The sequence below is a fragment of the Camelus bactrianus genome, chromosome 14 (assembly GCF_048773025.1).
Source record: "Camelus bactrianus isolate YW-2024 breed Bactrian camel chromosome 14, ASM4877302v1, whole genome shotgun sequence".
Lineage (NCBI taxonomy): Eukaryota > Metazoa > Chordata > Mammalia > Artiodactyla > Camelidae > Camelus > Camelus bactrianus.
Window position 1 is genome coordinate 15,791,562 of NC_133552.1, and position 72,089 is coordinate 15,863,650.

At 42.0% G+C, this 72,089-nt stretch overlaps 1 protein-coding gene and 1 long non-coding RNA gene across 9 annotated transcripts in view; one reads left to right on the forward strand and one right to left on the reverse strand.

Annotated features, from left to right (window-relative positions):
* LOC123615777 (uncharacterized) overlaps positions 1-8,292 on the forward strand; it is an 8,400-nt gene extending 108 nt beyond the window's left edge. Inside the window, exons 1-3 of the long non-coding RNA XR_006723468.2 lie at positions 1-652; positions 726-898; positions 6,840-8,292. The exon at positions 1-652 is cut by the window's left edge and continues 108 nt beyond it. This is a non-coding gene — a long non-coding RNA (uncharacterized LOC123615777). The remainder of the gene's footprint in view (positions 653-725; positions 899-6,839) is intronic.
* A 22,985-nt stretch (positions 8,293-31,277) lies between these two features.
* On the reverse strand, positions 31,278-56,306 carry CYSLTR2 (cysteinyl leukotriene receptor 2). 8 transcript variants are annotated; one of them, XM_045514049.2, is made up of 5 exons: positions 56,188-56,306; positions 45,846-45,921; positions 44,587-44,609; positions 34,304-34,376; positions 31,278-32,320 (listed from the first exon to the last, which is right to left on the reverse strand). In XM_045514049.2, the coding sequence occupies exon 5, from the start codon at positions 32,317-32,319 to the stop codon at positions 31,282-31,284; it is 1,038 nt and encodes a 345-aa protein (XP_045370005.2). In that variant the 5' UTR covers position 32,320; positions 34,304-34,376; positions 44,587-44,609; positions 45,846-45,921; positions 56,188-56,306; the 3' UTR covers positions 31,278-31,281. The 8 variants fall into 8 exon arrangements, with proteins under 8 accessions (XP_045370005.2, XP_045370002.2, XP_045370003.2 ...); XM_045514046.2 differs by having other exon boundaries at positions 44,542-44,609; XM_045514047.2 differs by lacking the exon at positions 56,188-56,306 and adding an exon at positions 48,388-48,509 and having other exon boundaries at positions 44,542-44,609.
* Positions 56,307-72,089: the final 15,783 nt, after the last annotated feature.

A 72,089-nucleotide genomic window follows, 5' to 3' on the forward strand; every position in this document is an offset into this window, starting at 1 on the left:
TCTGTGTACTTGAGGACACCTACACTTTTCAAAGGTTTTACATATAAGAGGCTAAAATTAAGTTAATATCTTCCAAACGGCAATTTTCAAGTGAAGTGAATTGCTCTCATTAGCACATTCTATTTAAGGAAAAAGAATATATAGTTCCATTTTAAAAGAGGCTTTTAGAGTAACTCAGGCTGTCGTGGAGTAGAGAGAGAATATGACTGGCACATTATTAGCAGTGAAAGACCCTTAATATTTCTGAGCCTCACTGTTCTTGTATTTATATCTACCTCATAGGGTTGTTAAGAAGATTTAATAAGATCATGTATAGAAATGCTGCACACACAAGACATCCTTAAATCATGTTCATTCTTGTCTCCCTTCTAGCATCATTCTGAATTCACCGTTTCTTGAGCACCAGCACTGTGCCAGCAGGCACGCTGATAGGCTGCAGAGCAAAAGGGCACATCAGAGGGGCAGTCCCACTTTCGGAGGGTTTTTAAACTAGTGAGAAAGGCAGGTCACGGCTAAATGAACTCAAGAGAATACAGCCAATACTAACATTACAACCAGGACTCGTGTGTCCCAGCTGAGGAAATAAGACGGACCTTCACAGAGCTGTCGCTTGAGCTGGGTCTTGAAGGATGAGAGTGAGTTCACTAGGCAGGTAAGCAGCGCAGGGGTGAAAGTGTGGAAGTGTGGTGTGTTCCAAAACTGATGAACATTTCTCTTTCTTCTAGAGAATACCTGGCCCAGAATTCTCACAGTCTCTCCTTTGGCTGGTGTCTGTTCAAACCTCTGGGCACTGCATTCAACAGAGAAGCCAGGGATTATTCCTGTCCACCGCAGGCTGGCCCCTGGGGCTCTATAAACCAGCCCCAGCCTCCAAGTCTTCCTGGAAAAGGCTTAGCTGGTACTTTTCTCTCTGTTACTTTTTCTTGGGGAGAACTAAGTCCATCTCAGTGGTGGTGCCTGGCAGTCCTGCCTGTCACAGTTGATCTGGAGAGAGTTTTCTCTCTGGAATCAAATCATTTAATCTCATTTCTAGAAGTAGTGGTCAGGTTTTGGGTGTGTGGATACTGCTAATAATAACACATGATCAATGATTCTTCCAGCAAAAATAGGAGGAAGTCACCTAGTGGACAGAAAAGTATGTTTCTCCAGGTCTACTTAATAAAGAAAACTACAGAGCATGAATCAATTTGTCATAAAAAATAGCCATTCCCAAATACAGTTCTTATGTCCCTTTGCTCTTTGATGAACCACTGGCATCTGCCAGCTGCTGCTGCCGAGTCGGGGATGTTTATATCCAGGGAGGAGGACAAAAACATGGTAGAAAATGAGCAGGCTGAAACCAGTGAGAAATACTGGAAGAAAAAAAAAATGCACAATCAACTTTTGCTGCGTATTTTAAAAGAAATTCCAGTTCAGTTGTAGCTGACAGATGACTCATCCTGTCTACAGAAGCACAAAGAGGAATGAGGGAGGAGGGATGGACAAAAACAAGATTCTGTTTTACATAATTCTCATTTTCATGCAAAGAGCTCTTCGAACAGCTCATGAAATTAGCCAGCAATTTAACTACCTCATTATTTAGAGTGTCAGGCAAAGTGCACGAGATTTTTCTAGATAAGGATTATGACAGCTGGTCAGTAAGAAGACTGTCATAGACCATATCCTACTATCTAGAGCATCCGGGAAGTGGCAAATCTTCTTACAAAGATAGGGACAAGTGATGCATACAGATCTTTTGGTTCCAGCAGAGACCCACTCAAATGACCTCAGAAAAGGGAGCGCAGAAAGGTAACAGTGATTCTCAAACTTGGCTACACATTCATCTCACCTGAGGAGCTTTTAAAAAGACTGAAATCTGGGTCTCACCGCAGAGATTCTCGTTTATTCAGCGTGGCATGTGACTTGGGGATCAGGACTCTTCGGGTAATTCTAATATACAGCAGAATTTGAGAACCACTGATAGAGATACACAACAACTGAAACGGAACAGAGAGATGCCAGGAAGCAAAACAATCACCACTACCGCGTTGCACAGCTTTGGGGAGCATCAGTCAACAGGCGTTCTGTGTGAATGGCGACCCCTAGAGCGTAACTCCAGGTGTGTAAGCCTGTGGTCTGTCGACGATCCCTCCACTCCTTTACCTGGGGGGGCCAACAGATTGTTCCTAGTTACTTGAACGCTGCCTCATGCTCTCTACTCGTCCTTCCTAATAGCTATGTTCCTAATCACTCAAGTCTCTCCATTTCCCACTTTCAAATTCCTAAGAAAGGAATTTAATATACCCAGCTCATCTTTCTGAGACAGATGACAAAAATCGCCTGCTTCTGACTAGCCTATGAATGGGGTACACCTGAGCCATGTGGCCACCCCGGTCCATCATGAGCAGGGAAACACGTGATGCTAGCCATTAAGGGACCAGAGCTCTGGGCACAGCATCTTCCCTCAGGGAGTGTGAGTAGGAAGGTGATGACTGGTGTCTTAAACACAGTGAGCTGGGCAGAGGCTGACAGATTTTATCAACTAGGGTTGAACCTTGGGTGACGGTAGAATCAACTGGCCAAATTAGGAAACTTTGAGAGTGAAAGGGTGCTATTGATAATAACATTGAGACAGTAGGTAGAAAGTGCAACAGTTCCAGGCACAGTGGCACATATGGCCACCCTAGTTTAGTTTAAATTTTGATAGAAGGGGAGAAAAAAAAAAGAGCTAGGTAAAATTTCAGGATATGGAAATGGAAAGTAATCATGTGTAATAGATACAGATGGAAGACCCATAGTGAAGAAGGGGCTGTGAAGAAATATACTGGGGCCACCTCTCCTACATTGGATAGAAATTCATGGAGTTGAGGGTTCCCTCATTCTGATGGTTCTGGTATGCAAATTGCCCAGCTAAGGTGTATTCACTTCCTAGGGCTATCATTAACAAAATACCACAAACTTGATGGCCTCAAACAATAGGCATTTATTCTGTCACAGTTCTGGAGGCTAGAAGTCTGAAATTAAAGTGTCCCTGGGCACAAGTGTTGAAGACTCTAGGGGAGACTCCCTCCCTGCCTCTTGCAGCTTCTGGTGGCTCCAGACATTCATCGGCTTAGGGATGCACTGGCTTCTGCCTTCACATGGCCTTCCCCTCTTTTCTGTCCATGTTGTATCCTCTTCTGTCTCTTATAAAGACACTTGTCATTGGATTTAGGGTCCACCCAGTTAATTCAGTATATCTCATTTTGACATTCTTAATTTAAATACATCAGCAAAGACCCTTTTTCCAAATTAGGTCACATTCACAAGTTCCAGGTGGACATATCTGTTGGGGGCACAACGTTCAACCTACATGACAGGTATGGCCCTTAGAGTCAGCATCACTTAGAACAGTATGGTCTGAAGAAGAGGAAGTGCTCAAGAATCCATTTGCGGACACTATGTGTAAGATTCTAGGTCGCAAGTAGCAGGAAACCCATCTAAAACTGATCTAGACAATAAAGTGACTTTATGGGCTCATGAAAAATCAAGATATAGGGTTAGCTTCAGGTGAGGCTTGAACCAGCAGCTCAATCATGTTTCATTCCACACCTCCAGTTTGCCCTCCATAAAGTTACTGCCTCATAAAGGCAGCTTCACTTGTGATCCGACAATGGCAGCCTGTAGCTCCTAGGGTTGCAAATATTCTTGTCCAGGATCTCCAGGAAAGGAGAATCCACTTTTCAATAACGCAGACTGAACTGCTGGAATGAAACCTTGTTGGCTTTCATTGGTCTGACTTGGCTTAAGGTGATGGGATACTCTGATTTGCTTAGGTCAATTGGGTGTCACCTCAAGAGTCGGGATGGGTTCAAGCCAACCCAAATCACATGGCTTAGACTTAAGATATTATTTAAAAGAAGAAAGTAATGAGGATGCTGGAGATAAAACCATCATCACAGACCCACTACAGGTATCATCAAATAACAAAAAAAGACACCAAACTAATAACTAGATGTAACAGTTTCTGAGTGCTCATCATGCACAATGCACTACATGTGAATTATACCATATGTTTGCAACAGCTATAAGAGGTACTCTATCTCCAGTTTACAGATCAGGAAGAAAAGATGTGAGATGTTAAGTAGATTACTGGTAGTCACACAGCTAGTAAGTGAATTATTCTGAAGGCACCAAGGACTGTCATGATCAGATTTATTTTAGAAATATTCTGCCGGGACCATGGAGAAAGAATTGGAAGGACAAGAGGAGCTGCTGGGAACCCAGTCATCCAGATAAGCAGCAGTGATGACCTGAACCAGGGCATGGCAGCAGGGAAGGGGAGAAGTAACCCGTGTGAGAAATATCAAAGCAGTAGAATCAGTGGACTTGGTAACTGTGTGTGAAGGGACAATATAGGAATCACTGATGAGCCCCAGGTCTCCAACTTGAATGACTCAGCTTATTCATTGCCATTAACTGAAGTGGGATAATAGCTTACATTTATAGACTGCTTACTTTGTACCCAGCACTTCGCAGGGACGTGCTCATTTCATCTTCACAATAGTCTTCTAATGCTACATGACAACCAGCCACAACATCTCAGTAGCACTCATCAGTAAGCATTTAGTTAGCCAGTGTGCATCTGTGAGTGGGAGATGGATCAGCTAAGGCCCAGCTGAGGAAGTCTGGCTCTGCCTTACCTGTCTCTCTCCCCCCTCTTGGGACCAGCAGGTGAAAGATTCCTCCCTTACCAGATAACAACACTTATTGCAAAGACGTTATCCAGTCCAAGATAGTGTGATGCTAGCTTAGGGATAGGTCAATAAGCCAAGGGAAATTTTCCCAAAAAAAGAGTTGGTGAGGGCATGAAGACGTAGAAATTTTGTCATTGTTATTGGCAATATAAATCAATACAACCATTTTAAGAACAATTTGGCAATATCTAGTAAAGTTAAAGATGCCTACAACCTATGACCCACCACTTCCACTCTTGAGTGGAAAGAGCAGAATGCTAGTACATGGAAACCTGAGATATGACAGAGGTGACATTAAGAATCGGTGGGGAAAGGATGGACTTTTTGGTAAATGGCATGTGATACATAAAAAGCTGAAATTAGATCCCTATCATACACAAACACAAAAATAGTTTTCAGGTGGATAGACGATCTAAAATTATCTTTATCTTTATGAGACGGTCTTACGAACTTGAGATGGAAAAAGACTTCTTACATAGTCACAAATCGTTAAGGGAAGGATTGATGTATTTGAATATTGAAATTAAAAACCTCTTTTCAACAACCTAGCCAAGCACCACAGCTAACATTGCCTTTAACTGACAATCACTTAGTTTCCAGGATGTATCTAGAACTTTTATAAATCCGTGAAAAATGGTAAACTACATAGTACTGAAACAGGCAAAAGATATTAAGGAGAAAATCTTTTTGGTATTTGAATTGCCAGTATGCGTATGAAAATTTTCTCAACTGCACTTGGAATTAAGGAAAAACAAATTAAAATCACAATGGGATATTTCACCCCTATCAGTTTGACAAAGATTGAGAAATCTGACATTATCAAGAGTTGGCAAGGAGAAAATAATGTCAATGTCGTGGAATTTTTTTTTTTTTTAACCTGGTGACTTTTTCTAGATTAAAAGGGGTTAAAAAAGACTAAAGATACATGACAATTAAATACAATATTAATCCCTGGTTAGATTCTGGGCTTTTATGAACTAGAGGAAAATTATAAATCATTATCATTATTAGTTCAGTGGAGAAATTTGAATCTGGACCATATGATAGGTAATAGAATTTTATCAATGTGTATTTTCCTGAGTATAATATTGCATTATGTTATGTAGGAGAATGTCCTTGTTCTAGGATATATACCTATATATTTTAAAATCTTATTTATATTTATTATATGTATGTATGTATATATGCATATATTGAAATATATGTATACATGCAGAAATACAGAATAAAAAGGGCCAAGAAATTTTGAAGCAAGAGAAAAGGAAAGCAAATGTAGCAAAATGTTAATAACTGTTAAAATGAAGTATATACAAGTGTTCATTGTACCGTTTTGGCAACTTTTCATGTTAATTTGAAATTTTTCTCATAAAGAGAAGTCTTGGACATGAAAAAAGGAAACTTTGTAATTATTATTGGCCATATAAATTGACACAACCACTTTAGAGAACCATTTGGCAGTATCTAGCAAAGTCAACGCCATCGTATCCTATACACATCAACTCTACTCTTGAGACGTTTTCTCAAATTGCACAAGTAGATGTGTATAAGACAGTTCATTGCGGTATTGTTTTTCAGGAAGAAAATGGAGAATAACTAAATGTTCACAAACAACAAAAAAAATTAAACATCTATTCCTACAATTCAGTAGTCAGAGTGAATGAGCTAAAGTCCTGCGTGTATCAATATTTTAAAATCTCAAAAATAATATTTTTGAGTGAAAAAGCAATTTACAGAAGGACCAGTACAATAGTATATCATTTTTATACTGCAAAAATAGTTCAAAACAGCACTAAATCTTATTTATGGATTCATACATATGCAGTCAGTGTTTAAAAATATTGGAAATGATAAACATTAAAATTCAAGATAGTGAAGAGAGATGAATGTGATGGTGGAGTCCTCCTCCCCCAAGGAATCTTCAACCATATCTGTAATTTATTTCTTAAAATAATTTGGGAACAATACAGCAAACTGTTAACATGTGACAAAGCTGGGTGATAAAGGACAGATGTTTGTTATATTAGTCTCTCTACTTTACCATAAACATAAAATATTCACTCTCTATTTTTGAGATCTTTGGCAAAACAGGACCAGGAAATATGCAATTTTATTTTGCCTTTACAGAATGTGCGCTAGAAATTTGCTCTAAGCTGAGGAGATGGCCCTCTCAGGAGAAGCAGATTTCAGAAGGTATTTCTTGTGAGACAGCAAGCTTGCTGCAGTGGTTTGTGCCCATGGAAAGCACTAAATTGACACTGTGAGCACCTCATTGGCATCGGGTCTCTGCAGTTTAAAAATGCGCACATCTGTGTCTGCAAGGGATCGAGGACAGTGGGTGCCAACTACAGCCAGGTAGCTCCACACGGCTAAAGCAAGACAAACGGCCTGAAAGTTGATTGTGGATAAAACCAACCTGCTGACAGCTGGGTTCCTTGCAGGAAGCACCCCCAGCTGTTACTGAGAACCAGAGGGAACATCAAGATGGGGGCCAGAGACACTGCTGCTGACTCCTTGCTACAAATGGTGATCTCCAGTCACGCACCCACAGGCTTGTAAAGGAGCCATATAAATTGAGAGAACCACTTTAGAGAACCATTTGGCAGTATCTAGTAAAGTAAAAGCCATCGTATCCTATATCCCATCAACTCCAGATGTCCCTTTGACAGCCCCAGCGATCTCCAGTGCATCTCAGACTCTCGCCCAGTCCTGGAACATAACTGAAACCAGGAGCCAAGAACTGGGATTGTGCAGAGCCCTCTCCTGCTCTTAAATACCAACCAGTTGTGTGGCCTAAAGTGTCCCACTCCTGGACCTGAGAACAAGCAGGATAATTAAGGTTTCATTCACTTGGTAAACATTCAGAATGATGAGTGCCTCTTTTGTGCCAGGTCCAGGACTGGACTCCACAGTCAAGGATGAACCAGAGCAAGCTGGGCCCTCAGGGAGCCCATCATCTAGCATGGGAGGCAGACAGACGGGTAAAACGCAGTAAGAGAAATGTTCCCGGGACAGCTGTGACAGCCCCCACTGGGAGCAGAGAGGAGAGTGCACAGAACACTGATGGTGGTCGTTGCGGTTCCGCAGAGGAAGCAACGTCTGAGCTTATGACAAGGGGCCAGAGGGCAGGTGCAACCTCAAGGGACATCTCAGCTCCTGGAATGTCCAGCCAGTCAGGTTGTTCACCCAGAGGTCTGGGTGTACCTGGGAGAAGAGCAGGCCGGAAAGAACCTTCCAGAGCATTCAGGAGTCCTGCCAGCCGTCTCAGACTTCCTGTGAGCTATGGAGTCAGAACGCTGAGACTTGATGCTGCCTCTGGATTCTAGCTGTGTGCCTGGAGACATTATTTAACCTCTCTGAGCCTTCGTTTTCTTATTTGTCAAGTGGAAATATTAATAATGCCCACCACATGGGTGTTGTAAGGACAAAACTGGATAAAACATGTGAGGCGGATGGCACTGTGAATATTAAGTACTTAATAAAAGTTAATTATCATTATTGTTAATATTGTGTACATGTTTCTGATATCTTTTTAAAAAATCTGTGCCCTTTCAGTGCTTTTTCATGCCATCTTTTGCATTATAGCCACTAGACAGACCCCATCAAGCTTTGCTTCCCTAGTTTGTATTATGAAAAGAGTAGGCATGTTGGATGTTCTTTCTCAAACCAGGGCTGCTCCCCTGGAGATCCTGAGGCCAGTGTCCCGCCTCCACCCCCACCATGGTTGAGAAACCCCTATGAGGTCACTGTAGGCTTTCAAACTTTGAAGACACACAACTAGATGAGGCTGCCTGCATTATCACTTAATTATCTTGGGATCAAATTTATAACATGTCTAAAATAGTTTATAAGCTCTTGTGTCTTCATTTGTCAACTGCCTGAATTTTTTATTTTCTGGGGAGATTACACTCAGGCTTCCCGTGTCTGTTGTACTACTTAGGGGCCGAGGATGTTATAACTTACACACTGTTGAAATAAGCCCTTGTCATTTTCTGGGCTAACACTCTCTGCATGAGTCAGATGTTCGCCTCTAAGCGCTGCCGCCCCTGTGAGCCCTTTAAGGGTCAGGCCACTCTGCTCTCCGAGGGTCCCCAGCTCGCCTGCCACCTAACGGCCAGTTCTGTGAGTGAAAAATGGCTCTTGAGAAACACTTCAAATGCGCCCTTGGAAATGAGACCCTCTGTTGCTGTGAGTCATCCCAGATGACAGCGTGATAGATTTTTACTCATCTTTGTACTGGATGATGAATTGGCTTCTGGCTGATTGGAGGCTGTCTTAGAAAAACAAGCCAGTTTTGTTTTCTTCAGATATGAATTTAAGGATTTTTTCTAAATGAAGGATTTTTCTTTCCCCACCCTAGTAGAGGAAAGACTGGGCAGTACTAGGGGAGGGGAGAATGTATTGCTGTTTATCAAGAATGTGCCGAGTTCAGTTGAAAATGCTCAGTTAATCCTTATTTCAATCCTGAGGTAGGGAGGGTAATAAAAACAGAGGTAGTAATTGCTATTTATGGTCATGGTTTGGTTGTTATTCTATAATTGAGGGAATTAAGGTTTAGGGGGCTCTAAGATCACTTATTAAGTGGCAGGTCAGGAATTCTAACCCAGTCCATCTGATGTTGGTAGCTGCACTCCTGACCATCCCACTCCTGAATGATGCCTTCACTTTGGCACACCTGCTAGCTTCCAACATCTGCTCATCTTGCAAATATTTGTCAAGGCCTAAAATGTGCACTCTGTTGAATATCAGTTATCAGCTCTGATCCAGACACAGAACTCTTCTCTCATGAGCTTAGAGTCTAATGGGAGAAAAGAGAAGATGCACTATAGCCCAATAAATGCTATAGTGAGGTGAGCACAGGATGATGCTACAGGGCCATATCTGCGAGTGGCTTATGCTATAACCTGGAGGCAGTCAGGATAGACTTCCTAGAGGAGGTGACCAAGGTAATTCCTATGAGATGAAGGGGAATCAGGCAGGCCCAAGGAAGGAGGATGTTGGAGAAGAATATTTCAGGCAAAATAAGCCGCAGCATGAGTGACCAGAGGTCCTAGGTGCGTACTGAGTATTGGGAAAATACTCTCATGATCGGCGAGTTTCAGGGAAGGACCAAGGAGTTGGCTCATTTGGGTGCTGACTTTTGTTTTCTGTGTCTGGCAGGATGCTGGCAGTCTTGTTCTGAAAAGAACACTGCTTTGCAAAGGCAAAGCTCTGAGAGACAGGTAAGAAGAAAGCCTTTTCTTCCCCCTTGTGGCCTGAAAATTATGTATGAGTGTTGCCCTGGACCTCCCTGGAAGCTCTGAGAAGCCTGATAAGGATGCCCGGTTATAAAGCTCCAGGGTCAGCCGTGGTGGACCTGGTGGACCGGCAGGTGTTGTGTGGTCCATGCAGCACAGCGCCGCATGTTACAGCCAGTGCAATCCCAAAGCCAAAGCTTGGGAGGATGAATCTTGTTTCCTATTAAACATAACTGCAGAGAAGAAGGAAACCACCATGATAGAATAAACCAAAGAGGAGGCTCTCTGTTGTATGCTGCTAGAACCTTCCACGGATGGTGAGAAAGAACTCCAGGCTCTTCTCTAGAGGGTAGGGCTGTGGGGAGACCACTTTCCTACTGTTTCTCCATGGTACTGCCCCACATGGTCTTCAGCATAACTCTTAGATGCTTAATGGGCAAAGCCGTTTTACCAAATTATGAATAAACCATCAAGAAGATAATTTACAGGTGTGCAGTGTATTTAGTCAACCACATTTGGCTTCACACAATGATTGGGTTGTTGCCTGATCAATTTGTCTGTTCTGTTTACCACCTGCCTAGTTGGGTCACTTCATCTGAATCCTTGGTGACACTTTGGACCATCTTGTGAGACTTTCCAGTTGTAACTCATTGGTTCAGGGTTTTGGGTTTTTTTTTTTTTTTTTTTTTTTTTGGTAATTCTTTGGTTCAGGTTTAAATGGTTCTTCCATATCCCCCTGAATCCCAGCTTTTTGTTTCTTTCACATTGTGCTGTGTCTTTTAACCAAATCTCCCCTCCCAGGCCCTTTCTCTCCTCATGGAGCTATTCTCTCTTGGTGATTGCATTCCTTTACTTAAGTCTCTGTAGCAGTGATAGGAATCTCCCAGTGTCAGTGGCAGTGACAGGGGCCATGTTGCAAGTTCAAAGCCAGGAAATTTGCTCTGGTGCCTTAATATGGAATAGGGAGGACTGGGCACCGATTTTTCTATTTCTGACTCATATTTAGCATTCTGTAAAACTGCTTTCATAGTGTGGGTGGTTAAGAACATTGACTTAAGTTCTGCCTTGAATAGTCTTGGACAGTTTATTTCACTTCTTGTGCCTTACTTTCTTCATCTGTAAACTGGCATCACAATGGTACTTCATTTGTGGGGTTGTCCCAAGGATGAACAAGCCACGAGTGCACAGCACTGAGGACAGTGCCTGGTCCAGAGTAAGCGCCACTGAGTCTTTGCTTTCTTCTGATTGGCTGCTCTTCTCTTTTCTGACTACTTCCTGTGGTCCCTCCAACCATGATCAAATCATCATTTAATTCCCCCATATCTTATTTAGATAACATCTGTAGCTAAGGAGTTCACAATGTCCAAGTACAGGGTTCGTAGGTTGAAAACTGCAAAACATTGATGAAAGAAATCAAGGAATATCTAAATAAATGGAAAGACAAACCATGTTCATAGATGGAAGACTCAGTTTAATAAAGATGTCAGTTCTCCCCAAACTGATGTATAGGTTTAATATAATTCCTATCAAAATCCCAACAAGACTTTTTAATAGATGTATAGACAAGTTTATCTTAAAATTTATATGGAAAGACAAAAGAATTGGAATAGCTAAAACAATTTGAAAAAGAATCAAGTGAAGGAGTCACTCTACCCAATTTTAAGACTTATTATGTACTATAGTACTCAAGAAAATGTGGTATTGGCAAAAGGCTATAAACATAGGTCAGTGGAACAGAATAAATAATTAAGAAAGAGAACCACACAAATATGCTCAAGTGACTTTTTTTTAACAAAGATGCAAAAGCAATTCAATGGAGAAAGGATAGTCTTTTCAACAAGTGGTACTGGAGCAATTAGATATCCATGGACAAGAGAAAGAAACAAACAAATAAACAACAAAAAAATCCCACCCCCAAAACAAAAAACCTTGAACTAGACCTCACACTTTAAATAAAAAATTAAACTCAGGATAGATTATAGATTAAAATATAAGACAGATATAGGATCCTTCAGGGGTCAGAATGAGAAATTCCTACACGTGACACCAAAAGAATGATTCATTAAAAAAATCAGTAACATGGACTTCATCAAAATGCAAATTTTTCACACTGCAAAAGACTATAAAAATGATAAAAAGACAAGATCCAGACTGGAAGAAAATATTTGCAAACCTGTTTCATCCTTTCTTAACCTTGAGTCCGAAGTCAGACTATGATGAAACCACAGAAAACTGGATATGAAGTGATTAACACCGGTGCCAATGAGCTGCCGCTTCCTGGGAATTATTTAAACACTGTGTCTCAGGACGTGTCATGGTTCGGCCAGAAGGGGCCCATATCCGTCCAGACTGAGAAGCGACATCCAGTTCACAGAGCACTGGCAAGGGAATCAAAGGCTTTTGCAGATATCAATTCAATAAAGATGCAGGACTTAAAAACAACACCTTCAGCAATTGTGTAAACAAAGCTAAGGAGTCAGCATCATCAGCTCTGAAGCAGGAAGTGAGTATTTCTGCAAAGGCAATGAGGGAAAATCCGACTTAAGTCACAAGAGGATCCCTGGAATTTGCCTGTGCCACACAGCGGCAGTGTCCCGGTCCCAAGTGAGGACAAACAGGAGTTTGACGCCAGAATCCAGTAGGGGTCACCACAAAGCAGCCTCTGAATACTGTTCTCATTAACACATGTAGGCTCAGCCATCTTTATCAACTCCTCTCTTCATCTTCATAAATTCTCGAGTTAAAGAACACATCTGGGTGGACTCTCTGAACAGGGTGGACCTGAGTGACTCTTAAGAGTGGGCAGAGCCCTTCTTCACCCCATGCACTTTTGCCTTTGTGTCTGTTACCGAAAAATGCCCGACTCCAAACGCAGGCACGAGGAAGCAAGGCAGAAGGGGAAACGGGAGAACTGACATTTACCCAACTCTTGCTCTGTACCAGGTTCTTAGCCGTTTCATTAACGTTATCTGCAATTCTGACAGGTGGAAATTAACTTCATTATACAAATAAGGACACTGACGCTTGCAGAGAAGGGGCCAGCAGAGAAGGGGCCGACTTGGCCAGAGTCACAGCTGGGAGGCTCTGCAGCTGGACCCCACCCATCTCGGAGCTGGCGCTGCGCCACCGCCTGTAATTCAGTTTCTGACATTTGCAGCCGCGCAGGCTCCCCGCTCCACGCTGTCGGAGCCTGCAGAACCGGAGCTGTTCCTCCGATGGGCAAAGTCGCTTCTCAACACAAACAACAGCCCTTTCGTGGAAGGTAGCTTCACGGGGAAGAGGTTTGGAAACTCCTGCAGGAAATGACACATGTATCAACGGAGCACAAGCCCTTCGGAAGGCAGCACGGGGAAGTGTGTGGCCCTGGCAGTCCCTGGTTATGGTCCAGAGCGTCCCTCAGAGAAGGGGCAAGGGAATCTCGAGTCCCTGGAAGAGTGCATGTAACAATAGCTTCCTTGTTCTGTCTTGCGACCCCTCCCTATCCCCGACCCCCATTATCTAATTTAATCCTTGTTTTCCAAAAAAGGAAGCAGAGTCTCCGAGAGTGTAAGGAAATTGCCCAGGCCACACCGCTCCTAAAGAGCAGAGCCTCTCAGACTCAAGTTTTGTCTCTAGGACTCACGATTTCTCTGCTCTGCTCAGACCCAGCTCTTCCCAGAAGAGCCTGTTTGTCCTCCCAGAGTTGAGGTTGTGCCACCAGCAGCCTGGGGGCTGGCCACCTCTGAAGTGTGACTTTCAGAGACACTAAGGGGGCTGCCTACTGACCCCTAGACTCTCCCTTACACTTAGTTCCTGAGGCTTGCATTTTTTTTTAACAGGGAGCAGATCCTTTCATTCCATAACCAGAGAAGTTGCAAAATGTGAATGCTGATACAAAAGGTAGTGGCATTGATTTAAAGTTGCACTCAAGGGAAAATAGGGAGCAGAGCCAAAAGTGAAGAGCCTGGGCTTTGGAGTCAGAACTGAATTCAAACCTGGATCTACCAGATGTGAGCTGTGTGTCCTTGGGCTTGTTGATTCACCTCTCTGAGCCTCAGATTCCTCATCTATAAAGTGAAACTTATGCTACTTACCTCTAAGGGTGAGCATCAAGATTACATGAGAAGTGCATGGAAGTGCCCAGTTCAGGGCCTGGCATACAGTATATGCTGAATCAATGAAAATCATTCTTTCTATGACCATCACAACTTCTCAGTACTTTTGAGTTCCTCTCAAGGTGTGATCATACAGAAGAAAGAGCAAATGTGATTAGCTGACTTCAGCACCACCGTTCAGGAGCTCTGTAATCTTGGGCACATCACTTACCCTCTTAGCCTTAGACCTCTTGCTATAAAACCAGACTATTGTGAGGATGAAGTGAAATAACGTATTTGAAAGTGCTTTGTAACACAGGCAAGTCTGGCAGTACACAGGTGGGGTGTGTATTTGAACGTGCAGGGTGAGTACAGAGTGGCTTTAGTTTAAGATTATCACATTATTAATCAGAGTACTAATCACAGGTCATAGAATGTTGATAGCAGATTCTTGCTGGAGCTGTGAAGAAGTTTCTTCTTAATGCTATGTACCTCTATTAGAGTGTGTGTGTGTGTGTGTGTGTGAAGACACACATACATTTCCCAGACGTGTGTAATAATATGTTGTATGATTATATCAGTCTGATTACGCATCAGAGAAATCCAGCGGTAGGTTTTGAAGCACTTTCTAGCACTCCCCTCAGGCCAGTCTGGGGACAAGTGCTGCTGTACATGCTGACTCACAGAAATAAAACATGACACTGCAGGCTGGGCCACCAGACACCCAGGTGGAGCTCTGAGGACATAGGTGGCTCTGAAGGCAGCGTGTCCCTGAACGGGAGATCTAAAGCAGCCAGGTTGGGTATGAAAACATTCACAGACACGGGCTGTCAGAAACCAAATCTGAAAAAGCCGTTGGAAAACTTCCCCAGACAAAGAAGTTCAGGAATAGGCTTCACAGAGTGGGATGCGCCTTTGAAGTTGTCTGCAGGCAGAGCTGGGGCTGCGCTTCTGCTCTGGGGTCCTGCAGCCCAGCCTTCAGGATCCTCCCAGAGGCTGAAGGAAAAGCAGTGTCTCCCTTCTACTCTCTTCCACTGGCTAAAGCAATGCTCTCAGTGTTCATCTGTTGGCCTCAAGTCCTTGAGCTGTGTTTTACTAGCGGATGCTCTTCCTTCCAGAGAATTTGCCGGTACGGCCTGGCATAGCGAGCAGTTTTACTCTGGAGGAGTAAATACAACTTTGTAGGATGCAAAGAAATGCAAGAAGGGAAAAACGCAGATTGTTTTCTGGAGTTATTGGCCAAGGGGATTTAGTTAGCAGCTATCAAGCTCTTAAAAATATGAAAATTAATTAAATTCAATTTGATGAATGAGAATAATCATTTCAACAGGCTACCATGAGAAGGAGCCCCCTACAGAAGGAAAACAAGCATTTCAACGCTACAGGTGCCTTATTTAGAGGAGTGCTGAAACGTAAAAAACATTCAGGTTTTGAAGTGAATGGTACTGATGGTAGTGAAGTGAGCCCTGAAGTTCCTGTAACAGAGCAGGATCCTGTGAGGCCTTCCTAGGAAAGAACCCACCACCACTGCCGCCATGTCCTTCGCCTGCCTCTTTACATTAAAAAAAAAAAATTAGCAAAGAATAAATTTAATCAGAGAAGTAAGAAAATGCAGAAGCAAAGGAAAATAGTGAAACACAACAAAATAATAGTTTAGCCAGTAAACAAAATCAAGGACCTTTAGTTCCTCCTCAAGGACCATAAATAATATTCTGAGCCATGTTCTTTGAGCTCTTTTACAGACACTGAAACCCCCACCAAGTGGAACAAGGTAACCGCATGATGACCAGACTGTAGCCATGACAAAAGCTGCTCCATCTTGCACAATTCTGAGAACTAACCTCAAGGAAGTGGGAACAAACGGACCCTGAAGTTGAAGGTTAACTTACTTAAAACAATCAAGATGATGCTGATCAGACCACCGTATGACCGACTTCAAGATGACCGTCGGAGCTGGCTGTTCTGTTCTGCACGCAGCCCCCTCCCTCTGCCTTCCCCCCCTTGAAACTCCCCTTTAAAAGCTCTTGCCCCCAGTCAACAACAGTGAGTTGGTTCTTTGGGACATGAGCCCCCACTTCTCCCCAGGATTGCCAGTTTATTCAGTAAAGCCCTCTTTCCTTCTACCCAACACTTGTCTCTCAGTATTGGATTCTTGAGGGATGAGCAGCTGAACCTGAGTTTGGGAACAGTCCTCCCTGCAGCAGGGCTCCTGCTCCACACCATTGGGTCGGTTCTTACATTCCACCAACTGGGAGAGCTCTGATCCCCAGAGGTTTATCCTTCTCCAGGTTCTCACTTCCTCTTACTGCTGTAACAAATCACCGTGACCCTGGTAGCTTCAAACAACACGAGTTTGTTCTCTTTCAGGTCTGTAGAGCAGAAGTCTTGATGTGGGTCTCATTGGACTAAAATCGAGGAGTCAGCAGGGCTGTGTTCCTTTTGGAGACTCTAGGAGAGAATCTATTTTGTAGCTTTTTCCAGCTTCTAGAAGCCACGCCCATTTCTGGCGAACAGCCCCCTCCCCCATCTTCAAGGCCAGCAGTGGAGCAGCTTCAGAGCCCTCTTTCACGCTGACCCCTACTTTCAGGTCAGCACACGTGCATTTAGCGTACATAAATTCGTCCAAACCCGTGGAATGTACAGCACCAAGAGCGCACCCTCAGGTAAACTATGGACTTGCGATAATAATGATGTGTCCATGTAGGTTCTGCCATTGTCACAAATGTACCATCTGGTGGGGGAGGCTATGGATATCTGGGGAAAGGGGGCATATGGGATATTTCTGCACTTTCTGCTCGGTATTGCTGTGAAGCTAAAACTGCTTTAAAAAAATAAAATCTTTAAAAAAAATTCTCTTAAGGGACAAATAATCTGTGTAACATTTGTGAAAATGTTAGAAACTACTGCACTCAACTCACCCCATTTCAACTTTATATCCTGAGAGCTGCATAAAGTCCTGCCCCTGGAGGGAGCTGAATCCACAGCTGAAGACAGGAAGGAGATCAGGGTGTGGTGAGGTTTCCTGCACTTCATGGTCACCCTCTGTGACAGCTCAGAGCAGAAGTGGGGAACCGGAAACCAGCACCATTCAGCCCTGTGCCAAGTACGTCTGTACTGTCCCACTTCAGACTCACAGTGACTCTACGAGGGAAATACTAACATTTCTGTTTTTAAAATGAGAAGAGTAGGGCTCAGAAAGATTGAGTAACTTGCCAAGCTACAGATCGAAGGGTCTGGATTCAAGCCGAGGTTTGTGTGGGTCCAAAGCTCATGCCAGACTTCTTTGCCAAGTCACAAGTGTGGAGAAGGTGGTTCTTTGTGGGTGTTCTGAACTCTGGGTGTGCAAAACAGGCAGAGAAATGGACCTCTGCAAAGCAAGAGCAGTCTCAAGGGAAGTTCACTGGTGAGAGAGGCCTCTCACACTTATAAAGGATTGGTTGCCACTAGAGGAATTCCCGACTCTTGTAAGATCCCAGTGGTCCCTGTAGGCTCTGCGGGGAAAGGCCACCAGACCCAACCAAGCAATGCTGGAGCTGGGATGGGCCAGCAGAGGGCGCTGTGCAGACGTGGTTGGCCCCGATCTCACCGTAGGACCCTTCCCCCTGGAGACCCAGCAAGTGCCCAGGGCTAAGCCAGGGATAGAGAAAGGTCACTTTTGAAATAAGTTTGTTTCTTATTTTTCTGAATATTTTTCAGACAACTTTGGAGAGTGAAGTTTGCCTCTTGCAAAATCACTAATTGCTGTGGTTTTCTTTCTCTTAACATAGAACTTCCTTTCACCACAAATGGTGTCAGGAGACACTGCCGAAAAGTGGAAGGAATAGAGAAAGTGGGCGTGTGCAACCCCAGATCTGACTCTTGTTAGAGGTAGGAGTTCTCTCTGAACTTCTTTGTGTCTTCTGTAGCCTGGAGATCAAAGGCTTTATCTCACAGGTCTGTTCTGAAGACTAAAGAGACAGTATAGAAAAGGTAAGTATATGATCTCACTCAGTTTGCAGTCATTTGGTCTTATGACCCCTTTAAAAATTATTGAGTCTTAAACATTGTTGAAAACTCAAAGAGTTTTTGTTTACATAGGTTGTATCAATCTTTACTACATTAAAAAGTAGAATTTACTTTTCAATTAAATTGCTCATTCAAATATTTATTTCATTAGAAAAAGTACTAATTAGCAAGAAAAGATTGTAAAGCAACTATACTTCAATAAGAAAAAAGAATAACCAAAAAATATATATATATATCAATTACACACTAACCTTAAAATATTTTTTGTGAAAAGTTACTATTTTCAAAATAAAAAAATTTTGATTAGAAGAGTGACCATGTTTTACATTTTTGCAAATCTCTGTAATGTCTAACATTCCCCTGGATATTCGACATTCACACATGAGTAGCCTCTATTGTGATATCACACATGAGTAGCCTCTAGAAAACACTGTTGTACACTCATGAAAGGATGGGAGTGAAAAATGCAGATAACATCCTAGTGTTCTATGAAGATAGGGTTTTGATCCATTCATTCAATAAGTGATAGTGATTACATTGTTCCCCAAGAGAGTTCATCCCCATTTCTGGGTGGCTACTCTGGCCTGTGACATAGGACACTGTGTGCACAGGAGGTGAGCTGGTCCTTGGAGAAAGTGTCTGACAGGGGGGTTATGAGAAGTTTTACTCAGCAGGCAGAGAACCTGATGAGAAGTCAAGTCATCAGTGAGATGACTCAAACCTTGCACAGTTGGAACCAGCCTGAGCTCACAGCCCTTCCAGTGAATGCCAAGGTGATGTCTATCTTGAACATAGGAAGTCCAGAAGTCATAAAAAAGAACAAAAGTCTGCCATTTGCAGCAATGTGGATGGACCTAGAGAATATTACACTTAGTGAAATAGGTCAGACAGAAAAAAGATATATACTAAAAGTAGAATTACCACTTGATAGGGCAATTCCACTCCTGCTATATATCTGGAAAAAATGAAATCACTAATTTCAAAAGGTAAATGTACCTCAATGTTCATAGCAGCACTATTTACAATAGCCAAGACATGGAAGCAACTCAAGTGCCCATCAAAGGACAAATGGATCAAGAAGATGTGGTATATATACCACAATGGAATATTACTCAGTCATAAAAAAGAATGAAATACAACCATTTGCAGCAATGTAGATGGATCTAGAGAATATTATGCTTAGTGAAATAAATCACACAGTGTTTACTGTGTGATATCACTGTATGTGCAATCTAAAGAATAATAGAAATGAAAAGACATGCAAAACAGAAATAGACTCACAGATACAGAAAATAAACTAGTGGTTAGAAAAGGGGAAAGGAAAAGAAGGAGGGGGAAATTAGGGATAGGGGTTTAAGAGATACAAACTACTATGTATAAAATAGATTACAAACAAGAATATATTGTACAGCACAGGGAATTATAGCCATTATCTTGCAATAACTTCATGGAGCATAATTTGTAAAAATACTGAATCCTTCTGTATACCTGAAATTAATATATACTGTAAATCAACTATGCTTCAATTAAAAAAGGGGGCAGTGGGTGGGAAGGGACATACTGGGATTTCAAAATGTAGCATAGATAAACAAGATTATACTGTATAGCACAGGGAAATATATACAAGATCTTGTGGTAGCTCACAGCGAAAAAAAAAGTGACAATGAATATATGTATGTTCAAATATAACTGAAAAATTGTGCTCTACACTGGAATTTGACACAACATTGTAAAATGACTATAACTCAATAAAAAATGTTTAAAATTTTTTTTAAAAATCACTGAAATCACTCAGAGAGCAATTGGTTAACCAAATGTTTTATTTCAAATTAACGTAAAATCTGCCTTTGAGTGACTTCCAAAATGTTTCATTTTCTTCCTGCTTGGGCATTTACTATGTTTCCATCTCCTCCCCAGCAGGCTTTGAGCCAGGTGAGTCATGTGTTAACAAAATTCTGCCTCCTGCTGAGACCGGCACCACTTCTGAGGACCCAAGTTGCCCTGCGTCTGCCCAGGTGGGCACAAAGGCTTCCCTGGGTGGCATTCCACAGAGGAAGAACCTACCAGCACCTCAGTTGGGGCGCTGGTGGCTGTATCCCTGGGTCTCGGTCAAGGTCTTTATTACCTCGGTTCATCGCCAGATTCCCCCCCCAACTCCTGCTCACTCCCAGTCATCCCGTTACAAAGCCCCCTCTCCTTGACCTTTGTCCCCTCGGTTCCTCTGTCCGCCCAGCCTGGATCCTCTCTGCCGACACGGCTCTGTCTCTGTCCCGTCCCGTCTTTCCCTTTAGGCCCTTCTTCCTACCTCCTCCCTCCTCTTTGCCTTGCAGTAGAACACCCTTCATGTTCCAGGCTCTTGCCTATAATTAAGATGCAATCGACCCTGTCAGTCACATTTGTACCAATTTTCCAGACGAGAAAAATAAGGCACAAAGGAATTGAGTATCTTGCCCAGGTTCCCATGGCCAGTTACCGCTGGGACCAGGCTGTGACCCTTCGTCTCCAGACTCTCCATCTCATCACTGATGCCTCTTTTAAGTGGTATCTTCATTTGGAGGCTGTCTGTCTTCCGTGTCCTTCCCATGTTCTACCTGTGATAGGTCTCACCCCATGCACTCCTACCATGTGCTCTCTAAATGCATCTTCTGATAGGTTACAAATTGACCAAGGTTCTGTGCTGGATCCGGGCAGGCCTCATCTCACGGAGCTTCCAGTCTCTTCCTTTGCGCTCTGACAATTGGGTTCATTCAAGCCCTTTTACCTCATCAGCTGTCTCCTGCCTTTAGCCCAGAAACACTTTTATCTTGGGCAGATATGGACTGGACAAGGTTTTGCTTTGTGCTGTATATGTCTTTAGCAAAGTCCTCCCAGCCTCTCCTCTTTCAAGGCTGCTCTGCCTGCTGTTTCTGAATTTAGTTCCCAGCCTTTAAGCTGGCCCTGAGCCAGCTACGGTCTCCCTGAGATGCCAGAGCTCGGTGAGGCCAAGGGCAGGCCAGGGCCCCGGAGGGCTGGACCTGAGTGAGGAAGAGCCAAGTCAGGGAAAAGGAAACTGAGGTTAAGTGCTTCCTTCCTTCATTCAAAATATGGATTCAGTGCCTTCTTGGTTTCAGGGACTATTCTAGGCCTGGGCTGCCTCGATGAGCAGAACCAACAAATCCACTTTTGTGAAGTTTGCAACATATTGGGAAAGACAAACTGTAAACAAATACATATATACAATTGTGTCAGCCAAACCATGGGTAGCCAAGACTAGCTTTCCGGTCATCAACAGCAATCAAAATTCTTTGTAAACAACTTATGCAAGAATTTCCTTTTGTCTTTAAAATCCCCTGATGATACCTCCCTACTGGGATACTATTTCTGTTGCTACTCAAATCTGTGTACCCGGAGTTGCAATTCTTTGATCCCAGATAAACACTTTGATTGATCATTGCCTCCTGAGAATTTAAAGTTGACACCAGCAGCCGACCCTGATGGCGCCTTGATCTTGGAGTGTTAGGCTCCAAAACTGTGAGAAAATAAATGTCTGGTGGAAGCTACCCAGTTTGTGGAATTCTGTTAGGGTAGCCTGGGCTGACTAACACACATTCCAACGAGTTCCTTCTGTATTTCGGGGTTTTTGTTTTGTTTTTTTCAGGGGGAGGTAATTAAGTTTATTTATTTCTTTACCTTTAGAGGAGGAACTGGGGATTGAACCCAGGACCCTGTGCATTCTAAATGGCTCTCTACCACTTGAGCTATGCACGCACTGTTTGAGCTATGCCCTCCCCACCTTGTATTCTGTTCATTATGCATCACTGGACCTCTGGCAGGGCTGGCAACAGCCTCCCTCCCAGTTGGAGGGAAGGGCTCCCTCTGACTTCTAGAAAGGGCAGTTTTGCTTGCAGGAGGATTGAACAACGGGTAGTTTGGAATCCAGGATGCCTTAACTTGTTTGTGTCTCTGTTTCTTCATCTATAAAATGGGGAAGATAATACTAGTGCCTTGAGGAAAGTTCTAAATATAAAATTCAACTGAATAAATAGCTGTTGACATCATTTATGCATAAGGTGTTATGCTGGGGAGAATGTAGAGGCAAATATGTAGAAGTAAATTTCCCTTGAGGGAAATTTTTCTCAAAAATAATGTATGTGTGTATAATAACTATGAAAGCATTTTGGGAGTGTGACATTTTTAAATGAGGAGTTTTTTAAAATAATATTAACAATCTTGTTACTTGTTTAATGTAAAAGTGCTGGTTTTGTAACCATTATAATAGTCTAAATGTGGTCTCTTAAAGTGTTAAAGTATTTACAAGAGTGATGTATTTGTGAATTTAATTGAACATTTAGAACTATTGGATTAGGTTTGCAGTGTTTAACTATTTTGGAAAATTTACTTTATTAAATTTATATATTTCAATTTATTAGTTATATAAGTAGTTTGAGAATATTGAGAGGATTGTTGATTAATGTTCAAGGAAATGCTAATCATTTAATAAATGTATGTGTAAGATTACTACGTATCACCCCAAGGTAACCAAAAATTGGGGAGAAGTAGAGGCTGTTAAGAATGCAGAGTTGGGGTGATGCAGAGAGACTCTGGAGCAGCTACCTGATGTTTTAGAGGTAATGATAGAAGGATGGGGAAAAATGCTACATGCGAAGAAAACAAATCCACTTGGGCATTTTCTGGAAGGGATGTAACAAAGACCCTAAGTGCTTAATTATGCTTTCGTTGCCAGGCTGTGTTTCTTTGAAGGTGACCCCATGCTATGACTGGGCCATAAAAATCCCTGACTTTTAGAAGTCAATTTAGAGGTACAGGAGTAAATGTGCAAATTTAATGCACAGAATTATTAAAATGAAGCAGCTGTCTCTGCAGTATCATCCAAGTCAACCCCAAGACTTTCCTTCTGGAAAGTACAAATGGATTAAACTTAAAATTCCTGCAAAATGACTGTGTCCAAGTTGGTTTATAGGTAGAGGATGATGGTATTTAGGTCAGAGCATCTCAGGAAAACTGCCAAGACTGGAAATTTCACCCAATGCTCAAAATGTTTCCATTTTGACCTACCAATGATGTCACACACAGACAGACACAGAAACACATGCTAAGCTGGGATGTTTTTTGGTTCCCTCTCTCATTACTAATTTGTATTATTATAATATTTCAAGTTTTCAGACTCTATAGTTTGACAGAGTTCAGGACACACTATCTCAAAATATTGTTATCAAGCAGGACCCTGTGGGAGTCTTCCAGGGTCAGATGTCTCCCCCATAAACTCTACTGCAGCTCCTCTCTTAAGTACTCAGATAATAGTGTCTCATGTATAGTTCCTGAGTTTTTCAGGTGCTAAAAATCACTATCAAAGGGAAGAAATTAACTACTTGATTGAAAGCACATGGTCCCCCAGACCTTCTGGCGCCTAGGGGTTGAGCATGTGGACCGCCCTGTTACTGCAACATCAATCCATCAGAGAACTGTGCATCAGCTGATCACATGCCTTGTGACCTGTGGCCCCGCCCCCCATAGCTTGGCCTTTATGCTTTGCTGAAACTATTTGGGGAGTTTGGGTTTTTCTTGGGCATGAACCGCCCTGGCCTCCTTACTCGGCCCTGCAGTAAAACTTTCTCTGCTCCAAACTCTGACATTTCAGTTTGTTTGGCCTCAGGGTGCGGCAGGTACATGAACTTGCCTTCGTTAACAATTTTGGCCAGCCTAGGAGCCTGTGCCCACGGAGGGCTGACCCCAACCCTTGGCAGCCCCTTCCCTGGGTCCCAGCAGCTGCCAGAGCTCACTTTGCTCCAGGGAACCAGGAAGGACTCTCTCTGACAGGCACTGGCCGACCCTCAGCACCAGGCTGTTTGGACCCAAGAAATGTCCAGAGCTACAGTCCACATTTGGTGTCTCCTGGGGGTGAGTGGCTCCTGCTCACGCAGGCTGGGAATTCTTTCCATTCCATCTGGGCTCATTCCCACTGGGAAGGGAGCCGCTGTGGGCTCATTGCAAGCCACTCAGGGTGTGTCTCTTTCAAGAGCTGGGCCCATCTGTTTGGAAGCCTTTGTCTGGGAGTGGAAGTAGAATTTTTGGACTACACTTCCTCTAATTGTCTGCGCAACCATAGCTTATTTGTTGTGTTTTTGTGTGTATGGTTTTGGGGTGAGCCACTCAGGCTTGTGCAGGATGGGAAAATTCTACCCGCTCCATCTGAGCTCCTTCCCTTGAAGGGAGTGAGCCACTCTGGGCTCACTGGGAACAACTCTAAGTCCATTCTCTTTAGAGAGCTGGGCCAGTCTGTTTGGAGGCCTCCGTCTGGGACCGGAAGTAGACTTTTGGGGCCACACCTCTTGTTTGTGGGACCATGTGTATTGTTTATATGTGTGTGCATCGGTACTTGCATTGGTCGGTTGAGACGTCTGAGTATTGGGGCTCATGTCTGATGACACCAGGGCCCCCTTCCCTATTGCCGTGGCCTCACCTGTGGGGAGCGTGGTTGCGGTTTTCCCTTTCTAGCCTTGGTCTTTCATTCAGTTTTATCTCTGGGGCACTAGCTGGGGTCCCCCCTTTTGGATTGATGGGGCACTGGTTAGGAATCTCCCTTTTGTGGCTAGGGAGCTGTGACCCTGAGACATGGTTTTGAATTGTTGTTTGCTTGATATTTGATAACATTGGCCATGAATAATTAAGCATGGATGATCAGAGTTCTGCTCCGTCTTATACATAGAGTATATTTTGCAAAACTGGGAGCTCTTCAGCTATGTTCCCATAAATGAAAGAAAATGATATTTTTACTGTAACTCTGTGACCTCAGTGCTCCCTGAGATCTGGAGGACAATGGCCCTACTGTCTCTGCTGTTACAGTAAAGTGGCTCTTTTGCAATCTGGCTTTTATCTTGGGTGTGTGTGTGTACGTGTCTTGGTACCTGAGTCCAAATCCTATTCTCTCTTCCTAGTTTTGTTGAAAGTGAGGCACCTGAGTGTCAGTGAGTGATACATATATATTATTGTCTATTACTGTTATTTCTTTAAATTGAAGTGGATATTTGGGAACTGGGGAAAAAAAAAACCCTGAAAATAACCAAGATGATTGGGTTTTGTATAAACCAGTATAGGGGGAATTCACATTTCTCTTCCCGTGCCTTTGAGATGTAAATGAACTACCTGGCTCTCAAGGAAAAAGATTTTTTTAAACTCAGGCAGAAAAACTGTGAGGTCTCTGGTTCTGTATTTAGGTAAAAATTAATGCAAAAGAGCTCTATTTAATTGACTTAAAAGTAAGCACTTGCAGATTAAATACTTCTAAGTATAAAAGAAGCTAGACAACAAATTTTAGGTTCATGTGATCTAGGAAATATTCAGTATTAAATTAATATCTGATATTAAAGCTAGCTTAAGCTTGTTGGTATAATCAACACAGACATGTCTTTTATTGTACCTGGGTTTACTGAAAGTCAACAGGGTCATGTTGCTTCTGCTGCAGTTAGTCAGAAAGAAAAAAAAAATTCATTTAACTTGATATGACAAAATTCTTATAAGTAAATTAAACGCAAGTGACATAAGAGCTTTTGGGTGAACTCTTTAGAAATAATTCTGTTTCAGGAATTCTACCTAACATTGACCTCTCCAGATACTTGGTAACTTGAAATTTTAGAGTTGTTTTAACCTAAGATAAATTATGGAAATTTGTTGAATAGCTGGGTCATTCCCAAGCAAGGTTAAGATACTGGAACATTATTTACTGAACATTGGCTTCTCTTTGCAGAGAAACTAAAGTTGTTTAGGACTATTAAATATGTTTGGTGCCACACTGAGATATTTTCTATTAAAAGCGCATTTTTTAGAAATCATTATTGGCATTTGTGTTTGCTAATCTACAGAATGCTAATGTAAAAGACAGTTCATATTTGCTTACTTAGTTTTCACTAGAAATGAACATTTTTATGAGTTGAGGATCCTAATTTATATGTCACCAAAGCTACTAAAAATAATAAAGGAACCATTTCAGTATACAGTAGGAAAGTAGGTTATATGCTTTAAGTTTAAGGAAACATGTTTTTGTCCTAAAGCTGGTTGTTTCTAGATGAAAAAAATAAGGGACAAACTAATATGGATACAGAAAGTTGCTGAAAGTTTGTAGAAAGGGAGTTTTGTGCATGGTTGGTCTGAGATCAGATTACACTTAAGTAGGTAAATGGATTTTGTTATTAAAAGAAGATTGGGGCAAGACTAGATTTTGCTTCCCCTGTATTAAGAGAAGAAGTTTACTTGCTTGTGATAATAGTGTTTCTGATAACAGATTGTGTGAAACTTTTTGATGTTGTTGACAAACTTCGTATCCAATTTTCATAATTTTTTTTTAACTTTAGCTAACTTTGGGATGCTTCAGAGGACCCCTGAGACATCTCAGAGAAAAATGTTAAACTAACTCAGATTGGTTGGTATGTTACATTGCGTGGCTTTGTCAAATGAGTGATAAGTTTCCTCAGACTATACACTGTGGATAAATGTTGTTATAGACATTTGGGAAATTATTTAAGTTTTCCGAAATTTAGATATGTCCTGATATAATGCTGTCCATCATAATTCTAGTTGTTCTAGTCATAATTCTAGTTCTAGTCTAGTTATCTTAAAATGTCGTATGCCACAGCAACTTGATTAAGCTTCTTTGTAAAAACTTTATAACCAGATCTTTAACTTTGCCTTTCTAAGGCTTTTGTCATTCATAGACAGTTAAGCTAGTGCTTTGCAAACTGCTTCATCTTCAATAAGATTCATAAAAAGGACTTTTTGACAAGTATAGATTTCTTTTAAATCATACAAAGTGGGTAAGGTATTTCAAAGGTCTAATGAAAACTCTGATTTCTTAAAATTGTTAGTAAAAAGGATTAATTACATAAGGATTGAGTAAACTGGCGTATATGTTCGTAATTTTTTGGTTTTCGCCTGAAATATTACTGGCTTTTAATTTACATTTTCTAATTGAATTGTTTATCAGGTGTTTGTCTCCCTATCAATACTAAAAGTTATTGTTTAACTTCCAACCACACTATTGCACCCAGTGTTTAGGATAGAAAGAGAATTCTCTGATGTTGTTGTCACAGAGTATAACTACTCAGGATGTATGACAATGCTTGCTCTAAGTCTGTTGCAAAAAGCACATGTACAATGCTCGTGTGACAAGTAGCCTTGAGTCTTGTGTGCGACCTGTAGCCTAGTCCTCACTTTCCTGTGGCTCTCTCTCTTTCTTGCAGCCTGGGGGCAAAATGAAAACAAACCAACACAAAATAAACCCCGTCACCTCTGGTTTAAGGTTATGGATTTCAACCTTCCCTAAAGAACAGATCGTCAGGACTGAGTTCAGCCAGGTTTGGATGACTCTTGCCTTCCAGCACACAGCTTTGAGAGTCTAACCTTTGTTGTTTTAGATTACTGCTTTCTTCTCAGATTTCTGGAAGTAACTAAATATCATTATGAAGGAAGCTGTTTATAGGTGTCTGCATTTGAGAGGAGGTTAAGGAGACCCAGAGTGGCTTTGCTTCATAATAAATTAGACTTCTGTGACATCACTTCTTGTGCAAAGAGTATTGGAGTCATTTGTTATACATTAGTGGAGTTTAGGCTTCCCACAGTCCTCCTCTTAGTCCCACCCACCCTCCAACCAGCCAAGGAGACTCCTCTTCCTGGTGTTGGTCCCCAAGGCAGGGGTGCCCAATATGAGGCTCCAACTGCTCACTCCCCAGGGAGGATTTCCACCATGTAATCTCCCTTTTCTTCTGAGTCCCCTCTCAGGGGCACAGGTCCTGACCCAATTATTTCTCTTCCTTTCCTACCTGATTCCACGTGGATCTTACTTACAGCTGTGGTTGTACTGGAGTCTTTCTGCTAGTCTGCAGTTAGTCTTCAGTGAGAATTATTCCACATGTAGATGTATTTTTGATGTGTTTGTGGGGGTGAAGTGAGTTCTGCATCCTCCTACTCTGCTATTTTGATCTCCTCCCCACAACCCCCACTTTGGTGTAGATTCTGGTCATCCTCACTCAGTCAAGGTAATCCCTTCCTCCTTGGTTTAGTTCAGGAGTTGGTACATAATCTGAGTAGGTCTGATGAAAAGGAAGCCTGTAACTTTTGTTAGATGACTTGGGCAGGAGACACCGTGTTTCTTCTCCTGGGTACAAGTAAGGAAGCATGTAGCTTCAGGCTGCTTATAATCAGCTTGTTTCCATGAGGGGATTCAGCCATGGGACCAAGCCAATACCTGGAGAGGGAGGCTCACAGAATTCTTGGTTGAATAGGGCCTGAAGGCCAAGTTCCCTTTGTATGGTTGTTATGTGATATAGTGATTGTTTAAGTCCCTTGGAGTTGGGTTTTCCGTTACTTGCAACTAAAAACTATCCTGACAGTCTAAATCACACCTGACCCCAGAGAGTGACTCCTCTCACCCCCAAAGGGGGCTCCCTTTCCATGGCAGGGCTGGGTGGGCTTCACTCAGGGTCCCAAATCCAAATGTAGTCCTTTCCTGCTCTCCTTTCTTCTCTCTATGTTCAATTTTCATTTCTGGTGGCCTTATCTTCCTCATCTTTTTTTTTTTTTTTTAAACCAGAATTAATTTGAGTTTTAAAATTTTATTTCAGCTTAGTATTAATTTTATTCAGCAATACATAGTCACATGTTAGATAGTTAAATAGTTATTAAAAAGAAAAGAGAAATCCCCACCCCATCCTCCCACACCACATCCAGTGGCCATCCCTGTCTTCTGGGCCACTATGTCTTCTGGGCTTTAGCTTCTATTGCTAAATAACATTTTTATACAGATACTTGCCATTCTTTCTTTTCTTTTTCAAAAAAGCAAAGTGAGGATTTATTAAGCTATAGACAGTAGGCTCTCAAGGGGAGAGCCTATCATTCTTTAACTTTAGTTATTATGTATTTTCCGTGATAAAATATACACCCCTCCCCCCAAATACGTATCTACTCACCTCATTTTCTGAAAAAAGTTACATGACAGTGTTTTGCTATTTACATCATTCTCTAGGTAAATACTGTCCACAGCTAAGCCATGTAGTGTACTATGGTCATATTTCCTTTGTTTAAACAACAGTTGCTTTTCCCCTAGCATTTAATAATTGTGTTTAATCTTTTCACATGCTTATTTTCCTGTGTATTTTTACTAGTTCATCCTAAACTACCCGAGAAAAATATAAATCCCTCCGAGGTGTGCAAATCAATTTAGTTTCCTGTTTTTCTGCTGTGTACCAGTGTCCTGGGAATTCTCTTCATCTTCCTCCTGTGTTGGATTCCTTATTTACTAGATGTCATGTTTTCCTCTATCTTGGTTTACCCTCTTATTTTGGAGAAGCAAATTCTGTGCAAGGGTGATGAAAATGTTGAGACCTTTCGTACTGAAAATGTCTCTGTCCACCCTCTCATTTGTTGTTGGTTTTTCGTGTTTGGGCCCTTTCCTCCAGTGTGTAGGAGTCAATGACTGCTCATAACAAGAGTGAGGCTCTGACAGGTTGAGTAGATGCTCTCTGTGGGTAGAAGGGATTAGGTACGGTGTGGGCTTCCCTGCTGTGCAATTAATAGGGCCGGCACCAGGAATCCCCAACAGTCTGCATCTGTTGGTCTTTTTCCTTGAGTTGGGCAGCTTCCCCCATGGCAGGGTCCTCCAGGCCAGGCTCCTGTCCCGACAAGGTACGAGTCTGCCAGCATTGTGGCAGCTAAGTGAGGGAAGGGCTCTGGGGCTCTTGTTTAGTATAAAGACTTTGACTTAGTCCCTTCCTAGCTTCAGAACACCACCTCCCTCCTACCCTTCACTCTATCTTGGAGTCAACAACTACAAAGAGAAAACCTCAGCCTTCAGTCTTCTCATGAGAGTGAGGAGACATAGGTGCCTGGTAGGGGACAAAACTCTTACTCAGACTTTCAACCAATCTTTCTGGAGGTTTGCAGGGGGAACAGTGGGGGAAACACCCAGCCAACCCCTCTGCACAGAGGTTTTTAAAACTCTTACAGAGCTGTGTGAACTTGAACAAGTTTCTTAATTTCTCTGGGTTTTGGTTTCTTAATCTGTAAAATAAAAACACAGGGCTTTGGGGTGAAGGTTAAGTGGGATTAATAAATGGGAAGTGCCTTGCAGAGTCTTCTCAGGATGGAGAGAGTCTGCCCAGCGTGGAGAGGGCACTCAGTTGCTGGCAGTACAGTGGTCGTGGCAGCCGTAGTTGGCAGTCTCCTTAACCTTGTTTCAGTGGACAGAAAGGACTCCACTCCCACAATCCAGGGTTTTCTACACTCTCTCAAAAGAAAGCCACCCTACTTGTGTTCTGCCAAAATGTTACTAGAATTTTCGGGGTACCACAATCTTTGCAACTTGCCTTCCACCCCACCCTCTCTGTCAGTGCCCAACCACCCCCTTAGAGTCACCCCCTCTTTTCTGGCTCCCAACCAAATGGACTCACCTGCAGGACTAAGAACTGCAGCGAAGTTAGCCTGAACCCAGATCTCAAAAGGAAAATTGACCCCTCCTTCTCCCCTGTTCTACACATAATCCCTCCACCCACTGAGACAGTGCCCCAGGTCCTCCTCCTACTCTTCCTGTCTTTCCTAACTCCTGGCAAGAGAGAAGCAAAGAGAACCATTTTGCCTTCAGTGTGCTACAGACCCTCTCCCAGGGTAGAACGAAATTCCCTTCCCCCTACTTCTCACCAGCTCTCTCTTGCCCCAGTCCTTCTTCCTACCTTTCTCCCACTGTTCTTGTTTGGGACCTTGACTCTGCTTTGTTAGAGGGCAGCCTTCCTTTTCACAGTCTATGTGTTTCTACTAAGTTCTAAGGATACTTTTTCCAGCTGCTCTGGGGTCTCCAGTAGCTTTGTTAATTGGCTACATCTCAGGGGATTGAAGAGTGAAGAAGAGCTGGAGAAGCTGGAAACGTTGGGGTCATCTTAAAATTAAGACTGTAGAATGCCTAGTGGGCCAGAGACCTGGTACAGAATCTGATGAGAAGCAGCATCCACTGGGCTCAGCATTGTTTCCCGGTCTGATATTTCAGGTTGCAAGACCCCATTAGGGATTTTTCCTGCTGTACTCCTTTGGACTCAATCACTGAAGATACAACTGATGAAAATTTTGAAATATATCTTATTAACAAAAGTCACGGTCAATTCAATCTTGGGATGCCCCCTGGGTTGGGGATGGTGTAAATAGATGGTCATTTGGAGACGACACGTGAATGAAGGTGGACACAAGGACACAGGAACAGCCTCACCTGATAATCCCTTACACTCTTGTTTCCTTTCTCAACTGCGTACATACAGAAAAGCTGCACTTTGTTTTCTGTAGATGAACTTTCCTGAGTGCAGACTTTAGTCTGTCCTTAAAATTCTCCCCAGCAAAGTAATACAGCAAAGGGTTGAAGCAGCTGTTGGCCGCTGCCAAAGCTAATGAGATGACCACGGCTTTATGTAGCTTGTCTTTGCATTTACCCACTTTCCACATGATCAAGTGGAGGGTTCTCAGTATGTGATAGGGCAAGAAACACAGGAGGAAGATGATCAAGGCAATGATGATGGTGGTCAGTGCCTTCCTGTGAGAAAGCCGCAGCCCCGATTCTGGGACCTCCACCTTTAACAAAGTTCGAATGATCAGCAGGTAACAGATGCTGAGGATGCAGAGCGGCAGCAGAAAGCCCACCACCAAGGCAATGTAGTTCATGGTCTTCAGTTTCGTAACTTTGTTAGAATTCAGATCTAAGCACGACGTGACATTGCCTTTCGGCTCAGAGCCATTGTTCAGGAGCATGGTGGAGACAGCCATGATAAAGAGCCAAATGCCCCCACACAGAATCCAGGCGCTCCTGATGCTGGTGGCATGAAGGAGCCGGAAGGGGTGAACAGTTGCCAAGAAACGCACAACACTCAACACAGTCAGGAAATAAATGCTGCTGTACATGTTGACGTAAATAGAATAAGACATAATCCTGCAGGTCAGGTCCCCAAATATCCAGTTGGAGCCTCGGAGGTAATAGTCAACCCTGAAGGGCAGAGTGCTTGTGAACAAGAGATCTGAAATGGCCAGATTAAGCATGAAAACATTCACAGATGTGGACTTCTTATAAGGCTGCAGGAAAACATATATGGAAAAGCCATTTCCCAAGGCTCCCCAGATAAATATTATCAAGTATACAATGGGGTAAAATTCTCTCTTGAAGTTTTCAATTGTGCAGTTCCTGTTGCTATGGTGATTGCTGGAGGTGCCATTGGGTTCCACGTCTGACAGGGAGATGGGTGGCGATAAGGACACAAGCTTTTTCTCCATGCTGAATTGAAAAGAAACAGACACAAAAAATTACCTCCTGCTCACTACTTACATTCTTCCACGTTTTAATGAAACAGAGAGAAATATTAGCTTTTCTTTAAAACTTGAGTCAAAAAATATTGCCTACATTTTACTATATGTTTATACACTTAGTATATGCCTGTACTTTTACTGTATGTCTTTACTATATGCTCCATTACATTTCATGATAAATCTCTAGAATGCAGAATAAACATTAATTTATTTGGTTGAAGCTGAAGTCTCAAAATGAGGGAACTTTTGCCTAGTGCCCATGTTGGCATGAGTGCCCTGTGACACTGCAGTCTGAATCTACCAGACAGCAGATTTCTCATCAGAATCTGTAGAAGACAGAAGGAAGTGGCACAGGTTTTAAATGCTCAAAGAAAAGACCTACCAAAAGTATCCTTCAGGTATCAAGACAGTCTCAGATGATGGAAAACTAAGAAAATTTGTTGCCAGCAGACCTACCCTAAAAGAATCACTGAAAGAATTTCTCTACAGAAAGGAATCAATAAAAGAAGGAACTTTGGATCAGAAAGAAAGAACATGATAAGCAAACATATGGGTAACTACAATAGGTTTTTCTTCTCTTTTGAGTCTGAGTTTTATATGATGTTTAAAACAAAAACTATAACACTGATGTAATTCTAAATGGATGTAAAGAAATTTTAAGATAATTATATTATAAGTGGGGAAGGGTGAAGAACATAAAGAGGTAAAGTTTCCACACACTTCATCTGAAGTGGTAAAATGATGATGGTCTATTGGCATCATGGCCAATAGACCATGGTAAGTGAGGCATGTGTAATGTAACACCTAGAGCAGCCACTAAAAAGCTATGTAAAGACATACACTCAAACACACTAGAAGTAAATCAAAATGGAATTCTAAGAAGTATTCAGATAACCAACAGGTGGCAGGAAAAAGATAACAGAAAATGCAAGCAAACAAACAAAATGGCAGACATCCCTAACAAACCAATGATTACATTAAATGTAAACAGCCTAAATACACCAATTAAAAGACAGATTGGCAGACTGGAAAATAAAAAACATATGACCCAATTATATGCTGTCTATAAGAAATTTACTATTATCAGAAAGACAACAAATAATAAGTACTAGCAAGTGGATGTGGAGAAAAGGTTGGAATCCTCATACACTGTTGGTGGGAGTGTAAATTGGTGCAGCCACTATGGAAAAGAGGATGGCGGTTCCTCAAAAAATCAAGAATAAAACCACCATATGACCCAGGAATTCCGCTCCTGGGTATTTATCTGAAGAAAATGAAAACACTAATTAGAAAAGATACGTACACCCTGATGTTCACTGCAGCATTATTTACAATAGCCAAGATATGGAAGCAACCTAAATGCACATCAGAAGATGACTGGATAAAGAAGATGTATTGTGTACATATCTATATATCTTTATCTATGTACACTGATGCTCTTGTCGGTCCACCCAACCTAAAACCACACGTCCTCCAGGTGCAACACCTGTTTCCTTCAGCTTTTCTTATTGTAAGGTGAACTTGCGTGCTTATCTCTATGACTGGCACAATTTCACCAGGGACAGTTTGTAATTGCAGTCATGATTGTTTACTTGAGAAGCACTTTAGAACAAAAAGTGAGGAAACCTTCCAGAACAGATTGTTTGGCTAAAAGAGAGACTCTTTTGTTTAATGTTTGGAGATAGCCCCCTTCTTTGCTTCCATACTCTGAGGATTAATAAATGCTGGCTTTTTAATCAGCGTTATTGGTAAAACTGCCAAAGACTTAAACCAATTTTCACGTCACTCTTTTTTGTGTGTATATTTCAAAGTCCCTTTTACTATATATATAATCTCAAAGGGAACATAATTATCTTTTTCAGTTAATGTCGTATTCATCTGATACAGGCTCCCTTTTTGTTTTTTCAATTCCTCTTTCTCTTTTTTCCTCTCATAGGAAGTTAATAATTACCTGATCAAAAGAGTTGTTCACCTTTTATGTGCACACTCTCAAAACATCTGGTTCAGGCAGAGAGTCAAAATGTCTGAAATAAAGAAAGAAAATGTTATTAAGATGTGTTTTGTTTTGTGGACACTAAAAGTATATTTACATAATAGCTTTTATAATTACAGTTATGAGAAAAGAAAAAAGGGCATTATCTTCAAGTTAAAAAAAGATAATGTTTTTGGCATGATTCAGAGTCTTTAAGTAAGTGGTTTAACGTACAAACTAGCGTCAGCACAATGTTTTGGTTTATACAAGTCCAGGATTCAATTTTTTTTTTGATTAAACTGAATTTCCTATATTGGTTTTACGAGTTAAGCAAGAGTCCATTATTTCTGTAACTTGTTTAAAATTTATAATTATACACATAAAATTATTTTCAACTAAAACGAGTGATAATAATGAATGCCTTTTTAAAGATTAATTTTATGAAATTCTTACATTGCTACAAATCATAGGATTTAATGAGTTGCCTAAAATCATAATTTTCTGATCCATAACTAACTTTAAGATTTTATTCAAGTGGTTAAGTTAATTAATACATAAACTTTAAATGCTGTAACAATTGCTGAATAAGAAATAGGTATAAAACACTAATCACTGAATATAATTTTTACCTTATTTCATAGAATAGCAATAGATGAACAAAATATGCAAATGCCTTTGAATTAAATTATGTCTGTACGTCAAAATTGTTTAAATTGTGTGAAATAAAGGCTAGCAGACAGAAAAATAATAAATAATTTTTTATTTTCTCTTCTCTACATATTTATGCTTGAAGAAATCCAAGGTTACTTTGGTTAAAGATGGTAATTAGTATAAATTGTTAATACAGAGAAATACAAATATGTAATATGATTTTCTGTTTATTAGGAAAACTGAAACAGTTTATTCAGAGGGTAAATTTAATATGATACACATATTTTATTTAATAGATTTAATTTTAAAGCTATAAACACTTTAAATTTATTTATTTGTATATTTACATATTTGTGAATGCCTAATTGCATACCTATAAGGGCATATTAATAAATACTGCAAAGTGTTATTTGAAAATGTACAAAAAGAGTAAGATTAGAATTTGGGTCTTTTTAATATAAAATAACTAGGTTATTTTGTGCTCATACTAGTAAAGATTTCTTTTTGTCAATAAAATATTCTGTTAACTTTCAGTGCTTCTGACATACTGTTAAATCAATTTTTAAAAGATTTCTTGCCTTAAAAAGTTAATTTCTCAATAACTATTGTTAGTTGCTGAGTGTTTTTACACTGTTGCCTATAATTATTTCTTGACTCTAGATATTTATGACTTATATCTTGGCTCCTCAAAAAACTATTCTTGATTCTTCCTTTCCCAAATTCAAGCCCTCAATTCAGAATGAAACTGTTAATACGTCTTTTGGGACTAAATTGGCTTTGGGTTTACTACAATAGCCAGTAGGTAATACAAGATTTGTTCCTTCATCCTATGAAAGAACACTGGAAATAATTAGATTTCTAAAAATCCTTTGAATTTTAATTAATTTAAAACTATTATGCAAGCACTTCTGCTTAACAAACTTAGTAACAGTAAATTGATCAATTACAAAGAAAGTTGATTTTCCTAAGTTAGTTATACTTAAGTAAATTGTGCTAACAAGTATCTTTCAAGGATTATATACTTTTTAAGTCAACAGAAGCAAGCTCACGTTAAAGTGCAAAGATTACCACCTGGGTATCAAAAGATTATTTTACAGGATTCTAGGTTCACAAACCCTTTTTCCTGTTTTGTGATGTAAAGTCCGAACAGCACGAGGGGTTCTGACCCAATTACATGGGAATCATCAGCGATCAGTTGTTCATTTCAGTCTTTCATTGGACCCAGTAGCCACGACGTAGCCTTCCTGTTTAAGAGCTACAGCAGCTGCAGCAAGTCCTGCAGAAGCCTTACATCAATTTAGTCAACTTTGCTGTTGGTTCTTAGTCCACTAAACTGAATAGTTTCGCTGCTATCTACTCTCTTTATGGACAGAAATAACTCGGGACTTTTCAGCTGATCACCTAACCTCCTGTGCAGTTTTGCTGGTTTCCCTCTCAAACATCATCCATGGCTGTAACATTCTAAACCCAGCTGTCCTCCTCCCCTCATCTGTGGAAAAAGAAGCCCGTGATCGGTTACCTTGGTTAGAGAGAGGTAACCAGATTCTCCCTTGGCTATCCCTGTTTTAATTTTGTTTTTCGGCTTGCTCGTACTTAAAGAGAAAAACTATAAACAACAAGGACCTACTTACAGCATAGGGAACTATATTCAGTATCTTGTAATAACCTGTAATGGGAAAGAATCTGAAAAAGAATACATATACACATATATATGTATATATGTATGTATGTATGTATATAACTGAATCACAACTGAAACTAACACAACATTGTAAATCAACTAATCAACTATACTTCAATAAAAATAAATAATTATAAAGAAAACTACAAACTGCCAAGCAGGTTATGCTTTCACTGACTTGAATTTACTCTTGAAATATAAGCTTCATCCCTAAATGAAACAAGTCCAGATGGCTAAATTAATTGTCTTTACCCAGATATGCCAGCTGATAAAATATAAGAGAATTTCAAATACTTATATTGACGTAAGGTATATGATCTTAAATTCATTCATGAATTCAAAATGCTTTAGAAATGGAGAGACTTCCTGACACTATAAAAACCACTTTAAAATAGACAGTGAATTAAAGAAACATGAGATGTTTTGTTATTACCTACAGAGAGAGCCATAATAAAAAGTTAAAAAAAAAAAAAGAAGACAAATGAACTTACATATAAAACAGAAACAGACTCACAGACATAGAATACAGACTTGTGGTTGCCGGGGGGGAGTGGGGTGGGAAGGGACAGACTGGGAGTTCAAGATTTGTAGATACTGTCAGGTATATATAAAATAGATCAACAAGTTTATACTGTATAGCACAGGGAAATATATTCAATATCTTGTAGTAGCTCACGGTGAAAAAGAATATGAAAATGAATATATATATATTCGTGTATGACTGAAGAATTGTGCTGTACACAAGAAATTGACACAACATTGTAAACTGACCATAACTGAATTTAAAAAAAAGTATTAAAATTAACTATTAAATAGTTTAGCAAAACGGCTTCATGATATTACCTACAATAGCAGAGAAAAAATGGCAATGATATTAAACAAGAGTGGGGTAAGTTTAAGGCCGTTGTTAAGGATATTCCAATGCATGCCCTCTCCACCATCAACACAATCCTAGTGAGACGGCAAAGGTAGAATACGGACAACCAAACCCTCCAGGCTTCTTTGAACATCTCCAAAGGGTCTATGGGTGTGTTCTGGTTATTATTTATTCTCAGAGTGTATTAGGGCTTTTCCTAGCTCTGGTTGTAATGCTTAAAATTTTTTTTAAACCTGTTTATTTTTGTAATCCCAACTTGTCTCCAGTAAAAGAGCACGTTTCCCTGAAACAATGATTTTAAAACTGTAAAACTTTACCTTTTACTTAGAAACGTAATGTTTACTTAGAAATATACTTATCCACAAACATCAGAGAAAGTAACAAGAACTAGTGGAATTCTAAAACCCTCAAACTTCTAATAGCCAAAATATTTCCATTGGCTTTGAAGGTAGGCAGGAAGATCAGGCTCCTCTAAGATCCACTCATTATTTCCTTCTGAGAAGTAACAGGATACCGCATGCATTTGGGAATTACTTCCAATCCTTGATCTTATCCTATTGCAATCTAACGTGATGACTGTGGGAAAGTTGCATTTCAAAATATCTTCCAGAGCAGCTTCTAACACCGGAAACTTAGATATTTGGTCTTCTGGAAAAGACATCAAGGAAAAACTTCTCTTGAACTTCCATGGAAAGGACCTTGTTGCCACTACTAAGAACTGTCCCAGCATTGAGATGCCAATATTTTAATCTTTGGATTCATGTTTTCCAACTAAAAAGACGTACATAACTCCACTGAGTGTTCATTCCTTGGGGAGACGTCAAACTGAAGATTTTGAGAAATTCTCCAGAAGCTGTCTCTTGAAGAAGCGGATGGCTTCTGCCCAAAACGGCAGAAGAAAGTACTGACCACAGAAGGAGGCGTTTCCACACAAGATGGAACACAATTAATTCTGATTTTTAGCACTTTTTTTTCTTTCCTTTTACTATTAACCTTGTCTATCATTGGACTTTTGCCCCCTCTAGTAACTAATATACCCTTCCTGATCTTCATCCCGTAAGGTCTCTGCCACTTAAGGAAAAACAAAATTCTCTGGTCTGTTTTTCTCAGATCATAGCTACTGTTCTGAATTTAACTGATTTCTGACAACATTTAATGACTTAAAAAAAAAAAAAAAAAACCTTTTACACATCCCTTCTATATTTACATTGCCCTTGCATAATTAACCCCAAACTTCAGTCTTATAAAAATTGTACGCTGGCCGCCCCCACATCAACATGCTTCTGCTGAAGTCCTGACAACCGTATCAGCCAACCCCACACCTTCAGGAGTGGGAGCAGAGATGACGCCCACCCTGGATAAAGACCATTTATTTTCTTCAGGGACACTGCAGCCTGCTTTACAGGACATGTCTGACTCGGCGGAAGGAATCCATCCGCCACAAGTGACTCTCCACCAACAGGCGCTTGAATAGAGAAAGAGGCTCATTTTGGTTGTGATAAGTGATTCTTAAATTTCCAATACTACTAATACCGTGTTTGCCCCGCTAGACCACTTCCTCTTACAGGGACATCGGGCTTACACCCAGCTGCCAAGCCTTAACCTTCCCTGCGTGTTCAGGATAATCGTTAGGGAATTTCAGATGTTTGAAGCTACCACCCCTCCGGTGAATCACGTTTCCCTAGAAAGAATACACGGAAAACTCCACTTGCGAGAACTCCCAGAGAGAGATGACTGACTCCCTCGCGTGCGTGCTGTACTGGCAGCAGCCACCAGAGCTGGGATAACACAACTGGGAAGGATCGTCCAGAGCTTGTCTCGACCCTGGGGCCTTAGTTCTGATTTTGTGGATAACAGCTCTCTCCTTTTGATCTGTCTCACCAGTAAGTCTGAGGTTTCTAGCCTGGGATACAGGGAGAATGATGAGACCATTAGCAGGGCTTAGAGCTCAGGAGACAGGTCAAGGCTGCAAATACAGTTCAGAGGAACAGTCACATGGAGGCTGGAAGTCTGTAAGCCTGACTTGGGAAAGGGAATATAGCAAAAAGAGAAGCTTGGAGATTTTGTCTTAGCTCAGCTTTTAAGAGAAATAGTCTATTGGTTGGCAGGGCCAGGACAGAAGGATCAAACCCCAAATCAGGTAGTACAGAGCTGAAATGCTAGAGGCAATACAGGCAGAACGCACAGACCAAATCCATGATGCAAACCTGGAGCTGGATTAGACGTTACAATTATGTGTCAGCGCTGGATGGGCAGAGCACTAGAACCAGGGTTAACCCCCAGAGCCCAGAGGACAAGGGGACAGGGAAAGGGAGCTAAGACTGATATGTGACCAGCCAGAATTCTCACAGATGCATTCCATTACAAATGACCTTTTTTGAAAAGGACAGAGTCCTATCCATATGTCCCTAACTTTGGAGCCAGGATTCTGAAAGAATCTTAGAAAAACTTATATAAGGAAAGGGTCCAAAAAGGTAGAAGTAGATTTGAAGGCAATCAAGTCCTTAAATGTTTGACCAGGAAGACCTTTAAATCACTTCTCCCATCTCAAGACCAATGGGGCTTGTGAATTGCAATGGGAAGGGCAGCCTGGGACCCCATCCTGCTTTCCTCCCTCACTTCCCTCACAAGGGGTGGGTGGTGGGGAAGAAGGTGGCAAGATTGCAACGACCTCATCAGCTGCAGATGCTGGGCAAAGTCCCTTATCATAGACAGAGCATGGTATCCAGCAGGTATGACCACAGACAGGAAAAGACAGTAACAGTTTCTCCATGAGGGAATTGAAGGGTGTGGAGGGACCAACAACAGACCCTAGCAATGGGGACTTCTTGAGCAATGGAGGAGGAAGGCACAACTCATAGGGAAGGTCAGTCTGCAGGCAGCAAGGTCCTTGCACTGCCAGGCCATGAGGGGAAGAGGACTTCGGATCTGAGAGGCGGCCTGGCCGTTGCAGGCAGGCCTTGAGTCCCGGAGAACCTGAGTGCTGGCCAGAGCCTTGGGCACAGAGACTCAGGGCAGGGATGCCAAGATAGGGAAGGTGGGGACCAAATCTCAGAAACAAGGGAGATGCCCAATTTTAGAATCGAGGTACCAGATCAGGATCAGATCAACCCCAGGGGGAGCACTGAGTCCCAGAGTTGCTTCAGTTCCTCTGCCTCTGACTGGGACTGGTTCTGGGCCCTGTAGGGGCTGGAGGCAGGGCGGGAGTGGGAGCGGTTGATGGCTGTCAAGCAGCCCCAGTTGCAGGGAGGGGACATCTACAGAAGCTGGGGCTCTGATTCCAAGAGCATCTTCATCCTTGGAAAGCTAAAGAAAGAAAATACACAAACACCCTGCCGAGAGGCCTCATTTAGCTAACAGGCCCAGGTTAAAAGCAGGGCCAGCGCAGATCCAAAATTCCGTTTAGTGCTTCATTTTCTTTTGAGAAACCTTTAAAACACTTTGTTCTTTTCTGTCCGTAAACAATACGTTTCACTACACTACACTGAAATACTTCACTAGACTGATGGGAAAAAAATAGGAAAAAGGAATCAGCTGCTAGATGTGGTTGTAAAAATCAGCCAGATCGATTAACTATGTGATGGGAAGCTGAGACATATGCGAAGAGGTAAATTCAAGGGAAATTAGGAAATAAACTGACAGCACAATTTGCACAGACTTAGAGGGACAGCAGAGGGTGAGCGTGTGCACAGCTTCCTGGACTGAAAGGGGCCCCGGAACAAAGAAAGAGTTGAGGCTTTGTCTCCTGAAGCTTTACTGGTAATAAAATCACACAGAATAATCAAGGAGAAGCAGACGGAGATTCCATATTGCAGTTATGAAGAAAAGCAAACATGCTGCGTGACCAGTTAAAATCTGATGAAGGTGAACAGCTTACACTGATGCTTAGACTGTTTTCACGGTCATTGCAAAGCTGCAATGGTCCAAAACCTCACAGATTTTATTTTTACTTATACCTAGAAAAAAAATTTTTGACGCATTCCCAGTAGGGGACCTTGTGGCAAGTCCCACCCCCACCGTTGGTACAGACTGGGAGCCCACAGGTGCACTCACCTTCAATTCCTGGGTACAAGCCTGTGACCTGCCTGCAGAACCCGAAGACTGAGGCCCTAAGACACACTGACACAAACACATCTGGAACAGCAGCAGGCTGTGAGCAGTTAGACCACCGGCTGCCGTGACACTGTGGTACGCTGCTCCAGACCAGAGAAGCTGGAGAATAAAGGTTGGAGGACTTGGCATCATCTTTACAGGAATTAATGATGGGATTTTGTGCAGAACAGCCCTGAGGGAGCCGGCAGTGGCCCCTAACCCATCAGCACATGGTCGGAAGGGAAACTGATGGTCCTGCAGGGCCAGCAGACTCTCCGAGTGCTGTAAGCCAATGTCCAGAGTCCTGCTTGGCCACCATTTCCAAGAATTTTAACTCCCAAGTTGAAAATCCTTCTGGTAAATTGACATCAGAGCCCTTGGCTGTCTGAGTTCATCAGCCACCCTCACCACCCTTCACTTCGAGCCACACAGCCTTGGCCAAACCTGCTCTGGGAAAGCCCGTTTCTTCGATCAGTCCCCGTCCCCCTCAAGCCACAGATCCTCATGCGTCCAGCCAGAAGCGACAGCCAACATGGATGCGCCTACTCTGTGGGAGGCACTCTGCAAAGTCCCTGTGTGGATTAACTCAGTCAATCCTCAGATAGCCCTGGAGACTCTGAATGCTCACTTTGTAGGTGAGAAAATGCGAAGGGCAGAGACACTGAATAGCCTCTGTGCCCAAGGTCACCGGTCAGTTTAGTGGTGGGATGGGGCTTGAACCCCATCGGGTCTCAGTCACAACGCCATCCTGCTCTCTCTGAGCCATGCTGATTAGACCCTGTGGACATGACAATGAAGGAAACCTCCAGGATGGTGAATAAATCAGACAAGTCAGTAGACAGAGTTCTTTTAGAGGCGAGAAGTTGAAAGGCAAAGTGAGGTGAGAAGGGCTATCAGAAGGAAATGTGAAGAGTTGGGTAGAAACCTGGGGGAGGGACCCCAGACAGCCTCAGCGAGCAAGGGAGAGGTTTTTAAAGTACTGAGGGGAAAGGTTGGCTGAGGAGAGTGGGTCAGGGGTTCCAGACAGGGGAACAGGATGTATGAAGTCATGTTGCCGAGAGCACAGGGCACGTTTAGGGAATTGCAAGTAAGATGGTCTCGGTGAAGCATGAAAGGGAAGACAAAGCGCGGGTAGAGGGTGGTCTGAGATTGGCCTACATCCATACTAAGGAGTTTGGGCTTTATCCTGGGAGCAATGAGAGCCCTCTGATTGTGGGAAGCAGATTTGTATTTTAAGCCGATGGAGGACAGTTTGGAAGGAGGCAAGCCTAGGTCTGGAGACAGAGAGAACGGGAGCCTAGAATGGTGACTGAGAAAGACTGGCCAGATGATAGGAGATGAATCAAGGACGCAGGGTCAAGGAGGCCAAGAGAAAGACTGTTTTAAGGAGGAGGGAGTGGTCAGAGGGGATAAAAAGTATCCAGAGACTTAGCAATAAGGTGCTAAGAGGCAGCCCATGGCCGGGAAGTTGAGAAAGGAGCAGCGGTTGATGAAGTGACCACTGTGAGGGGAGAGGACATACCAGCTCGGCTTCTGTGAAGGGTTTGCTGCTAGAGGATGTCGGGGAGGGAAGATGCATGTCTTTTCTCTGGAGACACCTTGATTCTTACTCTCAGCCCATCTCACTCCAACAACTTCAGTCTCTTCTTCTGTTCATTTCTCTTCCTCTGTCGATCGTAAACTTGAACCAGGCTGGTGTAGAATTTGCACTAAACTTGACTCCCCCAACCCTCCTACTTCCTAGCTGTTCATTCCTTACTCTCTGAGGTGTAGCTGCCTCACCTTTAAAAGGAGGCTAATAAAGTTAGTCCCTTAGGATTGTTTTGAGTCATAAATGGAAGAATATGTCCACTGTGCAGAGCAGTTGATCAACCAAACACCAGATTCCTCTTCTCTTACCAAAGTCTGTGACCTGTCAAGCATCTACTTTTCCCTGTCCTTTCACACCTAAACTCCCTGAATCACTGGGCTCGGTGCTGTCATTTCTTTCTCGTCTTCCTCTTCCTCATCTACAGCAGTAGCTGCCGTGGTCCAGCCTCACCTCCTCTCTGAGTCATACAAAACCAGGATAAGGTTGTTTGTTCCTGCCTAGCGGTTGGTGCTACTGCTCTTTTCTCAAACTTCCTTCTCAGTCATCCTAGAGGAGGATCCTCATGTCTTGTCTTTGTAACTCTCACTCCTCTGATTTCTGTGGCCCTGACGACTTACGGTTTTTCATTTTCTGACTGCTCAGCTCTTCTGAGTCCACTATCAGCTCTTCTTTGGTGGCGAGTGGACACCCACTGGAGCCCCACCGAGGTCCTAGCTCACCTTCTCTGCCTCCGACTCTCAGACAGGCCTTTTATATGTTGAAAATATCATATTTTCACCTTAAAATTTGCAAAGAATTTTCTTTTTTTAATATTTTTTTTTTATTATTCTTTAAAATTTATTTTTATAAGAATTTTCTTCTGTTATCTCATTTGTTCCACCTGGCTATCTTTTGGGTAGGATGAGTTGCATTATTATCTCCATTTTAAATATAAAGAAAAAAAAACAAAACCCTGAGACCAGGAGAATTTAAGCCTGAGCTCCAGGTCCCGCATTTCTAGGTGCCTGCAGGATAGCCTTTCTTGGAGATCCTGTTTCTACCTCAACCCCTGCCTCGCTGACATAAACTTAAATTACAAGCTTTACGAACAGTCAGACATAAACAAACTTTTGTGCCTTTGCTTCCTTTCATCTTTCTTCAACTATACATATTTTTAAGCAAAAATGAGTGCATATTTTAATGCTGTTTTGTACCTTGCTTTTTTCTTATCACTAAATCATGTGCCAGTTTCTGTGTCAATTAATCATGGCACTAATTTCTGTGCCAATTAATAAACATCAATGTCATGTTAATGGTTAAAAGAGTACTCAGTTATGTAGACATACCGATGAATAAAATTGAACAGCAGTGGTCAGCTGTTAAATGCCCACCTTGTGTTTTGTCCTTGAAGAGTCTGCAAATGAAAGGAAGTCTGGCTAGTTTGGCAGAACATGAACAGATGCTGGGCTTAATTTGGATACTTTTAGAACATTCTGGAATCTCCACCTCTCTAACATCTAACCACCAGTGCATGGAAACAAATTCATCTCTTTAAAGCATTAGTAAACTGAAACTCTTAAGTGGATTCTCATCTCAAGAGTTTATGAGGCTGAGGTAGATGATAGAAATTTCTAGACGTCTTATGTTTCCCACAAATTACCCTTGTATTATTTATACAGTATTAAAAGGGAGATTTGGGTGGCTTTCCTGATAGTGTATCTCCCTTTCCCTTAAAATGTATCACTCTCAGGTATGTGTCAGAGACAGGAGAATATTTCAGATAACCTAGGTCAGCTGCTTTTATGCTTGACACCCGTTAGAACCACCTGGGAAATTTTTGAAAGTTAAAAAAGAAAACCAAAACCTATAGATGACTGTCTCATCACCAAAAGTGAAGTTTCAGGTATTCTAAAGGTAACTTTCTAATTGCCTCAGAAGCAGCTGATTCTGCCAGAATGTACAGCCAGAGCTGAGAATCACTGATTGAGGACCCAAAGGGGTAGTAAGCAGAATACAAGCCCATGTTCTTACACACTCCTTCCCTCTCACTGTGCCTCTGACAAAAACCACAGAAATCTACATTCTCAAATTTCACCTCCTCTCCTCGAAGAACAAGACCCTGAATGAAGAAAGCTTATCTTACATAATCAAATGACTCAGTCTATGAAAAATAAGAAAGATGCCATATGACCCAAACTAGGGGAATGCGTGGCTCAAGTATATTGAATCTCTTCAATGCAATATTATGCAGTAATTTAAAATTATGATTATGAAGCATTTACAGCAATGTGGAAAAATATATGCTCTAATAGAAAAAAAGAAATATAAACATATTCATTGTATATGAGCACAACTATGAAAATCAACTAAAATCACATGCAGACACACAAAAAAGAATGAAAAGAAATACCCCCAGAATATCAATAGAAACTATCTCAGTGGTGGTTTTTGCTTCCTTCTACTTTTTTGTAGTTTCCCAGTATTTTTTAAACTACCATGTATATGGTAGAAAAAAGTTTATAAGACAACTTACTTTTATGAAGTTTACAAAATAAACCTACTTTTCAAAAAGTATTCTTCTGACTGTGAAGTGATAAGCAAAGCATAACTCTTCACAATGAGCTAACAAAGCGAAGATAAAAGTGCTCACCTGAGTTTGCTTTCTTTCAGCTGCCTTGGCTTCTGTCTCCTCTCTGCTGTCTTCCTCCTCCAAGTAATTCAGCTTGCTTGTTTCAAAGAGAAGTGAAACAGCAAATTATATTTTATGAACAGCGTTAGCCAATAGCAAGAGAATAAGGAACTTTGGTCAGTGAGTCATCTGTGCTTTATAGGATCTGGTGTGAGTGTGGGTGCTGGCTTTCCTCTTAAGATGAAGGGGGTCAAATTTCCACTCAGGGACTACATCCAAGGGAAGAAACCTGAATTAGCCCTGCCCCTCTAATGACTGTTTTTATCAGCATCTTTCACAACAGATCAAGGGATGTGATGGGCTAGAGTCAGGGGTTTTAAGTGGCTTTTAGTTCCCCTGAATGATTTTTGCTTCCATGACAACACTGAAATCAACACCACCTTATAAGTACAGCACTTCAGAGCTGTTTAGAGCAATTTCCATCATCCACGTGCTTTTTCAACCTACTTGCACATGGGCGGAGGCCGTACCCATTCTGCTGAAAATGTTGTCCAAAGTTATCAGTGGCCTAATCTTTGTTCATGTAAAAGGTCCTTTCTCAGTCCTCGTCTTCTTTCCTCAATTTGTTTTGCACAGTTAGCCACTGCCAGTTTCTTGAAACTTTACCCTCCTTGTTCCTCTGACTCCCCTGGTTCTTTTTCTACCCCGTAGATTGTTTCCTATTTGCTACCCTTTCTGATTACTCTTCTTCTGTCTTTTTTCTAAGTGTGAGCTTGCCCCAAAATTCTGTCTTCTGACCTCTTCTCATCATCTTCTCTTGTATTTATCTATGCTATCCACACCCATGGCCAAATTTAATATGCTGAAACTTCCCCTCCCCAGTGCACACTCCCCCATATACTCCATCTAATCAAATGGCACCACAGTGATTCAGCCAGTCAATCCAATCATAAACCTAGAGATCGTCCTTAGCTTCTCTTTCTCCCAGAGCCAACATCCAAGCCAACAACTCTATTTGTTCTACTTGCAAAATATCTCCCAAGTCTAACCATTTCTCACATTCCCCTTCCCCATTAGGATCCTCAGCATGTCTTGAATGCTGCGGTGACATTAAGCAAGAAATAAAAGGCATCCAAATTGGAAAGAAAGAAGTAAAACTGTGTCTGTTCACAGATGATATAATCCTATATGTAGAAAACTAAAGATTACACACACACACACACACACACACACACACCTGTTAGAACTAATAAAAGAATTCAGCAAAATGACAGGACGCACAAAAGTCAATTGCGTTTCTATACACCAACAGTGAACAATCCAAAAAGGAAATTTCATTTATAATAACATCAAAAAGAATAAAATATTTAGAAATTAAGTTAACCAAGAAGGTGAAAGACTTGTATGCTGAAACTAAAACACAGCTGAAAGAAATTAAAGACATAAATAAACAGAAAGATATCCCATGTACATAGATTGGAAAGCTTAATGTTAAGATGTTAGTACTTCCCAAACTGATCTACAGATTCAGCACAATACCTATCAAAATCTCAATGCTGTTTTTTCAGAAATAGAAAAATCTATCCTAAAATTCATGTTGTTAAAATAAAAAACAAACAGGGATTAGCCTTGAAAATTCCAAGGGCAAAATATATACCAGTTTAGTCACGCAACTTAAACTTAGTTTATTTTTCAAGAACAACTTGACCTGTGTCAAATGGTTTTAAGATTTTTGACACATTTCCCAAAATCAAATTCTAAATTGGGAGTCTTTTTGACCCAGAAGCAAGTTGGGGTATTCCAGAAGGCCCCTGGAACATCTCAAAATATTTGTTTTCTCTCCTTTTAAAGGAAATGTTACACTGATTAGACTTATTTGATATGTTAAATTATATGAGAACTATTGTCAATTAAGTGATACCAGGCTTTCTTTATGTTGTATTTGTATAGTTATATAAGTGTTCTAGAAATTATATGAAATTCCTAAAGTCCTCATATGTTTATCAGTCATCATTTTAAAACGTGTTTCACAGAAATAACCAAATTTATTTGTCAGTTATTTGTGTATATGTCTGTATGTGAACTTACATTAGATCTTTAACCATGGCTACTTTTAAGTTTTTGTCATTTGCCGATGGTTATTATTTTACCCTGATGCTTTTGCAAAAGGGTTCTTGCAAAATGCTTTATCTTCAAAGAAATTCATGGAGAAAACCCTGACAAGTACTTTAGAATGCAGGTTTCTGATAGTTTTACGATCATAACACTGAACTGAGTAAGAATTTCTAAAACTCTGATGGAAAACTGATGAATTCATAAAACTGCTAACAAAAGATCAAAACCAACAAGAATTAATTACAAGATACTAAATGAACTGATGAGGAAGATTATACTTTTTATGACTTCATTTAAAACATCACTGCTTCTTTAATATTTTGTTTTATTAGAGATTCAAAGGCCCCCTTTTTCTCCTCTCTCTAAAGTTACCTATCTATAACTTAAAACAATTTGGTAAAGTATATCTTTGCAACAAAGGTTAAAACATTAAATTTTTTTTCCTTACCTGATTGCTCCAGAATTCAGGAACTCTCATTAAGTATTCTTAATTTTCATGACAATGTATGCATTTGCCTATGTTCACTAAGAATCTAATCTCCTTGTAATAGTACACAGTTGGATGAGTCCTTGTTTTGTTTCCTGGCCGTGAGAAGCTTTTGAAAGTTTAATCTGAGATTTCTTATGAAAGGTTCCAGTGTAGCAGATTCAAAATAGCCAATGTAGTCAGTCACTATTCTTGCTGCACTTATATAAATAATCAGGCCAAGTTTATTGAAATGAGACTTACTTTGCAAACAAATTAGTCTTACTGTGATTATCTTTGATAAAAATGGGGACAATTATAGAGGAAAAAAATTGGATCTCAGTAACACATCTTTGTGAAGAGTAGATTCTAGTGCTGTTAATTCTTTGAGGTTTTGTTTTCTACCTATCAACCAGAAAGGAAACTGAATTCTTCTAGTTTCCTCAAATATTTGGCTGGAACTCTCCAAACAAACATTTTGGATTTTTTCCTACTATTTTGACTTGGAAACTAAAATTGTCCTTTTCCAAAGCCATGCAAGCTAAAAATGGACAACTTAAAATAAATGTCAAAGAAATAATCACAACAGCTCATGCGTGATCAATTTTGTACCTGTTGCTACGTGACTACTCAGAAAAATCACCCAAGACATTCACACTGTAAACCAGGAAACCTATCTGATTGCCACTTCTTGCCCTCACGCTATCGGAAGATGCTCAAATTCGACGTCTGGAAATTTTCCCAGCTGGCTGCTCTCCAAACTCAGAAACTAAATTTATAATTTGCTCAAACTATTAACCTCTTATTTTTCTTTTGTTTCCATAGAAATGCCTCTCATTAAATTACCTGATTGCTCACACCAGGTAGAGGCCTAATTTAGGTGGACATTTATATGCAGTACCATCCCCTGAATTAAAACATCCTTCTGTTCATTTTGTCCTAAGTAACATGAAGATATAAGGATATATGTTTGATAATACATCATGTTGTGTCTGTGTAAATAATTTTTTAAAAATTGAAACCCAGTTATACATTATCCAGAAAAATTGCAGATTGACTTAGAGGTAAAACCTGTTTGATTATAACAAATGTGAGTTATTTAATTTTTAAATCTTGTCTCCTGGGAATCTCTAGGGAATTTTTCAATCTTTGGTTATTGTTTTCTTATAGTCATCATATTAACCTCTCTAGGGCATTGTATAATCTCGCGGGTTTTAAATGCCTCTCAGCAGCCCCTCACATGCCAAGTGGTGTCCATCATGATCAGACAACTGGGTGAAATCAACAATAACCACATAAATAATGAAGATGGTGACTATATGGCCCTTTGGCCCGATGACTCAACTAGTGAAAACAGCGAATATGCCATTCTTTGGCCTGACTATCCATCAATGCAGGTAAATGAGAATAATGCTATTCTGGTTAGTGATACTCTCAGACCACTGAAAAAATGACCAAAAGGAGGAACTGTTAAAGTCAAAAACAAATAGAGACCAGCCATGAAAATTACCTGGGCAGACAAAACCACTTTAGTTATGCAAATAAAGCTTAATTTAGTTTATTTTGCAAGACTAACACTACCTGGGTCATTTCTTGCTTATGCCTCTGGAAATTATTGAAGCAAAACTTGAACTGTTTCCCAAGGTTGATATGAGGTAATCACTGAAAATTCTATTATAACCAATCACTGTGAAGAATAAACAGTCACTGCTTTCTCCCTGTGTAAGCTGCTTTATAACAATATACTTCTAAGCCTCTTCCTATGTTTTGGTTTGAATGCTCCCAGTTTGCAAATTGTCTTTTTGGTATGTGCACAATGAACTTTTAGTAATTACTACTTCAATGATTCATTGTTTTAACGTCAGCTATTTCTGAACTTTTGACAGTGTGGAATCTAAAGGGGCCCCTAAATAGCCGAAACAATCACTACAGTAATAATAATTTTAAAAAAAGTGTAGGCTTAGCATAGACAGATACATAGCTTAATGGTGTAGAATAGAGATCTCAGAAATAAATCCTCACATATATAATCCAATAATATTTGACAAGAGTGCCAAGATCATTATGGGAAAAGACAATCTTTTCAACAAATGGTGCTGGGAAGACTTGGATATCCACATATAAAAAATTAAGTCGAACCCTTCTCTAACATCATAATACAAAAATTATCTCAAAATGGATCAAAGACCTAAATGTAAGAGCTAAAGCTATAAAACTTTTAGAAGAAAACAAGGGAAAGTCTTCGTGGATTTGGCAATGGTTTCCTGGACATGACACCAAAGGCACAGGCTTTGGACTTCATTAAAAATGAAAACTTTTGTGAATCAAAGGACACTATCAACAGATTAAAAAACAATCCACAGAATAGGAGGAAATATTTGCCAATCACACATCTGATAAAGTATCTAGACTATATACAGAACTCCTTCAACTCATCAGCAACAAAAACAAACAAAAAATTCAATAAAAAATGGGCATAGGACTTGAATAGACATTTCTCCAACAAAGATATAAAAATGGTCAATATGCACTTGAAAAAATACTCAACTTCACTAATAATTAGGGGAATGCAAATCAAAACCAAAAGGAAATGCCACTTCATACCCACTAGGATGGCTATTTATTTATTTTATAAAACAAAAACAAAAACAAAAACAAAAACAAAAAAACAAGTGTTGGCAAGGATGTGGCTGACCAGAATGCAAAATGGTGCAGCCACTATGAAAAACAGTATGGCAGTTTCTCAAAAATTAAAGATAGGATTATCTTATGATCTAGCAATTCTACATCTAAGTATATACCCCAGTGAATTGAAAACAGGATCTTGAAGACGTATTTTTGTAGTCATGTTCATAGTACTATATTACTCACAATAGCCAAATGGTGGAAGCAACTCAAGTGCCCATTGATGGATGAATGAATAAACAAAATGTAATATATACCTAAGGTGTAATATTATTCTGCCTTTAAAAGGAAAGAAATTCTGACACATGATACAGCACAGGTGAACTTTCCAAGTTCATCAAGAGTTTCAGTCTTGTTAGATAAGAGAAGTTCTGGAGAAAAACAGTGGTGATGGGTGCACAGCAATATGAATGTGCTTAATGCCACTAAACTGACAGCCTTGGGGAAGAGCAGGTCCATGTCCCACAGTGTGACTTGTACAGCTGGGTTTAGGCAGAGCTTTCTCCATGGAGGGCGTGTAAACGTGGAGAAGCCTTCCCACACTTCTTGCCATTATCAGGGTCCTTTCCCTCCCTTTCAGCGCCCCCTCTCCGAGAGCCTTAAAATCTCTTACTGCCCACCCTAGGCCTTTTAGAGGAAAACAGTCAAGTCATTTAGGATAAAATTAGTACGTAAGAATGTAAAATTTTGGAAAAGGTCCACAGAATTAAAATCTGAACAAAATACACAGGACAGAAAAGAATCTCAACTCATTAGTTTAGTGTCAAATTTCTAATTGCTCATCATTCCCTTCTGGTCGCTTCCAAATCCCAACAGTGGTGTCTCGAGCCCGGCTTGACCAGCTCTCAAGAGCACTTTCCCTGCCCTCTGTGGCTTCGGTCCCCACAGCGGGTGTCCTCTTCACTCCCACCTTTGCCTGAGGAGGCAGGTGGCCAAGTAAGAACCCCAAACAGAGAGTCAAGAGATGGTATGGTCTGATGTCTGCAGGCTGGTTGTGTGGTGTTGGGAACACGCCAGGACCCTCCATGGGGGAAGGGAAAGGAAGGAAGGAGGTTACAAAGATAAGTAAGACCAGTTTCTGAACATAAGGAACTTCTAAGCTAAACTTAGTTTCTTTGCATAAAAGTCAATCATACTACCAACCCTCAAAAGACAGCATTTTAGTGCATTTTCTTCTACACATTTTTCTATGCTGTTGTTTGCTCATTTGTCACTTCCTGTTTGATATAAATTTGTATTCTGCTTTTTCCCACGTACACTTCCACATATTTTCCCATGTCAGCATGAATATTTTAGGGATTGAATTTTAATCTATCAACAGAATGCACTGTCGTTGGGAGAAGAAACTGCCTTCAGTTATTATTTTTACCCCCCGCTGCGTGAAGCTTTTTTTTTTTTTTTTTTTTTTTTCCTCCCCAAACTTGGGCTGACAGACTGTGATGGATGGCTCTGGTTTAGTTTCAATGATAGAATATATGGCGGGAGTTTGTAAACATGAGGTTCGATACAGCAGATGATGGAATGGCTCCTGAGATAAAAGACAAATGAGCCACCGGAAAATCCTAAAGAACGTTCTGTTCTCCACCTTCCCTAGGTCGAATCTGAGTTTGAGACCAGAGCTTTCAGAACTAATCGGATCTTTAAGAACTAAGCGGACCTCTCCTGACTCCACACCTCGTGTCCAGGGTCAGGACCAGAGCGCCCGGAGAGCCGACCTCTGGGCGGTTCTGGGCAGAGCGCATGCGCGGCAGGTTTCCCGACTTCCCCCTGCAGGCACGGCCACACACACACGTCTCACGTAGTCATTGCAACGATGCTCTGAGTTAGATATTGTCCCTTCTGATAATATCTAAATGATGAGGAGCCTACATTTCAGAGATGCTGAGTAATTATGCATTCTCCTACCATTAGCAAATGCCAGCCTTAGTTCCTTTCCATATTATAAACCCATCCTGCCCATATTAGGGATTTCTACTTACTAACAGAACCAAAATCACCTCTTAGCTTTGCTGGGCATTTACATGACACTCACATTCATTTGGCACAATTGTTTCCTCAGTTTATCAGGCTTCTGTCCATCTTAACAGCCCAAAAGTGGAGGCAGCAAATGCCTCTTGGGCATGCCAAACTAAAACTACACTGGGTATGCTCAATAGAACGGGCACAAGCTGATGGCCCAAGAAAACAGAAACACAGAACACATCATGCATTTAAGTACTTAAAGAGTACTTTGCAGTTGCTTTAATAGCTGGAGACTTCAGGATTCTGCAGATCCCAGGAAATTGTATTATTTCGTCTAAGTAATCAGGGAAGTCCAAGTACAGAGCCCTTAGGAACTGCCCAGATGAGCCAATTCACTTTACTTCTTGTAGATGAGCCCTGAGGCTCCTGTTGACAGCCCAGGGCACAATTAGTATTACCCTCTGTTCTGATGGGGGTGAGGGCGGTGCTGCGGAAGGAAAGGAGCCTGGGCTCCATCCTGGTGGGGTGGAGAGAGGTGGGTTTGGTAAAGGAGAGGGTGCTGCAGAAAACAGTTGGGAAATGTGCAATGGAGAAGGCATTCTAAACTCTGAATGTCTCACGCTTTAGGGGCATCAATGTTTATAAATTGGTTCACATAAAAAGACTTCAGTTTTGAGCATTTTGAGTAATTAGGAGCCTGGAAGGAAGAAGCCCCAGGAAACCTAGAAGGGTGCACTGAGGAACCAGCTTGATGTAAGGCAGTTGTTTTTCCTCTCTGTGTAAAGTGGTAGAAAAGAATAAACGAGTTTCTCTTTCTGGGCCAGAATCAGAACATCCTAGTTATCTTTGTAGCCCCATTGTCTACACAGCAACTGAGGCACAGTAGGTACTCAATACATATATGTGTAGACAGGAAGAAAGGAATGAAAAGAATCTTGCCAACTTCATGAAATCCATCTGCATTCCTCCCTTCATTCTTCCTTCTGCCCATTTGCTCAAGAAACATTAAGCAGAGGTACGCCAGTCCCCATGCTGGACAAGGAGTATATAATAACACCTAAGACATGGGTCCTGCCCCCAAGAGGGTCACTACCTAGTAGAGAAGGGCAGGAGGTGAACATTCCTGAGTCCTTGTGCAAGGAGGTCCTGAAGGAAGGAATTGTCAGTCCTAGGGCCCAACAAACACACATAGGTGACTCTGTGTGAAGAATACCTGTTCTGTGTATTAGAATTATAACAAGGTGTCCCTTCCTCAGTTAGGAGCTTGCCAGTTGCCAGAGACCAAGAGCTGGATCTCTATCCTGCTCCACCTTGGTCCAGAGCGCAACCTTACTGGCCCTGATCAGCTCTTCTCCCCAAGGGAGAGCACATCAGGAAAGGCTTCTTAGAGGCAGCGGGGCAGAAACTGACCCTGGGAGAGAAGCAGGTGCCCCAGGTGAAGGGTGGGCCTTCATGGCAGTGAACCTGGGTAGAAACACTGGGCAGTATGCAGGGAGCCACAGGCCAGCCTGGGCTTCCATCCCACATGGCCATTTCCAGCTCTGGGTGTGTGTGCATGACTTACCCTCTCAGAGCCTCTTAGCCCCTGTGAAATGGTAATAACAGCACAGTGAGCTTGTTCTGAAGGTTGAATAAGCTGGTGCACATGAGGTGCTCAGCGTGGGACTTGGTAAAACACAGTGTTGTGCTAAGTTTTGGAAGAGGATAAAAAGATGAATAAAAATAAAGCTAAAGATCTAATCTTTTCTTAGAAACAATAATTAGTACATATGCAAAAACTAAAAAAATGTGCAGTATACTGTTTATATGTATTTACATACAATATAATGTGTGTGTGCAGTCGAACTGTAATAATTCTACATAATAAAACTGGGGGGAAAAAGATGAATAAAAATAGAGCCTACTTGCAAGGAACTTAAAATCTAGTAGTTCAGATAAGGCACAAAAATTATACTCCAGGTAGCATGTGAAATTTCCACAAAGGAAATGAATGAATTTAAACTCCTTTAATGTTGAATGGTTGAATTTATGTGTCAGCTTGGCTAAGCTATGGTGCTCAGTTGTTTAGTCAAACACTAGTCTAGATGTCACTGTGAAGGTGTTTTTTGGATGAGATGAGCCCTTTAAATCAGGAGACCTTGAGGAAAGCAGATTATCCTCTCTTGTGTGGGTGGGCCTTGTCCAATCAGTTGAAGGCCTTAAGAGCAAAGACTAAGGTTCCCCAAAGTAAAAGAAATTCTCAAGATAGCAACACAGTAACCCTGTCCAAATTTCCAGCCTACTGCCCTGAGGAATTTAGACTCAAGACTACCACATCAACTCCTGCCAGAATTTCCAGCCTACCAGTCTGTCCTGTGGTTTTTGAATTTGCCAGCTCCCATGTTCATGTGAGCCAACACATTAAAAAAAAAGTGTGTGTTTGTGTACGTGCATGCATGCCTGTGTCCTATTGGTTCTGTTTCTCTGGAAAAGCCTGATTAATACAGGCAGGACTTGGGGAAGTTGAAATGCACCATGTAAGGAATGAGTAGGATTCGTACACAAGGGGAAATACTAGATTAATAACTGTTCTCTCTGGGGAATGCAGATTCACAGCATTTTTGAAGGGGGAGTGTTTGGACAATTACCAGACAATCCAACTCTCTCAGTTTGCAAGTTTCTGATTTGTGGCCCCTTCCATCTCAATTCCATATTGCATTAATCAGGCCTTCCAGAGACTAATTTCAAACAAATCTCTCAAGAAGTAAATGACAACAGTAGGCAAGGCTATTTATTTACAGTTTGGCACTTAGCAGAAGCTGCCAGACATTTTAATGCATGGCTTATGCCCTCTCTCCGACTAGAGTATAAACTTTCCTAGGTATTCTCAGTATGCAGCCTGCCATTCTAAACACAATAGGTGCTCAATAAAGCTGGTCAAATTGAATCAAGTCAAGTATGTCTTCCCATGGACCTGAGATTGTTCCATTAGAGTATATTAAACCCTCACAAATGGCAAGCGTTCTAGGCAGACCCGGGGCGGGGGGTGGGGGGGACAGGAAATGATTTAGAAACTGCTCTCACCCTCTTACTTCCCCTCCCTCCATCCTCCACACACTCTCCTAAAGCCATTCCTCCCCCTGTTCCCCTCTGTACCTGGCCTCAGGCTCAACGTTTAGTCAACAGTGACCAAGGACGAATGGGCTGTAGAGCCCTCTGCTTGATGCCTGGTGGAAGAAGGAAGGAACAGAACTCCAGCCTCTTGTTTTCTTGGCCTCGGATGCCAGTGGTCACTTTCTCCACCCCATCTCAGCTGCCCCCAGGGCACAGCCTCAACTCTGTCTATATTTAACCACACACTCTCCAAATCCTCCATTCCAACATCCTGCTCCTTCTTGGCCACCACCTCCTCATCTCTGACTCACTCGAGTTCTGCCACTCCAGCTACACTTCAAAATCACAGGGCGCTCTAATGCCCAGTCCACCTGTGCACACACGCGTGCACACACACACACACCCCATATAAAGAGCTGCTCTCTCCAGTCCCTCCTTCCCCAGCCCAGAGCCCAGCATTCCAGCCCCTCTCCTGCAAGCGCCCTCCGTCTCCTCTCTCTCCTGCCCCTGAAGTCACCAGCCCTAATTAAATCCAACGTTCTGCCTACTCCCTGCCTGCACTCCAGCTGCCAAAACCCGATGAAGAAAAGCAAACATCCTACTGCTTGTTTTTTACTTGGAATTTCTGACAGCTCTTAAACGGACATGACATTTCCCTGGTAAACCCAGTACCCTCCCTGCGAGCAGACTCTTTGGCAATTTCGCCAGTGCTGTCCACCCAGCCGTGTCTCCCTACTCACGCTCTTGCTCCTATAGCATCAGTTTCTTCCTTGCTGCATCATTCCATAAAGTATATTGATAGGCCTTAATATGACCTCTTAGATAAATTCCTTGCCCCACACACCTTTTAGGCTATTCCTCCATTTCCCTGTTCTCCTTCAGAGTAGAGACGTTGCCTTTTCATTCTACTCCCTCATCCTCCATTCTCTTAAACAAACCCCCTTCGAGGGAGGATTTATTACTTGCAGCAAGTAAGGAGAACACTGGAATCTTTCCCAAAGCAGTGTCTCTCCGAACAGCAAAATTGGGGAGATTTTAAACTAAGGGTACGTGCATATTCATGAAGGGGCTTGGGCACTGACAGAATCAAACTTCAGTTGAAGTCACGAGGGTCAGAAAAGGTCAATGTCATCATCTCTTGGGTTCCAGTTGATCTGACGGTTGAGCACTTCAGGCTGATCTTTACCATTAAAACAGAATTGGGAGTCTTTACTACCATTATATTATCTTTGCTATTATTACTTTGCTTGCCTGGTAGCAGTCATTTGTTTCTGCATTCTTTTGTTCTCTTAAGACCATTGGTTACTGAGATCTGTTCAAAGGCAAGCGTTGTGGCCACACAAATCACAGAACGACTTGGCCAAAAATGGCTTCCGTTATGTCAAGAAAGCCATGCCTGGTTCTCTTTCTCTGGGGACTCCTTGCCTTATCTCCCTACTTACCCTTTAAGTGAGACGATTTGCTTGCTGCAGATGAGAGGGGCGGGTCCTCATGCCTCAGCAGCTTGGCCTGAATCCAGATGCAGGAAAGGCACAGAGGGCCTCCTGCCTTAGAACCTGGCCACTGTCCGAACAGGCTCAGAAAGCTCTCCTTCAGGGCCACCATGACAAGGGTGGTGGTGGTGGGATCCTCTCAAGTCTATTTCCTGGTTTGGGAGGGTAAACTTTCTAATATTTTAATATTTATTTTAAAATTGTGTCGTGGTCCCTGAGCAACTCTCTGGGTTTTCTCTGCTTGCTTGGGCAAGTTTCGGAAGCTCCTCCTGGCTGTTTTCTCATCTAAAAATAGGCATAATAGTATCTACCCCCTGAGGCTGCTCTGGAGAACTCTGACTAGCTCACCTCCCTCAACACATCCTTATTTCCTCTTCAGGCCTCGTGCATGTCCTTCAGAGGCCCATGCCAACATGCAGCCATTTTCTCATTGATTCATCTGTTTCCTTAGTGTCTCTACTGAATGGAAGTGCCATCAGGGCTGGGCAGGGCTGAGCAGGTGTGCCCTGATCCCCCCTGCCTTGTGTTCTCAGATGTGCTGGGCACACGGCAGACGGAGTCAGTCTTGTTTGAATGAGTGAATGGTTAAGGCTCTCCGATAGACTGTAGGTTAGGGGAACCCCCATATGCAAACCACACTTCCAATGTGTGTGAGAATGTTGTTTTAAAAATGCTCACAACATTAAATTAAGATTTGGGGTTAGCAGATACAAACTACTATATATAAAATAGATAAAGAGCAAGGTTCTACTGTACAGCACAGGGAGCTATTCAATATTCCATAATAAACCATAGTGGAAAAGAATATGAAAAAGAATATATATATATATGTATGACTGAATCACTTTTCTGTATACCAGAAACTAACACAACATTGTAAATCAGTTAGATTTTAATTTTTAAAAAATGCTCACAACCACAATGAGATACCACTTCATACCCACCAAGATGACTAGACTCTTACACACACACACACACACACACACACACACAGTGATAATATGCATTGGTCAGGATGTGGAAAGATCAGAACTCTCATATGTTGCTGGTAGGAATGCAAAACAGCATAGCTACTGTGAAAAACAATTTGGCAGTTCCTTAGAAAATTAAAATGGCCCAGCAATTCTACTTCTAAACTATACCCAAGAGAAATGAAACTATATCCCCACCAAAACTTGTGTGCAAATGTTAACAGCAGCATTCATCACAATGGCCAAAAAGCTGGAAACAACTTAGATGTCTATCAACGGCTCAGTGGGTAAAGAAAATGTGGTCTATCCAGATTTGGATGTATCTGCGATGGTTGTACAGCCTTGTAAACTTACTAAATGCCACTAAATTGTATACTTTTAAGTGATGAGTTTTATGGTGTGTGAATTGTGTCCCAATCTTTAAAAATAATAAAATGCAAAAAAAAAAAATGCTGTCAAGAGATGAGCTCTCATAGGCTCAATGTGCAGAATGTAGCCTCAAGCTAAGGTGGAGCATCTGGCATCCCAGCCACTGCCTTAAGACCCTCCACCCTGTAAGCAAGGGCATCTCTAAATGAGGGGTATACTCACCATCATAAGGATAGTAATATTATTCCTAGTGTCCATTCTTTTTTTGGCCTATAAATCTGCTTGTAGGTGATTCTCATTTTTAACACTCAGCCGCTATTTAAGAACCTATAGCTGTAGCCCCTTTGAGAACCGTGTGCCAAGACCCAGTATTGAACAGAACAGTATCAAGTAGGAAGCGACACTTTGGACTGCCACAGAAAGTAAAATGAAACTCCCCACATGTCAGCTTCCCGGGCCAGCACTGAGTCCAATCTCAGCCACAAATGCCGGATTCCCTTCTTGTCCCCACCCTCTGAGCTGCCTGCTCTGGCTATTTCTGGTTCACTTCCTGCCACTCACATCTGCTCCATGGGAGCTTGTCCCTGAGGGTAGCCCAGGACGCGCAGAAGGGGAGGCATGCCCCGGGGCGCCATAGCAATCCGCGCACGAACCCCAGGGTCACCCCTCTACTCTTGGGAAGACCCTGGTGCAGAGAAAGAGGGAATGCTCTGTGGAGGATGTGCTAGACCACAGCTCACACCTACACAGGAGGTGTGAAGCCGCTTGGGGTGCCTGCACCTTTCATTGAGAATTTCAGAAGAAAGGAACAGAAACACAATGACTGGCTCTCATCTCCCAGAACGCGGTGTGAGTTCATTAGAGCCAGTCGGAGCCCCTCCCTCACCTGGGAAACCCAAGTGCACAGACTCTGGTATTAGGAAAATTCCTTCTGAGAAGGAGCAAGGGTTAGTCTGGGAAGGCTGCAGCTGATGTCGCAGCATGTGGACAGAGTCCATTTTTACCAGATCCAGACAAAGGTATCTGATCAGAAGGACAGCATGTGCGTTAGAAATGAAAGATCAACCCATCCCCTCTGACTGCAGCTTTTCCCTTCCTAAAGACTAAAGGTGGGCACTAAAACCCCACGTTGAATGTTATTTGGGCCCAATCCCTGGAAGCCTCATGTTTAGCAGGCGAACTACCCTTGGGCCGACTTCTGAACTCTGAGCAGGGCTGTAGGGGACCAGGAATAGTGAATGGGAGAACTGAGCGTATTTGCAGAAAGTTCTCTCCAGAATTAAATGTGTAGAACTAGATCTGGTTTTACTAGACGAATCTTGAGCATCAGACCTCCATCAGCGCCGATGACCAGCTTGCTGTGTTAGCGGGTGGGGAGAGAAGGGAACTTCAGAGTAGTCAGCACAAAAGCACCACTATAGGGAATCCTGAGTGTGGTCCCAAAGTGGCAGAGCCAAAGGGCTGGCACGTTAGGAAAGCGCTTGTCAGAGATTGAATTCTCTGCCAGGAATGGGCCTCATCTTCAGGTGTGTCCTGTTGGGAAGTACTGAGTGCTGTGAATCTGATCACAAGGGAACAAAAGCCAAACTCAGACTGAGGGACTATCTGCAAACTCACTGACTTGGACGCTTACAAAACGTCCCTGTCATGAAATCCAAAGACAGACTCAGGAACCGTTGTGATTAAAGGAGACTGAGGAGGTGGGGCAAGTGAATACAGCGAGAGACCATGGATTTTCTTTTGCTATAAAGTATAGGGCCAATGGACAAATTGTATAAGGTTTGTAGATGAGAGAATAATAGTTTATCAATGTTCATTCCCTGATTTTGGTGATTATACTACGGTTATGTAAGAAAATCGCTGTGTTTAGAAAATACACAATGAAATATTTAGGAGTAAAGGGACACCGGGTCTGTGTCTTGCTCTTAAATGATCCAGAAGAATAATGGGGAGGAGGGGAGGAATTAAAAAAAAGAGGAAGACTCCTTCATGAATAAAATCCTGATTCTGCTGGCAAGGAGGAAGGGAAGAGTGGATGTTGGATTTCACAACGAGCACACAGATCTTAATAATAAGGTGGTCCTTTATTGCTGAAAAGTATCTTGGGTAAATTACACCATAAACCACTTAAATGTGCAGTTACACATAATAGGACATCAGGTGATACTTCTCCTGTGGTCCTGGAATTAGCCAGAAACTTAAAAGACACCCCGTTCAGAGAGTGGCCATCAGTTGGGGTTAGTTCTTTACCAAACGCCTGCGAGAGACACCAGTTCAGAGCCAATCCTACGTTCTCTCCCTGACCCCACACTCAGGGGCTCTAAGAAGAAGGCTGAGAGGTAAGGGAGTTCTGGGCTTTTTGATTAGTATGGTGTTCATGAGAAAAGCTATTTCCTCCCATTCTCCAAGGGAAGGTAGAAGACCCCAAAGATTTGGGGGCAGGGGCTACAAAGAGGGAATAGCTGCATTTTATTTCCTGGTTGAACATCAGCTTATCTAGTAGAGGTGCTGGTCTATCCCTGTTACCTGAGCAAAGGGAAGAGAAACTCAGAAAGATGGCAAAGTGCAGAGAAGGCTCCGCAGTGGAGCAGCTAACCCAGCCACCATTTGACAAGGCAAAAGTGTACATTTCCGGTAGGTCAAAGAGACTCCAGTGAAAATAACCAGGTTTAGGTCACGTCACTGATATCAGGTCAAAGATAGTTAACCTTCAAGAAAGAAGAACCCCGAGCAAGAGGCTATGGGATGGCCCATCTCCAGTGTGGATGGGGACAGTGAGGAAGGGTAAGAGGGAGCCAGGACAACTATTAAAGTCACCTGGCCTGAATGTTGTCTAATAACTAAAATCCGATCTTGCTGGGGGACTCAAACCACAGATTTGTGTATTCCATTTTCTACTCAACAGCTTCAGCTGGATGTCTGAAAGATGTCTTAAACATGTTCAAAATCAAACACCTAACCTTCATTTCCCAAACCTGCTCTTCCCACAGCCTCCGCATTTCAATTAATGACAATGCTAACCTTCCAGGTGCTCAGGTCAAACGCTTTGAGACATCTTTGATGCCTCTTTTTGACCTCCTATATGTCAGGAAATACTTTTGATTCAGATTTCAAAATTTGTCCAAAGTCGGACCACTTCTCCTTACTCTTCTATTACAACTCAGATTCAAGCCACTAACATCTCTCCCCTAAATTGCTGCCACAGCTTCTTAGCTGGACTCATTGCTTCCACCCTTGACCCTTGTTGAGGGTTGGAATTGTGTCCCCCAAAATGTATGTTGAAGTCCTAACATCCAGTACCTCTGAACGTGACCTTATTTGAAAATAGGGTTTTGCAGATATAATTAGGTTAAAATGAGGTTGGATTGGATTAGGGCAGCTCTAATCCAATGACTGGTGTCCACAATGAGGAGAGGGAGATTTGGAGACACAGAGATACAGGGAAGAAGAGCACATGGAGACAGAGGCAGAGATTGGAATTACACTACCACAAGCCAACAAACTTCAAGGAACGCCAGCAACCACCAGAAACTGGAAGAGGCCAGGAAGGATTCTTCCCTAGGTCCTTGAGAGGGAGCGTGGCCCTGCTGACACCTTGATTTCAGGCTTCTAGCCTCCCAAACTGTCAGAGAATAGATTTCTCTTGTCTTAAGCTATCCTGTTTGTGGCACTTTGTTATAGCAGCCCAAGGAAATTGATACACCCCTCTACAGTCTATATCAACATAGACCCAGGGCCATTCCGATCCTATCACCCCTCCCGCCAAAACTGTCCAATATCCTCCATGTCCAAGTCCGGACAGTGGCTGATAAGGTCCTCTCAGGTCTCCTCTCCCCGCCTTCCCCTCTCTCACCTCCCTCCTGTCGCCCTCCCCTAACCCACACTAGCTGCGCGGCCTCCCTGCTGTTTCTTGTCCAAGCCAAGATTGCTCCCACCCCGGGGCCTCTGCCTCTGCCTGGAAGGCTCTTCTCCACATGGCTCCTCCCTCACCTGCCTCAAGTCTTTGCTAAGGTGTCATTTGCTCAGGCAGGTGTACTTTGACTACCCAGCTTAAATTTGTAATCTGTTGACCCCTACACTCCCCAAACTCGTTATTCTTCTTGATTTTTCCCATCTTGCACAGCACCTTTTCACACATCATATAATTTACCAGTCTATTATGTCTTCTCCCAAAGCTCCTCAGAAGGGGGATTTCTGGCTGTTTTGTCCATGAAAGCTGACACACAGAAAGAACTTAGTCAAAATTTGTTGAATGAATGAAAAATGAAGGAATGGTTCTGTTGGGACAAAAGGCATTTTAAGGCAGATAATCCTCCTCCCAATGGCTTATGAGGACTGAATTCTTTGTCAATGTATCTTTAGACCATAGCCCCCAGATCCAATTTAAGCCAGGATGTTAATCAAATGAGGATTAAATGAGAAAATGTATGTAAATGCAGCTAACATTGTTCCTGGCACAGAACAGGTTTCTAATAAATTAAGTTTCTACCTCTCTACCCCGTTTCCTATAAGCACAGGATCTGATTATCCTGAAGGAGCATGGAGGGCTTCTTTAATATGATACCTCTAATGATCTGTGGCCACGGCATCTGATGGCTCCCGGCACCTGCACCGGAGACTGCTCTTCCAGACTTGTGGGTGAGCAGTGGCACGCCAGCATGAGGGCCTGGCAGAGCCATGGTGGTAAGTTGCGGAAGTTCTGGGCTCCTGCAGCAACAGGCCTTCTTGCTCCTTCAGGGAATAATTTTTACTGTTAGGGACCTCATCTTTGCCCTTCAGAGCCTCTGGCATCTTGTGTCAAAGCATGTCATCAACACAAAGGACCCAGAGGAAAGAAACAGTAGTTGTGTTCACCACCCTGCACTAGTACAGTGAGTGCAACTTGATACAACCTCTCCACTGGGACCTCCAGCCCCTGGACTTACCCTTCCAGGAGACAATGAAGTCGCTTAGCCATGGCCATCTTAGGAGGAGACATGTATCTCTTAAAGGAGAGCCTAGGTAGCTCACTTGTTCTAATTCACATTTCTCTTTCCTTACTCTTTTTTTTTAATTGAGTTATAGTCAGTTTATAATGTTGTGTCATTTCCAGTGTACAGCACAATTCTTCAGTCATCCGTGAATATACGTATATTCATTTTCATATTCTTTTTCACCGTGAGCTACTACATGATACTGAATATATTTCCCTGTGTATATAGTATAAACTTGTTTATCTATCCTTACTCTTTTGCACTAAAATCGTGTGAGATTTCTTAACTCTTTCTCTGAAGTTCATCCTCCACGGTCACCACGTTGACAAAATATAAAACCATGACCTGGATCCCCTGAAAGCAGTATCTTGATGAAGCATTTACAATTTTCTAGGAAAAGAGAAATTTCAAATTATACTTCTTCTTCTTATTGATACGCTACCTCATTTAGTCCTCTCAGAAGGTGGGTATTACCATTTTGTAGATGAAAACAAAGGACTAGATAAATTCAGAAAGTGCCACAAGTTTGCTGTATAAGTTTCCTGGTGCCACTCTGTAAAAAATTACCATGAACTTGGTGGTTAAAACAACAGAAATGCATCCTCTCCTAGTTTTTGAAGCCAGAAGTCCAAAAAAATCAAGGTTTCAGCAGGGTTGGCTGTGTCTGGAGCATCTAGGAATGCCCTGCTCCTAGCTTCCATCAGTGGCAGCAGCCATCCTTGGCATTGCTTGGTTTGTTGATGCATCAAATCTCTACCTCCCTTTCACAAAGCCTCCCCTCCGTGTATCTCTGTGTATGTTACATTGCCCTATCTTTTTTCTTATAAGGACACAAACCATTGGATTTGCATCCCACCTTAAGTCCAGGCTGATCTCATCTCTAGATCCTTAACTACATCTGCAAAGATCATATTTCCAAATAAGTTCACATTGACAGGTGTCAGGGGTAACAACTTGGACCTACTTTTTGGAGAATGACACAAGTCAGCCCCCTGTAGTCACTAAGAGGTGGCAAAGCCAGGATTCAAACTTAATTCTAGCTGAGTTTAGCATTCCAAGTCCATACTGCCTTCCCCAGTGATCCCAGAGGAACTAGCATAAACTACTCTACATCTGTAGCTGGCTTGAGGACAAGTGCCTCTTGAGTTGTCTTCCTTTACTAAGAGAAAAGTTTTATTTTAGCCTTTCCTACTGTATTTGGATTCAAATGGAATTAAATCTCTGTACCGTATTCTTCTGAGACTTTCTTGGGAAGTGTGTGGGAGGTTATTCTAGTGTTCAGTATATTTGCAGCATCCCCCTTCCTGCAAGGTACTGAAGTTGTTCTGAGAAAGAATCCAAGTGCACCTGACAACGGAGCTTCTAGCCACAGTGCCCCGGCACACACTGAATTTGTAAAGATGGTCCTGACATAGGAAGGAGTGCTTTAGAAGTATTCGTTATGTCTGGACTTTTTTTAACAATAAAAATTCATCTGGGCACTGTGCAGTAAAGGATTATTTCAGCAAGTCTAGGTTCACCAAACCCTGCCCATTTCACAGAAAGCTTTCATTCTTGCTCAGCTCCTAGGAGATAACCTCTAAGTCATCGGAATATCCTGCCTGATAAAATTGTCGTTGTTTACCTAAGGGTCTTCGGCCACAACAGATAGTTTATGAGAACAACATGACTTATGATGGGGCTTTTGGGCCACATGATATCAGCGTGATATCTGGAGTTAGGTCAACCATGCCTACGTGATAGAACACAAATAAAAACCCTGGACACCAAGGCTCAGGTGTGCTTCCCTTGTTGGCAATACTTCATGTGAATTGCCACCACGTTGCTGCCTAGAGAATAAAGCATTGTCCACACGATCCCCCCGGAAGAGGACAACTGGAAGCTTGTGCTGGTCTCTCCTAGACTCCATCCTACAACCCCTTTTCTGTTGTTAACTTTAATCTGTATCCTTTCACTGTAACAAATCATAACCATGATTATAACAGCTTTGCTGATTTCTTTGAGTCCTTCCAGTGAATCACTAAATCTGAGGGTGGACCCTGGAGGACCCTGTGGGAGTCTGAAGTGGACCCTCAAACACAGGAACTACTGTCTAATAAAAGTCCACAATTTTTTAAAACAATGCATAGTCCCTTTAACTTTCAGTTCTGGCAAAGTCCCGCTGAACCGTAAACTCCATTACAATGAAAAGTGCGCCTTTCTAGGCTGATTTCTACACCCCGTCCTCCCCACAATACATATAGAGCTTCACGTGTACTAGGTGTTCAGTGAGGGGCAAATGGAAAAGACGTTGAATTCTGGGACCAGACTGAAGGAGAATCTCCTGTAACTGGAGCTGAGTCACAGGCTGTCTGTGAGCCTTGGTGTCAATCCTCTTCTGAGTGGGATTCAACTCACACAGTGAAGATCACCTGATGTTGAGAGATGTGTGTCTCCATCGGATAAATTTTGAATAATAAACTCTCCTCAGGTGGCTCTTTTCCTCGAAGTGTCTGTCCCCTGCCTCTGTGGCCTGGCAGACGGCACTTAAACCACGGGCAAGGCTGGCATGTCTGAACTGGTCCTGAGTTCTCCGGGAACACACATTCCCTTTTCTCTTCTCCATCGACAAGAGATCTCTGATTGTTTGTAAAGAACAGTATTTGAGTTACAGTTTCTGCCACTTCTGGCACATGTAGTGATGCTTCACCATTATTATAAGTGAGCAGTCTCCCTGAATTGAGAGGTTTAGTGGGAAGGCAACCCTGAGATCAGCAACTCCTTGAATTGCAGCCTTGAAACAGATGACCCTACAAGAAAAGCAGCAATGCCCTCAACAGATTTTCATTTTACAACTAGAAGTTTAGTGGACCCTTTAAGGTTGGTCAAAAGTCTTAGTGTTAGAAGAAATACAGCTGGTTGACTGTGGCAAATGTTAAGGTCTCTCTAATCATCTAGAACCAGCATACTTCTCCGGGGTCTCTGTTTTGTTTGCTCTGAGATGGAATAAATATTTTTTCAGCACATAATGCCCAGCAGCAAGCTGAGGAACAAATTGGCCAGTGTGCACTACAACAAACAGTAGAAGCACTTAACGTGGGGGGAGGCCGTACTCTGATGCCATCCAGGAAGACTTAAATACTCAGCACTGCTTCCTGTGTTCAATGTGTCTGTTCATTTGTTTGTTTTTTCTAATATCAGTACCTTTACCAGCAAAACTTTTGTGGGTAAAAAAATTAAAGCAAAACAAAATGGGTAGATCAACTGATTTTTGACAAGGGTGCTAAGACAATTCAATAAGGGGAAAGAATAGTCTTTTCAATAAATGGTGCGGAGACAAATGGACATCCACATGCAAAAGAGTGGAGTTGGACCCTCGCTTCACACCATCACTAACAGAAACTAACTCAAAGGATCAAAGGCCTAACATAAGACTTAAGAGTATAAAATTCTTAGAGGAAAACTTCAATCTTTGTGATTAGAGGTTAATCTTTGTGACCTTGGACTGGGCAATGTTTTGTTAAATGTGACACCAAAAGCACAAGTGACATTATAAAAAACAGATTTTTAAAAAAAAAAAGGCAGCACCAAAATTAAAATTTTTGTGCATCAAAGAACACCATAAAGTAAAAAGACAATTACTATAGAATGGGAGAAAATATTTACAAATTATATATCTGATAGGGGACTTGTATATATAATATATACAGAACTCTAACAACTCAATCCTAAAAAGGCAAATAAGCCAGATTAGGAAAAAGACCTGAATAGATATTTCTCCAAAGAAGATATACAAATGGCCAAAAACACACATGAAAAATTGCTCAACACAATTAGCCTTCAGGGAAATGCAAAATCAAAACCACAATGAGATACCACTTCACATCTACTAGGATGGTTAGAATAAAAACATCAGGTAATAACGAGTGCTGGCAAGTATGTGGAGAAATTGGAATCCTCATATACTATTGGTGGGAATGCAAAATGGTGCAGCTGCTTTGGAAAATAGTCTGGCAGTTCCTCAAATGTTTACACAGAGTTACCTACCATGTGATTCAGCAACTTCATTTCTAGATATATAACCAAGACAAATATAAAACCTATGTCTTAGTCCATTGGGGCTGCTATATCAAAAGGACCATAGTCTCGGTGACCTAAACAGCACACACTGACTTCTCACAGTTCCGCAGGCTGGAAGCCTGCGATCAGGGTACCAGCGTGTTCAGCTTCTGGTGAAAGTTCTTTTCCTGGTTTAGGGATAGTACCTGATTGCTGTGTCCTCACATGGTAAAGAGAGAGGGAGAGAGTGCAAGAGAGCCATGGCCTCTTCTTTAAAGGGCACTAATGCCATCAATGACGGCCCCGCCTTTATGACCCCATTACCTCCCAAAGGCCCCACATCTTAATACTGTCACATTGGGAGTCGGGGCTTCTACCAATGAATCCGATTCTGACAGAATCCCCACATGAGTGGGAGTCTGCACGGAACTCTAAGTCCGTTTGACTCCTGAACTTGTGTTCCCTCCACTGTGCCAAATGTCATGAGGGCAGAAGATCAAATTACTAACAAGAGGCTCCAGCAGCCCTGGGATTTATTCTTGCTTTCTGCACAATGAAGTTATGGCTGGTGATCTGGTTCTTCAGTACAGAGTGGACTGAAGCAGCAAACTGGAAGGGATACAAATCATACAGAGACTTACTGACGACAGCTGTGAGGAATAAACACTGGCAGCCCTTAATGAGACAAAACCTACAGAAAGGTGGCAGGAACTCCTCCTGCAAAGAACACAGCAGTCAGTGGGCATGGGGCAAGAGTGCAGCCCACCGCCACGGCCCCCAAGAGCGTTCCCACACCAGCCCTCCTCAGACTCGAGAGGGCTTCAGAATCACCTGAGGGGACGGTTTAAAAAAAAAAAAAAGGTTCCTGGACCCAACCTGAAAGTCCCAGCTTCACCAGCTGTTCTTAATACTTGAATCCTCTTCAGAAAAGATAACGATTATGCCAGGTTTCTGAGTTATAAGGCAGAGGCGCAAAATGCATTTAAAGTTATTTTGGTCACAACTAGTTAGAACAAACCCTCTTTGGCATTTAAAGAGGTGATGTTTGAAAATTGGGAAGATTCATTCATAAGGAGCCCTGCGCACAGATCGCCTGAGGTGGAAGCCCCGCCCTGCTCACTTAAGCAGCCTCCCCTCCGCAGCATCTAGTCCCTAAGACAGAACCTTGCTTTATTGCGTTTCACAGCATTTCCTACAACCGGATGGTAAAGTGTATATTTATTTGTATGTTCATGGTCTTTCTCCCACAAAAAGTAAGCTGCATGAAGGAACCTTGTTTTCTTTTGTTCACCGTGGATGGATCCCCAGAATCTAGAACAGGCGGGCACTTAGCTGGATCTTAATAGTTACTGACTGAGCAAACGAACGAGGAAAACGTACCATTTTGCTATAATATTGGTTAAAGGCTGAGAGTGTGTGTGTGTAGTGTGTGTGTTGGTGGTGCATTGTGTGTGCCGTGTGTGTGTTTAGTGTGAAGTGTGTATAGGGTGTGTGTCTAGTGTGTAGTGTGTATAGTGTGTGCATAGTGTGTATTGTGTGTGCCGGTGGTGCATTTTGTGTGTAGTGTGTATGTCTAGTGTGTAGTGTATATAGTGTGTGTCCAGTGTATGTAGTGTATATGCGGTGTGTGTGTGTAGTGTGTAGTGTTGTGTTTGTGTGTTTTGAGAGGATCAGGGCACAGGAAGAGGGCTAACTGTTGGGTGGCTACAGGTCAAGGGGAAAGACCCTCCTCTCTGCACCTTCTTTAAGAAAATGGAATTTGAGGAGTAAAGGGGAGGAGGAAACTGCGATTTGTGAAGAAGCAGTTTTCCTCCTCCACCCGGACGCTGAGAGCCTGGGGTCCAGCCTGGGGTCCAGCCTGGGGAAGGGGCAGGAGTCCAGCGCCAGCCTCTGCCCAGGCCCCTGGCTGAGCTCACGGCCGTCCTTGGACGGCGTGCTGGCGGGGCCGGGAAGCCCTGCTCAGTTTACCCATCCCCGAGTCCAGGGTCTGCCGGCAGAGAGGAGGCGCTCTGCGGCAAACTGCCCGCACAGTGACTCCCTGGGGCGGCTGAGAAAAGAGGACAGTTTCTGAATGTGGAAAATACACAAAGAGCGAAACCATGCACCCTTGCTCCTCCACCCTTGTCTTCCAAACAACACCGTTTGTCCTCGCAGTTGCTCTCCAAAGTGTCCCACCGCATACCTTCCTGACCCAGAAATATGAAACGAGAAAGTCAGGTCGTCAGCTAGTCCAGCCCCTCCATCGCAGATGAGATCATGAAGGCCCGGGAAGCAGAGGTCACTCACCCAAGTTGGCAGCAGATCCAAGACTAGAATTCAACTCTGTCCATCTAGAGAGCTTTCTACGCCCTGCCCTGTCATCCGCCGACTTTGAGTTCCTGTAGTGAGAAACCTCCGTGTTCATCTGATGGGCACAGTGTCTGGTATACAACAGGGCTCAAGAAATATTCAAGGAACAAATATTTGAAACCTCATTTTTATTTGTTCCATGCTCTGCAAGAGGCAGTGTGATTACCGATGACATAACAAACATCTCTGTGGAGGTTAAAGAGAGAAAGGGACATGATAGAGAAATTATAGAAGGACACCAAGGCCTGGAGTAGCTAAGGAAAATGAACTCTATGGGGTCAGCCCTTTTCAGGGTCTTTGTGTCTGGAAACCCAATCTTGGGACTACCTCAAGCTAACCAAAATCGCAACAGACCAGAATACAATTAATTAAATTGTAGTGTGCCAAAGAGACTGGCTATCTGAACTAGCTCATCGACCATCCTCTCCCCATGGGAAAATCTAATTGTGCAACCATATTCATCAACTTTGAGTCCCTATGGGACCAGTATGAACCCTTATTACTCTCACTCCAACCCCTCACACAGTGAATAATCACTCAAAAAGTCGTTTCTTCATAGAAACTAAGCTCCCTGAGGCAGACACCTTTCCCCTGTCTTGTTCACCAGTGTATCCCAAGCACCTAAAAGAATGTACGACACATAGCATGTGCTCAGTGAATATTTGTTGAATGAAGACTTCTTTAACCAACATAAAATTAGGAAAAGGAAAATTTATTTAATTGTCCTATTGGCATCGATAAGCTTTTTGGACTGACATGGTCATCTCTGCTAAGACAACAGAGCTGCCAAGGAGATGTGATGGGCATGTGCCCCACTGGCATCTTCCCTGGGTGGTCCTAAAGACACTGATAACATTTAGCTCCCTGACCTCTCTTTACTCTGCACATCTGCCCTTGGGTTTGTCACATTCTTTCTTGGGTCAAGGTACGAGACTGTTCTAACTTTCTTGATTACTCCCACCTTCTTGGCATCCCTCCTGGTGACAACACTACACTTCGTGCCTGGTCACCTTGCTTGACAGCAGGTTAGTCTTGCTAGAGTTTCCTCAACTGTATCTTTTCAAAGTAGAGTTTCCTCCAGATATATGCACAGGAATGGGATTTCTGGATTATATGGTAAATCTATTTTAAGCTTTTTAAGGAATCTTCATACTGTTTTCCATAATGGCTGCACAAAACTACATTCCTATCGGCAGTGTAGGAAGGTTCCCTTTTCTCCACACCCTTGCCAGCATTTATCGTTTGTGGACTTTTTAATGATGGACATTCTGACTGGTGTGAGGTGATACCTCACTGTAGTTTTGATTTGCTTTTCTCTAATAGTTAGCAGTATTGAGCATTTTTTCATGGGCCTGTTGGCCATTTGTATGTCTTCATTGGAGAAATGTTTGTTTAGACTCCTGCCATTTTCTGATTGGGTTATTGTTGTTGTTGTTATTGAGTTGTATGAGTTATTTATATATTCTGGAAATTAAGCCTGTGTCAGTCATATCATTTGCAAATATTTTATCTCATTCAGTACGTTGTCTCTTTGTTTTGTTTATAGTTTCCTTTGCTGTGCAAAAGTTTATAAGCTTGATTGGGTCCCCTTAGATTATTTTTGCTTTTATTTCTATTGCCTTAGTAGACTGCCCTAGGAGAACAGTGCTAAGATTTATGTTGGAAAATGTTTTCCCTATGTTTTCTTCTAGGAGGTTTATAGTATCTTATGTTTAAGTCTTTAAGCCTTTTTATGTTTTTTTGTGAATGGT

Bases quoted from the DNA above. Each gene is read 5' to 3' on its own strand.
- CYSLTR2 (XM_045514049.2), bottom strand. From the start codon at position 32,319: ATGGAGAAAAAGCTTGTGTCCTTATCGCCACCCATCTCCCTGTCAGAC.